Here is a 72,089-nt window from a genome sequence, read left to right on the forward strand (position 1 = left end):
GTAGTGTTTGTCAGTATCATGCATCAATGAGTTCTGAAGAGCAAATTTTATTCCTTTTTCTTATGGGTTTGACTTGACAAGGCAAAATCAAGAAAGAGGAAGGAAAAGAGTAAGGAAGGCGATGATGGTGGTCCTCTGCAGCAATGTAAATGGAGCATCTGTACCGATTCTTCTTGTACTGATAGTGCATTACAAGGTCCAAGTCTTCGCTCCCCTACTCCACCATCCAAGGTGCTTTCTCTAACTTGGAAGTGTGATATCTGGTTGCATGCTGCATATGGTGTCTAGCTCGTATTGCTCCTAATTAGTGTAAACTGCATAGGCTTAGCTTACACATGATACAAGTGAATGTGACACATTTTCCTGTTTTTGGTTCATACTATATCTGTCTATCACACCACTTACATGAAACTACTCTTCTTGTGTATCCTGCATCAGTCACTTATGATGGGACACCTTTAAGTTGGTAGTGTGATATTGGTTTGCGTCTTGAATATGATTTCTAGCATCTATTGCTTCTAGTTTGATAAACGCCACCTATGACGAGACAGTTTTAACTTGGCAGAGTGATATTGATTGCACCTTCCATATGGTGTCTTGCAGTGTTTCTAATTTGTTGAAGTGCCTTCTGCTTAGTTACCACATCATAGGTGTGAATATGTCAAGTCGTCCATTTTTTCGTACATATTCCATCCTCGTATCATGACTTTTCCTTTCATCAGAGTAGTGTTCGTCAGTATCATGCATGAATGAGTTCTAAAGAGCGAATTATATTCCTTTTTCTTGTTGGTATGACCTCACAATGCAAAATCAATAAAGATGAAGGAAATTGGCAAGGCATTGGATGATGGTGGTCCTTCCGAGCAACTGAAACGGAGGTTCTCTACAGATTCTACTCCGCCATCCTCCCAACAAGATTCACAAGAGAACGCAAGGCTGGACAGTTAACGTAGCTGTGTAGATGATGAGCACATCTCCCCTACTCCACCATCACAGGTGCTTGCTCTAACTTGGCACTATTATATGTGGTTGCATGTTGCGTATGATGTCTAGCTTGTATTGCTTCTAATTTTGTTGAATTGCATCTGCTTACTTTACACATAATGCTTGTGAATATGACATGTGTTCCTGTTTCTACATCAGACTACTGTTCTTGCATATCCCGCATCAGTCACTTATGATAAGGCACCTTTAAGTCGCCACTGTGATATTGGTTGTGTCTTGCATATGATTTCTAGCATGTACTTCTTCTAATTTGTTGAAACGCCATACAGTTTGAACTTGGCAGAGTGATATTGGTTGCATCTTTTATATGGTGTCTAGCTTGCAGTGCTTCTAATTTGTTGAAATGTCTTCTGCTTAGTTACCACATCATAGGTGTGAATATGTCACACCATCCTGTTTTTCATACATATTCCATCCTCACATCATGTGTTTGCCTTTCATCCGAGTAGTGTTCGTCAGTATCATGCATGAATGAGTTCTGAAGAGTGGATTTTATTCCTTTTTCTTATCGGTTTGACTTCACAGTGCAAAATCATTACAGCTGAAGGAAATTAGTCCGGCAGTGGATGATGGTGGTCCTTCGGAGCAACTCAAACAGGGGGTCTCTACAGATTCTACTCTGCCATCCTCCCAACAAGATTCGCAAGACAACACAAGGCTGGACAGTCAATGTAGCTGTGTAGATGATGAGCACATCTCCCCTACTCCACCATCACAGGTGCTTGCTCTAACTTGGCACTATTATATGTGGTTGCATGTTGCGTATGATGTCTAGCTTGTATTTCTTCTAACTTGAATTGCATCTGCTTACTTTACACATAATGCCTGTGAATATGACACGTGTTCCTGTTTCTAGAACATACGTGTACATGATGAGCACTCTCCCCTACTCCACCATCACAAGTGCTTGCTCTTACTTGGAACTGTTATATGTGGTTGCGTTTTCCGTATGATGTCTAGTTTGTATTGCTTCTGATTATGTTGAATTGTATCTCCGTAGCTTACAACTTATACCTGCAATGATCACTTACCCATAAGACACATTTAACTTGGGATTGTGATGTAGGTTGCATCTTGCATTGTCTTCTAGCTTTACTGCTTCTAATTTCTTGAAATGGCACTTATGACGAGACACTTTTTACCTGATAGAGTGATATTGGTTGCATGTTCATATGGTGCCTAGCTTTCATTTCTTCTAATTTTGTTGAAATGCCTTCCGCTTACTATTTTTTCATACATATTCCATCCTCCTATCGTACGTGTGAATATGAAATATTGTCTTTTTTTGTATATATTCCATCCTCCTATCCTGCGCTTCATTAACCATAAAGTGACACTTTTCCCAATTCAGGACGAGACTAGTGTCTTCACATCTCTGCAAAACTCGATCAAGGTTGCTCAAGCAATCATCAAATGAGGATCCATAAACGGAGAAATCATCCATGAATACCTCACAAATCTTTTCACAAAAGTCAGAGAATATAGCCATCATACATCTTTGAAAGGTAGCAGGTGCATTACATAAACCAAAAGGCATATGTCTATAAGCAAAAGTACCGAAAGGGCAAGTAAAAGTGGTTTTTGATTGCTCCCCCGCTGACACAGGTATTTGAGAGAAACCAGAATAACCATCTAGAAAGCAGAAATGTGTGTGTTTGGATAGTATTTCTAGCATTTGATCAATAAAAGGTAAAGGGTAATGATCTTTCTTAGTAGCTTTATTTAATTTACGGAAATCAATTACCATCCTATAACCTGTAATAACTCTTTGCGGGATCAATTCATCTTTATCATTAGGAATGACAGTAATACCTCCCTTTTTAGGAACACAATGGACAGGGCTTACCCAATCACTATCAGCAACGAGATAAATTATACCTGCCTCAAGGAGCTTTAGTATCTCCTTTCTTACCACTTCTTTCATTTTGGGATTCAGTCATCGTTGAGGATCTCTAACTGGTTTGGCACCGTCCTCCAAATTAATTTTGTGTTGGCATAACGTGGCACTAATGCCCTTAAGATCATCCAGAGTATATCCAATAGCAGCGCGGTGCATCTTCAGAGTTTTCAATAATCTTTCTTCTTCTTGCTCTGAAAGGTTAGCACTAATAATAACAGGATATATTTTGTTTTCATCAAGATAAGCATACTTAAGATTATCAGGTAATGGTTTGAGTTCAAACACGGGATCACCCTTGGGTGGAGGGGGATCCCCTAGAATTTCAACGGGAAGGTTGTGTTTCAACATAGGTTCCTGTTTAAGGAACACTTCATCTATTTCCCTTCTTTCCTTCATAAACATATCATTTTCATGGTCAAGCAAATATTGTTCTAACGGATCAGTAGGAGGCACAGCAATAGAAGCAAGACCAATAATCTCATCCTTACTAGGTGATTCTCTATCACGAGGTTGTCTACGAAACTTAGCAAAATTAAACTCATGAGACATACCCTCTAAGCCAATTGTAACAGTATCCTTTTCACAATCAATCTTAGCATTAACTGTATTCAAGAAGGGTCTACCAAAAATAATTGGACAAAAGTCATCTTGTGGGGAACCAAGAACAAGAAAATCATCAGGATATTTAACCTTCCCACACAAGACTTCAACATCTCTAACTATCCCAACTGGTTTAATGGTATCCCTATTAGCAAGCTTAATAGTAACATCAATATCCTCTATTTCATCAGGTGCAATATCATGCATAATTTCTTTATATAAGTCATAGGGTATTGCACTAGCACTAGCACCCATATCACATAAACCATGATAACAATGATCTCCTATTTTAACAGAAATAACAGGCATGCCTACAACAGGTCTATGTATCTTAGTATCTGGTCTAACAATATTAGCAGTCTCACCATAGAAATAAATAGCATGCCCATCTAAATCATCATCCAAGAGATCTTTAACCATAGCAATACTAGATTCAACTTTGATTTGCTCAGGAGGTGTATAAGTCCTAGTATTACTCTTACGAACAACAGTCGAAGTTTTAGCATGATCCTTTATCCTAACAGGAAAAGGAGGTTTCTCAACATAAGTAGTAGGAACAATAGGATCACTATAGGTGATAGTCTTTTCTTCAACTGTAATAGGTGCAACTACTTTTACTTCAACGGGAGGATTATATTTAAACCACTTCTCCTTAGAGAGATCAACGTGAGTAGCAAAAGATTCACAGAAAGAAGCTACTATCTCAGAGTCAAGTCCATATTTAGCGCTAAATCCACGAAAAGCGTCGGTATCCATAAAAGATTTAACACAATCAAACTTAGGTGTCATACCTGACTCCTTACCATCATCGAAACCCCAATCTTTAGAGTTGCGTTTAATTATTTCCAATAAGTCCCATTTGAATTCAGTAGTCTTCAGCATATAAGAACCAGCACAGGAAGTATCAAGCATGTTGCGATCATTGAGAGAAAGCCGAGCATAAAAATTTTGAATAATCATTTCTCTGGAGAGCTCATGATTGGGGCATGAATATAACATTGACTTAAGCCTCCCCCAAGCTTGAGCGATGCTTTCTCCTTCGCGAGGCCAGAAATTATATATGTAATTACGATCATGATGAACAAGATGCATAGGATAGAACTTCTGGTGAAATTCCAACTTCAATCGTTTATAATTCCAAGATCCTGTATCATCACATAGCCTATACCATGTCAATGCATCTCCCTTCAAAGATAAAGGGAAGACCTTCCTTTTGACAACATCATCGGGAATACCTACAAGCTTAAATAGTCCACAAACTTCATCCACAAAGATAAGGTGTAAATTGGGATGCAATGTTCCATCTCCTGCAAATGGATTAGCTAGCAGTTTCTCTATCATACCCGAAGGAATCTCAAAGTAAATATTTTCAAAAATTTCAGTAGGTTGAGGAGCAACTCTTTGCTCTTCTGGTCGGGGTGAAGATACCCCGAACAAGCCCCTCAAAGGATTAGTTTCCATAGTGACAAGTAACAGAAAATTTCAGCACACTATATAAATGTTTCCTTACCAAGTTCCACTCACTAAAAGCGCTACACTCCCCGGCAAGGGCACCAGAAAAGAGTCTTGATGACCCACAAGTGTAGGGGATCTATTGTAGTCCTTTCGATAAGTAAGGTGTCGAACCCAACGAGGAGTAGAAGGAAATGATAAGCGGTTTTTAGTAAGGTTTTCTCTGCAAGCACTGAAATTGTAGGTAATAGATAGTTTTGTGATAAGATAAATTGTAACGAGTAACAAGTAAATAAAGTGCAGCAAGGTGGCCCAATCCTTTTTGTAGCAAAGGATAAGCCTGGACAATTTCTTATAGTGAGAAAAGAGCTCCCGTGGACACATGGGAATTATCGTCAAGCTAGTTTTCATCACGCTCGTATGATTCGCGTTCGGTACTTTGATAATTTGATATACGGGTTGACCGGTGCTTGGGTACTACCCTTACTTGGACAAGCATCCCACTTATGATTAACCCCTATTGCAAGCATCCGCAACTACAAAAGAAGTATTAAGGTAAACCTAACCACAGCATTAAACATATGGATCCAAATCAGCCCCTAACGAAGCAACGCATAAACTAGGGTTTAAGCTTCTGTCACTCTAGCAACTCATCATCTACTTATTACTTCCCAATGCCTTCCTCTAGGCCCAAAAAATGGTGAAGTGTCATGTAGTCGACATTCACATAACACCACTAGAGGAAAAGACAACATACATCTCATCAAAATATCGAACGAATACCAAATTCACATGACTACTAATAGCAAGACTTCACCCATGTCCTCAGGAACAAACGTAACTACTCACAAAGCATATTCATGTTCATAATCAGAGGAGTAATAATATGCATTAAGGATCTGAACATATGATCTTCCACCAAGTAAACCAATTAGCATCAACTACAAGGAGTAATCAACACTACTAGCAACCCACAGGTACCAATTTGTGGTTTGGATACAAGATTGGATACAAGAGATGAACTAGGGTTTTGAGATGAGATGGTGCTGGTGAAGATGTTGATGGAGATTGACCCCCTCCCGATGAGAGGATCGTTGGTGATGACGATGGTGATGATTTCCCCCTCCCGGAGGGAAGTGTCCCCGGTAGAACAGCTCCGCTGGAGCCCTAGATTGGTTCCGCCAAGGTTCCGCCTCGTGGCGGCGGAGTTTCATCCCGTAAGCTTGCCTATGATTTTTTTTCAGGGTAAAAGCCTTCATATAGCAGAAGATGGACACCGGAGGGCCACCAGGGGGCCCAGGAGACAGGGGGGCGCCCAGTAGGGGTGGGCGTGCCCCCACCCTCCTGGCCAGGGTGTGGGCCCCCTGAGGTGTTTCTTCCGCTCAATAATTCTTATAAATTCCAAAAATAAGTTTCGTGGAGTTTCAGGATTTTTGGAGCAGTGCAGAATAGGTTTCCAATGTTTGCTCCTTTTCCAGCCAGAATTCCAGCTGCCGGCATTCCCCCTCTTCATGGTAAACCTTGTAAAATAAGATAGAATAGCCATAAGTATTGAGATATAATGTGTAATAACAGCCCATAATGCGATAAATATTGATATAAAAGCATGATGCAAAATGGACGTATCAAGACCCCACTTATATAGTGAGAGGAAAAATCCAACCATTATCCACTTATTCAGCCCGCGACATGCGGTACTACCGCACCAACCTGCGGTACTACTGCAAGGCCTTGTGGTACTACCGCTCCTGCGAGAGAGACCAGACGAGGCCCTGTTGCATTGATGCAACAAGCGGTAGAACCGCCGAAGCGGTACTACCGTGCGCCCTTGTAGTACTACCGCGAGGCAGGGTTTGTCTAGGCTGGGAAGGCACGGACTAATAAAATTATATCTGTGGCGACTTCCGCTGAGTTTTGCTCTGTGCAAAAATCCGACACGGTACTACCGCATGCAGGGAGTGGTACTACCGCGTAGTGCGCAGATGTAAAAAATTACATCCGCCCCTACTTCCGCGCGTGTTACTGTGCTGGGCTAGAGGCCACGATACTACCACGCCCGAGGAGCGGTACTACCACATCTCACGGTACTACCACATCCTTGGACAGTACTACCGTGGGCCTCTGCGGTACTACTGCTCCCTTCAGTAGTACTACCGCATGCCACAGCACAATACCACTTGGAGTCCTTCATTTTGCAAAGACACGGATAAACGGGCAGTGCTCCAAAGAAGCAAAGGAACAGACATGTACGTGTTGATTCCACCCTAACCTTTCTAAAGCGGACCCCCTCTTAATAGTACAGCTTTCCTACGACTCAAATCCATCGAAAAGAAATGTAGAGAAACCCGTCTTCACTAGGCTCCGAGGGGCACCGAATCATCTTGTGCTTAGACATGAGATATCTGAAATGCTCAATGCACACGATTAGTCTGCAAATGCATTGTCATCAATCACCAAAACCACATAGGGAGAAATATGCAATTACAACATTCGAGGTCCTATATTCGTGACTAATCATACAAGAAGAAAAAACTCTAGAACGATCTATGATTTCATGTACCACGACTTCATATTGTGCTGACGTGCCATTCTTGATCGCTTCGACGGCCACCTTGCAGTCTGACGCAATAGAAATTTTGTGGAGATAGAGATCATCAGAGAAAGCTAGGCCTCACGTATTGCCAAGGTCTCCAAAACTTCTAGGTCATCAATGTTCTTGAACAAAATCGCCGATGCCCCTTGAAACATACCGTTGCCATCCCGGCATATTGTCGCTGCTGTCTCGAAACCACTGTGTCTCGCCACCGCCGCATCAATGTTCACCATATGCTTCTCTAGAGGAGGTGACGAGGATACAGACCCGGGGTAGGGTCATAGGCTCGACCTATACGTCCTACCCAAGGTCACTACCCTGGAAGATGGAAAGACCAAGAGTCAATAGAAGAGCACCAGTCTCGTACGTCGAGTGCAATCCACTCGACGTATGCACCATTCGATGATCATTACCTATCGTCACTCGACCATAAGGAAGATCACTCGACCATATCGAAGACTAGAAGCCAGAAGAGCACACAGCGACCAGATATTTACTCCTTAGCCTTCATGAGCATTAAGAGTACTAAATGTTGGCGTTACCAGTAACGCCCCTACTTTATGTACATTAGTTCCCTTCTAATGGAGTGGGGCTGGGGTCCTGGCGCACTCTATATAAGCCACCCCCCTCCTCTGGCACAAGGGTTCGCACACTCTGTAATTCAACACACATAATCCAATCGACTGCCTCCGGGCACCAAGACGTAGGGCTATTACTTCCTCCGAGAAGGGCATAAACTCGTAAACATCGTGTGTACATCTTCGCCATAGCTAAGATCTTGCCTCTCCATACCTACCCCCCTTTCTACTGTCAGGCTTAGAACCACGACAGTTGGCGCCCACCTTGGGGCAGGTGTCTTGGTGACTTATTGGTGAATTTGCAAGTTTGTTTTCCGATCATCATCATGGTTTCCGGCGGCGAGATGGTTGAGGGCCGCGAGATCCGTCTCGGCACGCTCGTTTTTGTCGCTGATGACTTGGCGTGGCTTCAGGAAGCTCCGCTCAATGTCGAAGCGCTTCCCATCCAAGGGGCAACGCACTTTCACGCGTGTGTTCGTGGCGTTCTTCTTCGACAGCCGTCGACCCAGTATCAGTCGGCTCCAGTGGCATCCCCCCTTCCCGCTATCCGTCGCCGCAAGTGATCCGATCGGTCGCAGCTTCAGCGGTGGGTGAGGCATGCAGTGGATCAATGCTCGGCCACCCATCAAGTCGCGGCAATCGAGCCCGACGAAACTCTCCATGGCCTGTTCGATCTGTCGACTGGCTCCGCGGAGACGGCGTCCGAGTGCGATAGCAGCGATCCTACGGCTGAAGTCTTGATGGTCGATGGTCCATGTAGCCCACCTGGTTTTCGCCGTGAGGACGGCGAAGAGGCTAGTGGCAATCCATCACAGGTCCAAGAGGAGTATCGTCCCAAACCTCTCTCCTCGCAGCAGAGAGAAGATCTTCGTCGTTGCAATATGGACGCACTTCACATGCCCATCACCGGAGAAACCCCCGAGGCTTGAGCCTTGGAGGAAGCGCGCTTAGCCAACTTGGCTGAGCGCACTCGACTGGATAACCTTCAGCATGCTCTCAACAAGCGTGCCCAGGAGCGGATCCATGAATCCAATCGACGACAACTTTTCTCGTCTCCACCTAAGGTATACCGCACGCCGATTCAGAACCTCACAGCTGCGGCCCGAATAGCAGAGTCCATCCAACCTTCCTAGTCGGAAGCTGGCAGAGGGTTGATGCAGATCCGGGCCCTGCTCAGAGCAGCAGGAGAACATAATACAGCAGTATCTCAGTCGCGGAATAGGATTCATAGCAGATCCGTTGCAGCGGACACGGTTCAGTCGGCTCACAGCCCAAGATCGCCTCTGTGGCATGAAGGCCGTGGGCAGTATGATCATCCACTCGATCGTGACAACCATCGTCGAGGACCCACGCATCCTCCGAGGAGTGCGTCATACGTGCCTCGACGGAATGATGATAGGCGCCGTCACAGTGGTGAGCGCAGGAATTCAGTCGACCCAAGGGAACCGGGCTTCGACGCGAGGTCTATCCTCGTTCAAGGCCTGGTCGACCGGAACAGAGCACACAGAGAAGACCCTGGCAGAGACCGTCCAAGTGGCAGCCGAGTGCATGTTTCTGGTCCCGAGTGTTTTAGCAGAGCCATCAGGGCAGCAGTGATACCTCCCAACTTCAGGCTGGCATCTGGGGTCAGTAAGTTCACTGGTGAATCCAAGCCTAAAACTTGGCTTGAAGATTACCGAGTGGTTGTGCAGATCAGGGGCGGCAACGACAAGATAGCAATGAAGCATCTTCCTCTCATGTTGGAAGGGTCAGCCCGAGCATGGCTGACTCAGTTGGCTCCAGGCAGCATTCACAGTTGGGAAGAGCTATCCCGAGTGTTCGTGAGGACTTTCGAAGGCACGTGCAAGCGACCTGGAGGATTACCTGAGTTGCAGCACTGCGTGCAGAAGCCGAATGAGGAGAGAGTTCATCCAGAGATGGTCCACCCTGCACCACACCGTTGAGAATGTTTCAGAGCATCAAGCTGTGTGCGCCTTCAAGGAAGGCGTCAAATACAGAGAGTTGGTCTTGAAATTCGATCGGACTGGAGATATGACTCTGGCTCGAATGATGGAAATAGCCACCCGGTACGCTAACGGAGAAGAAGAGGATCGACTCCGTAGTGGGAAGAGCAAACCAGTCGGGCAAGATACCGGTGGAGGTAACTCTAGTCGGAAGCAGAAGCGCAAGGCCGAGGCGGCAGCACCCGGAGAGATTGCGGCAGTGAATCAAGGAAAGTTCAAGGGAAGACCTAAAGGGCCCTGGGCCCCTAAGAAGGTGAAGGACAAGGAAGGTAATGACGTGATGGATTTGTCGTGCCACATCCACACAAAGAAAGATGAGGAAGGTAATCTGATTTACCCAAAGCATACCACCTGGCAGTGTCGACTCCTAATCCAGCAGTTCAGAGAGAAACAACCCACTGAAAGGGAGAAGGAGTCGGACCTAGGTGAATATGAAGAGGAAGACGATGGTTATCCCAAAGTCAATTCCACACTGATGATATTCGCCGACGTTGAAAGCAAGAGTCGATTGAAGGTCATCAACAGGGAGGTGAACATGGTCGCTCCCACGACGACGACCACCTACCTGAGATGGTCTCAGACAGCCATTACGTTCGACCAGTCTGACCACCCTGCTCGTATGGCCACCCTTGGGAAGCAAGCTTTGGTAGTCGACCCCGTGGTCGGAGGCACTCGTCTGACCAAGGTACTGATGGACGGTGGCAGCGGTCTGAACATCCTCTACGCTGAGACTCTGAAGGGGATGGGCATTCCGATGTCCAAGCTTAGCGAGAGCAACATGAGTTTTCATGGTGTTATTCCTGGGAAGAAGGCCGAGCCACTCGGACAAATCACCCTCGACGTGGTTTTCGGTGACTCAAACCATTACCATAAGGAAAAGTTGACATTTGAAGTCATGGATTTCCAGAGTGCCTATCATGCCATTTTGGGTAGGCCGGCCTGTGCACGCTTTATGGCTCGACCATGTTACGTGTACCTCAAACTGAAGATGCCTGGCCCCAAAGGCGTGATCACAGTTACTGGCAGTCGATAGAAGGTTGAGGAGTGTTTCCAGAAAGGCTCCAAGATCACCGATGAGCAGATGGCAGCAGATGAGCTTCAAGAATATCAGAAGAACGCGGATCCGAGTGATCTGCTCAGAGCCAAGAAACCTGCCATAGATTCTGCATTCCAATCGACTGGTGAGACGAAGCCAATTCATATTCACCCGACGGATCCTAGTACCGCACCAACCCATATATCAACGACACTCGACAGCAAATAGGAAGAAGCGCTCGTCCAGTTCCTCCGTGAGAACTGGAACATCTTTGCATGGAAACCTTCTGACATGCCAGGTGTACCCAGAGGACTGGCCGAGCACCATTTGCGTGTCGACCCCAAAATAAAACCCATCAAAGAACATCTTCGGCGGTCTGCCGTGCAGAAGAGGAAAGCAATCGGCGAAGAAGTGGCTCGACTGTTGGCAGCAGAGTTCATCCGTGAAATCTACCACTCTGAGTGGCTAGCCAACATAGTCATGGTTCCTAAGAAGGATAATTCACTTCATATGTGCATTGATTTCAAGCATATCAATCGGGCCTGTCCGAAAGATCACTTTCCTCTCCCTCGCATCGATTAGATTGTTGACTCGACTGCAGGGTGTGAATGCTTGTCTTTCTTAGATGCATATTCCGGATACCATCAGGTCCGACTGTATGGTCCCGATGAAATAAAAACAGCCTTCATCACCCCATTTGGGTGCTTTTGCTATGTCACCATGCCTTTTGGTTTGAAAAATGCTGGAGCCACATTCATGAGAATGATTCAGAAGTGCCTGCTCACTCAGATCAGTCGGAATGTGGAAGCGTACATGGATGACATTATGGTCAAGTCGCGCAAAGGTTCCAACCTATTGACTGACCTTGCAGAAACATTTGCCAACCTCAGAAGATTTGATATCAAGCTTAATCCGTCAAAATGCACGTTCGGAGTTCCAGGAGGAAAGTTACTCGGTTTTCTCGTTTCCGAACGAGGGATCGACGCCAATCCAGAGAAAGTTGATACCATCCTCCGAATGAAACGCCCCGTGCGAGTGCATGACGTTCAGAAGCTGACTGGTTGTTTGGCCGCTCTGAGTCGATTCATTTCTCGTCTCGGTGAAAAGGCCTTGCCTCTTTACCGATTGATGAAGAAGTCTGATAAGTTCGAGTGGACTGATGAAGCTGAAGCAGCGTTTGCAGAACTCAAAACCCTGCTTTCCACCCAGCCGGTGCTCGCTGCGCCAATCAGCAAAGAGCCTTTACTGCTCTACATTGCAGCCACTGGACAAGTTGTCAGTACAGTACTCACGGTCGAGCAGGAAGAAGAAGGAAAAGCCTACAAGGTTCAACGCCCAGTCTATTATCTCTCTGAAGTTTTGACTCCATCCAAGCAACGATACCCGCATTATCAAAAGCTTGTCTATGGAATATACATGACCATGAAGAAGGTTGCGCATTACTTCTCTGACCACTCCATTACAGTCGTTAGCGATGCGCCACTATCCAAAATTCTGAATAACGGAGATGCAACTGGTTGAGTGGCCAAATGGGCGATTGAACTCCTCCCTTTAGATATCAGGTTCGAGGCAAAGAAGGCCATCAAGTCCCAAGCAATTGCAGATTTTCTGGCCAAGTGGATTGAACAGCAATTGCCAACTCAAGTTCACTCGGAATATTGGACTATCTTTTTTGATGGCTCCAAGATGCTGAATGGTTCAGGTGCTGGAGTAGTGTTGGTATCCCCCCGCGGAGACAGGCTTAGTTACGTTCTCCAGATTCATTTTGATTCCTCCAATAACGAAGCCGAATATGAAGCACTTCTATACGGGTTGCGTATGGCCATTTCACTCAGAGTCTGTCGCCTTATGGTTTACGGCGATTCTGATTTGGTGGTTAACCAAGTCATGAAGGAATGGGATGTCAGAAGCCCAGCCATGACCGGTTATTGCAATGCAGTGAGAAAGCTGGAGAAGAGGTTTGAAGGTTTGGAGCTCCACCATATACCCCGACTGAAAAATCAAGCTGCAGATGAGTTGGCCAAGATAGGCTCAAAGAGAGAGGCTATTCCCCGAAACGTGTTTCTGGAACATATCCATTCACCTTCGGTTCAAGAAGATCCTTTCACCGAAGAGTCACCGCAGCCCAAGAGTGCCACAGATCCGACTGAAGTCAAAGTCCCGGCCGTGGTCGACTTAGTCATGGAGGTTTTGGTCATCACTCCCGACTGGACAGTACCATACATCGCATATATCCTTAGGAAGGAACTCCCAGAGGATGAAGAAGAAGCTCGACAGATCGTCCGACGGTCTAAAGCCTTTACTGTGATAAGAGGACAGTTGTTTAGAGAGAGTGTAACTGGAGCCTGCCAGAAGTGCATCACGCCAGAAGAAGGCCGAATGATCCTTAATGATATCCACTCGGGAACCTGTGGTCACCATGCGTCTTCTCGGACCATCATAGCCAAAGCATACCGAGCCGGGTTTTACTGGCCGCACGCTAACGAGATGGCAAAGGAAATAGTGGACAAGTGTGAAGGTTGTCAGTTTTATTCCAACATGTCTCACAAACCTGCGTCAGCTCTGAAGACTATTCCACTCGTCTGGCCCTTTGATGTTTGGGGATTGGACATGGTAGGACCTCTGAGGACAGGCAGGAGTGGATTTACTCATGTGCTGGTAGCAGTCGACAAGTTCACCAAATGGATCGAAGCCAAGCCCATTAAGAGCCTCGAAGCGAGCACAGCCGTGAGTTTCATCAGAGAACTTATATTCAGATACAGCGTCCCGCACAGCATCATCACGGACAACGACTCAAACTTCGATTCTGAAGAGTTCAAAGCTTTTTGCGCCTCCCAGGGCACGAGGGTAGATTACGCTTCAGTCGCACATCCCCAGTCGAATGGACAAGATGGGCGAGCGAATGGATTGATTCTCAAAGGATTGAAGCCTTGGCTAATGCGTGACCTCAAGCACGCGGCAGGGGCTTGGGTCGACGAGCTCCCATCGGTGCTTTGGGGACTGAGGACAACCCCCAATCGGTCGACTGGACGGACTCCATTGTTTCTAGTCTACGGAGCCGAAGTTGTTTTGCCGAGCGATTTGCTCCACAACGCTCCCCGGGTCAAACTCTTCTCATAAGAAGAAGCATAGCAAGCTCGACAAGACGCAGTCGACCTCTTGGAGGAAGAGAGAGAGATGGCTTTGATCCGGTCGACCGTTTACCAGCAAGACTTACGTCAATTCCACTCCAAGAACGTAAGGGGTCGTGCATTCCAGGAAGGGGACTTGGTCCTCCGAGTGGATCAACAAAGGCCACACAAGCTCGCCCCCGCTTGGGAAGGCCCTTTCGTCATCACCAAGGTGCTCCACAACGGAGCATACCGTCTCTTCAATGTCGAACACAATAGAGATGAGCCACGCGCCTGGAATGTGGATCTGCTCTGCCGTTTCTATTCTTAAATAGTTAAACCGATCGGATGTAATAAGGGATACATGTTAGCTTAATTATCAAAAGACATAATTTACTCCTTCCGAGTGGGTTGTTGTTTATTTCTTTTTGTGTATGCTACTTTAGCCGTGAATCTATTTCGCCTGAACCTAAGTGATAAAAATCCTACCGAGTGATGAGTCTGCCTCTCACTCGGACTCTCGGAGGCTTAGCTGCAGCCCAGTGCTCGCCTAAGTGATAAAAATCCTACCGAGTGATGAGTCTGCCTCTCACTCGGGGGCTTAGCTGCAGCCCAGTGCTCGCCTAAGTGATAAAAATCCTACCGAGTGATGAGTCTGCCTCTCACTCGGGGCTTAGCTGCAGCCCAGTGCTCGCCTAAGTGATAAAAATCCTACCGAGTGATGAGTCTGCCTCTCACTCGGGGGCTTAGCTGCAGCCCAGTGCTCGCCTAAGTGATAAAAATCCTACCGAGTGATGAGTCTGCCTCTCACTCGGAGGCTTAGCTGCAGCCCAGTGCTCGCCTAAGTGATAAAAATCCTACCGAGTGATGAGTCTGCCTCACACTCGGGGGCTTAGCTGCAGCCCAGTGCTCGCCTAAGTGATAAAAATCCTACCGAGTGATGAGTCTGCCTCTCACTCGGGGCTTAGCTGCAGCCCAGTGCTCGCCTAAGTGATAAAAATCTTACCGAGTGATGAGTCTGCCTCTCACTCGGGGGCTTAGATGCAGCCCAGTGCTCGCCTAAGTGATAAAAATCCTACCGAGTGATGAGTCTTCCTCTCACTCGGGGGCTTAGCTGCAGCCCAGTGCTCGCCTAAGTGATAAAAATCCCACCAAGTGGAGAGCGATCCTCCCACTCGGGGGCTTGGCTGCAGTTTCGTACTCGCCTAAGTTTTAAAAATCCCACCAAGTGGAGAGCGATCCTCCCACTCGGGGGCTTAGCTGCAGTCTCGTACTCGCCTAAGTTCAAAAAAATCCTACCGAGTGAAGAGCAATCCTCTCACTCGGGGGCTTAGCTGCAGTTTCGTACTCGCCTAAGTTTTAAAAATCCCACCAAGTGGAGAGCGATCCTCCCGCTCGGGGGCTTAGCTGCAGTTTCGTACTCGCCTAAGTTTTAAAAATCCCACCAAGTGGACAGCGATCCTCCCACTCGGGGGCTTAGCTGCAGTCTCGTACTTGCCTAAGTTCGAAAAAATCCTACCGAGTGAAGAGCAATCCTCTCACTCGGGGGCTTAGCTGCAGTTTCGTACTCACCTAAGTTTTAAAAATCCCACCAAGTGGAGAGCGATCCTCCCACTCGGGGGCTTAGCTACAGTCTCATACTCGCCTAAGTTCGAAAAATCTCACCGAGTAAAGAGCAATCCTCTCACTCGGGAGGCTAAGCCGCAGTCTCGTACTTGCCTAAGGTTCGAAAACCTTACCCAACCGGTCGACTGTGACGTCAAGACCATTGCTGAGTGCCTTGCTGATGAGCTGATCGATGCTATTCAAAGGTTGCTCGATCAGGCGACTGGCCGTCCTTCTCCAGAAGCTGATTACCTTGCTGATGAGCTGATCAATGCTACTCAAGGATCACCCAACCGGTCGACTGGAACAACGAGACCATTGTTGAGTGCCTTGCTGACGAGCTGATCAATGCTACTCAAGGATCACCCGATCGATCGACTGGAACGTCAAGACCATTGTTGAGTGCCTTGCTGGTGAGCTGATCAATGCTACTCAAGGATCGCCCGATCGGTCGACTGGAATGTCAAGACCATTGCTGAATGCCTTACTGATGAGATGATCAATGTTGCTCAAGGGTCGCCCGATCGGTCGACTGGCCATTCTTCTCCAGAAGCTGCACCAAGCAAACAGACAACAATTCGAGAGAAAAACGAATTTCTTTCGAAGACATACGCGATATATGAGATGATAAATCCAAAGTTTCTTGACTGCAGAATAAAGTGCTCGGGCATCAGGCCCGAAGGAGTTTTAACGGTTACAAATTCACTCGGAAATCCGAGGCAAATAAAAGTGAGGCATAATGTTTTTTAATCACTCGGCGGGAGAAGGACTGGCTGGGTCGCAGAAGCTGTCAAGGTCGATGCTGTCGGCGATGCGAGTGGCTGCCTCGAGGAAAGTGTCCATGAAATCCTAGAAGGAGTGCTTCTTAGTGTTGGCCACTTTGAGAGCTACCAACTTGTCTTCTTTAGCTTCCTTGTAGTGCACTCGGACCAGAGACAAAGCGACATCAGCACCACAGTGGGCAGAGGATTTCTTCCACTCTTGCACTCGACTTGGAATCTGGTTTAGCCAAGCCATCAAGGACTTGAGGTCTTGTGACAGTTCCTCCTGAGGCCAGAGCTCAGCATCCACTCGGGTCATCACCGCCTTCAGCCGAGCCAGATAGTCAACTGCATCATCCAAGCGCGATTCCAGTCGGAGCAAGTTCATCATGGCTTCATCCTTCATGGGGCAGTTGATAGGGTCGATACCTGTCTCGACCCGTCCAGTTTTGTCCTCGAAGTCCTAACAGAATTCTGTTTCATCACAACGAACAATGAGTCGACAGTGTTGTAAATCTCAGTCGGTGACAGTTATTTAACGAGGCAGACGTACCCTCAAGCTTCAGGACAAGCTTTGCCGCAAGTTGCTCTAAATGAGACTCTAGCCTGCCAGTCTTGGTCCTGAGGCCTTCGACTTCAGCGGTCAAGTTCTCCTTGTCCTTCCGCAGCTGCTCAACTTCACGATTAGCGTCCGAGACAGCCGTCTTCAACGTCGCGTTCTCATCCTCCAGCTTGCCGACTGAAGCCAGCTTCTCGTCCGCAAGCTTCATCTTCTCGCGCGCTTCCTTTTGAGCAGCTGCAAGGTCCAGATCCTTCTGCTCCAGAGCTTCCTTCATCCTCTCTAAAGAAACAACACTCTTCAGACGAGACTAGAGTTTGCGATTTTCACTACGCACATCTGCTTATGCGAATTCACACAGTTCAAAGAGACTGAAAGAAAAGCCAGTGCCAAGTGTAAAGCTACAAAGCAGACAAAATGGCCGAGTGATTACCTCCCATGATGGTTGTTTCTTCTTGAGCTTTCTTCAGGTTCTTCTTCGCAAGTTCGAGATCAAGTTCCACACCGATATGCTTCTTCTTTAATTCGGTGAGCCGAGCTCCAAGATCACAAGACCTCTGCAGACAGGAAGACAGACATATCAGTCGACACATACAAACAACAGCGAAAGAGAAGGTTTACTCTAAGACTACTGCCGAATAAAATATTCAACAGTAGTCTCGGGGACTACACCCAGTGGGTGCACTCAGCGTGCCCCCACTGGATCAGATCAATACTCAGTAAAAAAAAGCAGAGGCAGAATGACCAACACTCATTAGACCTCAGTCGACTGCCAGCAGCCGACCGTGGTCTCGGGGACTACACCCAGTGGGTGCACTCGACGTGCCCCCACTGATTCGGAAAGTGCAACATCAGAGATTTCTTGGGTTCTAAATGAAGGAACACCCAGTGGGTGATCAGATATAAGGCAACGTTCAAAAGTTCAGTCGGAAGTTTACTAACCTGAACATTGGTCTGAAGGGTAGTGCTGGCATTATAGGCTATATGACTAGTCTCATGCATCACCTTCACCTGCTCCATGACAAGATTTGCCTGGCGAAGAGCTTCCCTAGCGGCACTTGGCGAATCGTCCGGAGTTTGATATGTAGCAAAAAGGGATGGCTCCAGAGGGGTCAAAGTAGCGATCGGGTCAGACGAATGGAGTTTCACCGGTACAGCAGGCATCTGTGCAGTCGACCCCAATGGATGATCAGTCGTCAATGGGTTGGCAAATGTGACGTTAGTCCGAGCTGTCACCTCGTGTGCCGGCATTGACTGAGGGATTTGGACTTCAAGTCTCCTTCTGCTCGAACCTCCACTCTTCTTCTTCCTCTCTTGTGGGGCTTCTTCTTCCTCCTCGTCATCAGGAAGCACAACGATATCTTGCGGAGCTACATAAGAAGAGAAGCACCAAATTTTCAGTCAATCGACCACCCACTCAGTTGAACAGGACTGAGTTGAATGAACTTACCAACCCGTGAGGTGGCCTCTTCGTCTTCTGGTGCCTTGTCAATGTCCATGTCAGTGGCAGCGGAGGTGGGGCTGAAAAGACACAAGAACTAGTCAGTCGGATCGGGAAAACCTTCAGTCGACTTACAGAAACGCAAACAAGATACCCACATTGAGGCAATGGGGATGTCCATCTTGATGCGCGGCAGCGTCTTGCGGGTCTTGGAAGGGGCGACTTTAGGCTGCTTAGCCACCTTCTCCGTCGGCTCCGGAGTCGACGTCCGAGTGCGCTTTTGGGTGGTGGCGCTCGGAGCCACACTCTTCACTCGACCACCGGATGGATCGTGTTGCTGCTTGGATCGACGCTCAGAGCGCGGCGGCGAGTCGACCTCTTCCTCCTCGTCCGACTCCTTGCTCTCCTCCTCCTCCTCCTCTCCCAGGGACTCCCATTCGCCACTCTCTTCCGCGCTGTCCTCCCCCTCCTGGTCCTGAGCCAAAGCCTGTTCGCCGTTGGGCATTGAGTACATCTCTGTGAATACCTGCAAAGCAAGTTGGCCAAAACAAGAGTCAGCCAACACCAAACACAGTCGGAATGCAAGCGGAAAACAGTCGGAACGGAGAAGGTACCTTGTCGGGTGGGTTGTCACTTTCGAAAGGGGTGACTCGTCTAGATCCTCTAGGGTTATCTTGATTGCCCGTGATACCCTTCAACCACAAGGCCACGGTGTCGAGCGGCACTTCTTCTGGATGGACCCGAGTGGAGTCGCCCGGTCCAGAGTACAACCACATCGGGTGGTCACGGGACTGGAGAGGCTGGATACGCCGAGCAAGGAACACCTCCAGCAAGTCCATTCCAGTGACGCCATCATTGATGAGCTGGACCACTCGGTCCACTAGCATCCTCGTCTCCATGGTCTCAGCAGCAGTAACCTTCAGCGGGGCAGGAGTCTGGACCCGGTCGAATGAAAAAGGAGGAAGACCGGTCGACTGGCCCACAGTCGCCACGTCCTGGCAGTAGAACCAGGTCGATTGCCAGCCCCTGACGGATTCAGGGAGGATCATAGCGGGGAAAGCACTCCTGTTCCTCTTTTGGATACCTAAACCCCCGCACATTTGGATAACGTGGGTTTTCGAGTCGCTCGACTTCGCCTTCTTAACCGACTGGGAACGAATGGTGAAGATGTGTTTGAAGAGACCCCAGTGCGGTCGACACCCTAAGAAGTTCTTGCACATCGACACGAACGCGGCTAGATACGTGATGGTGTTGGGGGAAAAGTGATAGAGCTGTGCCCTGAAAAAGTTCAAAAACCCTCGGAAGAAAGGATGCAGAGGAAGCGAGAAGCCCCGGTCGACATGGGTGGCGAGCAAGACACACTCACCCGGTTGAGGTTGCGGCTCCGTCTCTCCCTCCGGCAGCCTTGCCGCTCCCTCTGCAATCAGCCCGGTCTCCTCCAGCTCGGTCAGATCCTCCTGCCGGATCGAAGACCGGATCCAATCGCCTTGGATCCAGCCTGGCGGCAACCCCGAGCGCGATGACGATCCGCGGCTCGTTTTCTTGCCCTTCGCCGCCCCCGTCGCCTTGTTGGCGCGCTCTAGTGCCGCCGTCTTGTCCTTCACCATGGTGGGAAAGCGGCGACGTCGGAGGCAGAAGCGCTTGGTTCGGCGGAGGAGCATAGAAAGGAGAAGAAGAGGCGGGCGTGCACAGTGCAAGCACCCCGGCCCCGTCGCCTTATAAAGGCTCACTTCCGAGTGACTGACACATGGGGCCGGGCAATCCTGTCAAATCCTGCTACAGTTGCACGCAGCAAACGTGGCGAAAAAGGCAGCATGATAATCGAGGCGTCTCGGCCCGTCCGGGTTCCCCTTTTTTTGGTGCCCTCCTACCCGCGCGCGCCTCCGAAATTTCATATCCCGCAGAATCCGGGATTCCCCACAAACAATCTCGCCTGAGATCTCACGCTCCCACACTACACTCGACGCATGAGGCCACCAGTTCGGTCGACGACTTCCTGAATGGATCAAGGCAATTGAGTCGACTCCGAAGTATCAACGCATGCGTTCAGTCTAACAGGAAACACTCACGGAGACACGAAGCACAGGACGGGTCCAACGCTGCCTTACTTTCCTCTCACACCTTAATCCATTCGGGGGCTACTGACGAGGATACAGACCCGGGGTAGGGTCATAGGCTCGACCTGTACGTCCTACCCAAGGTCACTACCCTGGAAGATGGAAAGACCAAGAGTCAACAGAAGAGCACCAGTCTCGTACGTCGAGTGCAATCCACTCGACGTACGCACCACTCGACGATCATTACCTATCGTCACTCGACCACAAGGAAGATCACTCGACCATATCGAAGACTAGAAGCCAGAAGAGCACACAACGGTCAGATATTTACTCCTTAGCCTTCATGAGCATTAAGAGTACTAAATGCTGGCGTTACCAGTAATGCCCCTACTTTATGTACATTAGTTCCCTTGTAATGGAGTGGGGCTGGGGTCCTGGCGCACTCTATATAAGCCACCCCCTCCTCTGGCACAAGGGTTCGCACACTCTGTAATTCAACACACATAATCCAATCGACCGCCTCCGGGCACCGAGACGTAGGGCTATTACTTCCTCCGAGAAGGGCCTAAACTCGTAAACATCGTGTGTACATCTTCGCCATAGCTAAGATCTTGCCTCTCCATACCTACCCCCCTTTCTACTGTCAGGCTTAGAACCATGACAGGAGGGATCCACTCCGTTGGTCTAGGAGCCGGTGCACTCTTCTCTCCTCTCTCCGGCTTCACCAGAAACTGCAGCTCCACCAAAAAAACTCAAGATGAAACAGTGTGTTACGAATGGGGTCTGGAAAATTCCTTCATGTATAACTTTCCGACGTGCAGACCAGATTGCCCAGAGAGTGACAATCATGGTGATGAGCTCATCATTAGGCAGTGATTTGAACATGGAGAATAACCACTCCTTTGCATTATCATTTCGATTCATGGCCATGTGTTGCACGATCTCCTCCTTAGTCAATGCCCAGGTACTTCTGGATAATGCGCAATCCAGTAAAGAATGACGCCAACTGTCCTGCACCCCACATATTCCAGACATCCGTTGTCGACATGTTTCTATGCTGGAGTAGATCTCCTGTGGGTAGTGAGTGCTGGGCAAGCCTCCAGGTGAAAACTTTCAACTTCGATGGCAGCTTCAACTTCCATAGGGCCGACCAACTTCCATAGGCTTCAACTTCGATGGCAAGCCTCCAGATTAGATGTATGTTCGTCCTCTTCTAACCAGGCTTCTCTTCCAGTCTTAATACGATAGATCATGTCGTATGCTGTTCGGACAGAAAAGTGGCCTTTAGGGTCCTCAGACCACACCCAAAAGTCATGTACGTGCCTGTTACAAAGGGGTATTCTCAAGATAGCCTCGGCATCCATAGGAACAAACACTTGTCTGATCAAATCCTCTCTCCAAGATGCTAATGAGGGATCAATTAAATCAGCCACTACTTGTGGAGGGTCCTGAACCAGCGACGAAATCGGTCTCATCATGCCAGCCCTCGGGGTCCAGTTATGCTGCCAGATGCGGGTCGACTTTCCATCTCCAATTCTCATGATAGCGCCATGTTTCATTATGTCTCTACCATCGACAATTGCCCTCCAAATCTGAGAAGGGTTTGATCCCAGTTTTGCCTCGAAGATAGAGCTATTTTGATAATACGCCGCCTTGAGGATACGAGAACTCAAGGAATTAGGTTCATTCAGAGACCTCCAAGCTTGTCGTGAGAGAAGAGCCAGATTAAAAACTTCCAAATCTTTAAAACCCGGACCACTTAGGTTCTTTGGTTTTGTCATCACATCCCAAGATACTCAAGCAGGCTTCCTCTTCCCTCTTTTGGATCCCCACCAAAATTGTCTTATAAGTGTAGTCACACTTTCGCATAGTCCCCTAGGGAGTCTGAAACATGACATAGAAAAAAGAGGGTGGAAGTGATCTTTAAAAGAAGTGCTCCTCAATTAGTGATTTCGTGAGTCGTGGCCCACCCTGGAATTTTAAACCGGCCTATACCATAGAAAATTACATATAGACCAGAAAAGAAAACAAGGCCCAACAAACAATGGCTTACTCGTCCCGACCCATCTCAGCCAGCTAGCCCAACAAACATTCTCAAAAAAAAAAAAAGCTAGCCCAACAAACAACGCACGCAGGCACACTGGGACAGACAAAAAAAACTGGGACAGACGCACCGAGCCCCTACTCGCCCTCTACCACGGCCGCTCGGCTCCTGATCTCGCCGGCTCGCCGCTTACCTCGCCGGACGCCATCGCCCGTCGCTGCCTGCCTCGCCGTCGCTAGACGCCAAGGAGGCCCCCCTTCCCGGAGTTCGGCGGTCGGCGCTACCGCGCCCCCTTGGCGCCCCTGCAAACCGGCGCCTGCCGCCCAGTCCGCTGTCCGCCGATTCCGGCACTCGGCCGGCTGCAAGCCAGCAACCCTGCCCAGTGGCTAGCCTTTAGCCCGACTTGAGGACTTGAGGCAAGTTTTCCACTGCGCCACTTCCCGTTCCCCAATTTCTGATTTAGGGTTTGCTCTTTGCTGTCTATTGCATCGATCAGGTGGAAGAGTCAAGTCTATTGCGTCAACTGAACAATCAGATTTGCTATCCAGTTTACATGAACACACAGTCCTGTGAACACATACACATAATTTTGCTATCCAGTACATGAACACCTGATCAGTGACATAATAATGATTTGTCTGATTGTTTGCCACTCTAACAAGTTACTCTACAATGCCACTCTAACAAATTAATAATGCCACATAGTCTTCTTTGAACTTCTCAAGGTATGTATTGCGTAGGCTTCTCATGCAAAATTGAGAATTTTAGTATGCCTGTAAGACCATATTGATCTATTCTTATTGCTATTGCTAAATTAATTAGAATGTTGGCATGTCATATTTCCTGTCAACTTTTTTAGGTGGACCACCCTGTTTTGAAATCCTAGATCAGCCAGTGGAAGCACTAGCCAACGGACTACTGATCCATGTGATCATCACATCCGACTAGTGTCCTGCCGTCGGATAGGAGGTGTATGCACGTTAGATTGGAGTGGCCCAGTACGTGGATGTTTACAGTTGATTAACTAATATTAGATGCATATTCGTTGGATGTGACATAACCTGTATTCAGGTGCGTGTGAACTATTGTTAGATGCATAGTTGTTGGATGTGTAACAGAAGCTGTATTCAGGTGCGTATGAACTAATGTTAGATGCATAGTTATTGGATATATTACAGAAGCTTTATTCAGATGGGTATGAAGTAGTATAACATAGTAATGTCAGCAGCATGACAGTATGTAATGTTCAGTTGTTTACAATGCATATTGGGTTTGTGAAACTATCAGTTTAGTTGCTTCATATACAATTTTATATAAAGCATTGTGACTTGCCGTTTCATGCTTAGGCAACAAATAATCAAGTGAACCTGCTTATTTTTTCAGGTTGACCTGCTGTTCTGTCTGAGATTGTGGTGGTGTACTGCTGGTTGTAGTGGTGTTCTTCTCCCAGGTTGAAGGTCATTCTTGGTCCAAACTTTGTGCAAAAAAGTACTGCTGTCCTGTTGTATACCATGCATGTTATTGTGTCTTACAAGTATATATTTTTCCCATGCTTGGTAACTCCCCCAGGTTCTCTCCGCCAACAACGAACCACTGCGCCGCTATACTCACTTGGACCCCTTGTTTCTGAGGCTTCCTCGTGCCTTCGCCCACCGAGTGGTCCACCAGCCAAAGACCATGTGGCGCCGAGCCGGACCGATCTGCCTCCACCTCACCGGAATCGCCGGCCGCCGCATCCGACGACCCCCACAGCCTCCTGCTCCCACAGCCACCTGCTCTACCTCCGCCTTCGCTTCATCCTCTTTCCACCACAATCTTGGAACCTTTCGGGATTCCACCGGAGTTCCTCCCTCTCGAAGCCTATCGAACCAGGCAGGAGGTGATGGCGGCATTGGCGGCGAGTGCTGGAGTTGTGGCGCCAAGGGGGCATTCCTCTCCTGCGGGTCCTGCAGGAGTGTGCAGCCCGTTGATCCTGCGGTCGACTACTTCCAAATATTTGGCCTGTGAGTAGCAACCTTCCCGAACCTTCCATTTTTTGTTGCGTGTTTGTGGGCAATCAGACCATATTTGCCTTTCTGCTGTGTCTTTTGCTGAATTTGCTGTTATTCTAGTTTTGAAACAACTTTATTAATTTTCTTGTGAGAAATACTGCATCTGGTGTACCGTACTTATAACAAATATAATTTATGAGCACACCTGAATTTGCTGCATTATGATGTTAATATACTGGAGATGTGGCTGGTACTCTTTCGAACTTTCGTGTTCGCCATATATCAGCAAACAAAATAATAAGGCATGGGACTGGTTGATGAATGAACTTTTGTGTGGCACAACTTTCTACCTATGATAACTGGATGCATATCTTCTGTTGGAATTGTGTCGAATATTTTTACAAGTCAGGTTAAGTTTGGACTTGGATTTGTATGGTGTATAGATAGGGTATGGAGTCGTGTTCAAGGACACTTGTACCCTAGGCCTCCTATAACCAATGCCAAAATAATAGCACAGGTGCACGGCGGATCCGATGGCATGTCGGTGCCCGGGTGGTCCGGTGTTCGGTATTGGAGCGGTGTCAGCGGGGAGGAGCGCCTGTAGTCATGCCCCGGGGTTGTAGCCGAGTTCGGTGAACCTTGTTAACAAATCTCGATGCCGTGCCTCGTGTGTGATTGCTTGTCCTTGGAAAATCGACTTTGAGGATCGGATTTTCAAACATCTTCAGCCGCTCCATGCACTTTTCAGTTCCTGTAATGCTACAATATTGTACCATTTGCTTCATCTTAAACATCACTTGCTCACGTCTTAGTAATCATATCATCGATTCATCTCCATTAAACTGATTTCTTGAAAGATCCTAACATTGCAAACCTTGTTCATTCTAGTATAGTAACACCCTACGGCTTAAACATATAGAACAGTGGTTGAAATTTTAACTGGTTTCTGTAGGGACAGAGGATACGACGTAAAGGATACCAACTTAGAAGGAAAGTACAAAGACTGGCAGAAGAAGTTACATCCTGACCTTGTTCATTCTAAATCAGAGGTGGAGACTGACATCCTTAGCAAAAGTTGGATATTCCCATTTTAGTTTGAGCCTCCAAACCTCTTCTGATATGGCTTGTGTCTCATGCAGAAAGAGAGAGATTTTGCGGCCGGGCAGTCAGCACTTGTCATTGAGGCATATCGCACACTGAGCAAACCTTTACCAAGGGCATTGTACTTGGTAAGTTGCTCCAGTGGTGTTCTTAAGTTCAACTGATGCAGAAGTGTTCAACCATAAAAGCTTGACGTAATGATGCACGGTTGGTTGGGCCATCCCAGCATCTGTTATGGTTATATTGAGTTTTTCTTCCGTTGACTTACATAAGTAGGAAATTACATCTTACCACCAAAACGCTTTTCAACCATACCAAACCATTTGGCAGCTGCAACTTGAGGGGATACACGTTGATGAGGAGAAGACTATCAATGATCCAGAACTTCTTATGGAGGTAAAACAATCTCCCCCTTTACGCTTTTGCATGCAGTCAACAAAAATCATCAAATTCTGCTTTCATATAGTTTACTTCCAATAGCTGCCAGAAGAATTAATTATTTTACCAAGAAAATATATCTCGGCAATGATCACTCTGAAGAAAACTATACTTTCATTTAACTTGCAGATGATGGAGATACGTGAAGCTGTTAGTGAAGCCGGTGATTCTGAAACTCTGAAGAAGATCCAATCTCAGGTTCTTCTGTACATTATTACACAATGCCATTATCGCCTATCGGGGAGCATAATTGGCTAACATTATATGTAACCTTTCCCAGATGAAGAGGAAGCTCGAAACCTGGTCCAAAGCCTTCCAGGAAGCGTTCGACAAGAGGGACTTTGACGGTGCAGTGGAAGCTACACAGAGAATGAGATACTACGAACGTGCTATGGAAGAAACTGTGAAGAAGCTTTGATCTTAGCCCCGACTGGGAGCTATGTAAATTGTACGCCTTCAAGAAAACTAGACGGGTACGGGCGCTCCACCGCGCCGGGAGTCTGGTGGCTGACATGTTGCAGGTCGGTTGAGTGAAGTCATCGTGAGAGGCAGGTCGTACCACGCAGTTTGGCTGAATAAAGTGACTGTTTTTACGTTGTTTTCCTTGTGTTGTATGCTGGTCGACTGGTGTGGCCGTGGGAAATTACTGCAGACAAAATACTGTGCAGTTGCTTTTCGTGCGCATGTACCGAAGGCAGATCGAACTGTAGCTCCCCCTGATTTCGCTTCGTATGTCAGAGGATCTGGATAAATCTGATCATATGCAGGGCCGGGCCAGGTTTTGGGCTCGGCTTGAAAAGGCCTGACCCCCAGGCTAAGCCTGAGACCGGCCTGAAGCCTGAAAGAAAATGCCCCTTTTCTCAAGCTTGAGCCCGAAAGCCTCGCGCGAATGCTGTTTTTTAGAAGAGTGAACACATGTAAGCCCAGCTCCGAAACCTGAGCTGAAATGCTGGAAGATTGAAGCCCGAGCCTGGGCATGACTCGCATGGCAAGCCCGACTTGGTCTGGCCTGAGGTTGTCGAAGAACATGTTTGCACCAGTTCGGTAATCACTGCAAGATCTATCATAAGTGATTGGACGAGTTCTGAGAAACTTAGCTCAAGGAGAATAATGCGCCATTAGAGATGAATTTTGGATTTATGATGGTTTGGATTTGGGTAAACAAATCACTCTGTCTCCACCAAGGTTACGAGTTACAATTCCTCGAAAACATTTACTTGGAGTACATTGTTGTGTTTTGAAGAATTCTTCACTCTGTCATCTCTGTCACTTCTGTGAAGACTTATCCAAAATTCAAACACAACAAAATTCAAACCAATTGTTGGATGGTGTGGTGGTTGTCAGATGGTTAAACCAAATCACATAGACACCCCCTCTAATCGTATACTTTGAACCTATAATTGGTATCAGCGCAAGGTACTTTCTTTGTCTATGTGATTTGGTTTAACCATCTGACAACCACCACACCATCCGACATACACCAACCGTCTCACTGCTCGCCGTCCACTTGACGACCAAAGTCATGCTCGGTGGGTCACCGCCCTGGCTTACTACAGTGGCACGACAGTTGGGACGCCAGCGGCAGAGAACCTCCCCACCACCAATAGCGCTTGCCGCCAGCGCAACAGAGGAGGGGGCTGGAGTTAAAACTCCCAACTCCTATTTGGAGCCGTAAGCGCCAGTTAGAGTGTATTTTGCTAACCGGCGCGCACCCCCTCTAGGTATCTAGATGGGCCGGCCGCTGCATTTTTTTCCACCAGATTTTCTTATTTTTCTTTTTCTTTTTCTTTTTCTTTTTCCTATTTCTTTTTTATTTTTCGTTTTCTTTTTTATGTTTATAAAATTCGTGAACTTCTCCAATTTCGTGAACTTATTTTCAAATTTGAAAACTTTTTCTATTTTTTGTGAATTTTTTCAAATCCGTGAACTTTTTCTCAAATTCATGAACTTTTGCCAATTTTGTGAAACTTTTTCAAATCTTTTGTAAACTTCTCTTTTCCAAATTCGTGATTTTTTTCATTTTTGCGAACTTTTTCAAAATTACAATTTTCCAGGTCTTGAACTTTTTCCAAATCTGTGAACTTTTCTAAAATTCTGATTTTTTAAAAAACAATTATGAACTTTTTCAGAAAAAAATGAACTTTAATTTTATTCAAATTTCATGTACTTTTTTCAAATTTACTGACATTTTAAAAAATTGTGAATTTTTTCTTTTTTAAAAGTCAATGACTAACTCTCCGAGGTCAACGGTCGCAGGCCCATCAGTCAACCAATTTAAAGAAAACACACCTGGCCGGCCCATACAGTGATCTGGCGTGAGCGCCAGTTACTCTAATTGACCCAGATTTAAACTGAAAAAATTCAGCCGCCGTGGACTGGCAAATTCTATTAAATTAATTCTGTTAAGGGCGCTGCAGTTGCCGCAAGGAAATTTTTGATCCCCTCGTCTGTGGCTGTCATCTTGGTGCTGGGAGGTGGAGGGACTCGCATTTTCAAGAGTTCTATGTTCTTTGTCATTTTGTGGGAATAAATTTACTCTCGTTGTTTTGGCGGTGACATGAGTTTAGAGAGTTCATGTCCTCACATATCTTGTTACTCAGATCTGATGAGTTTATATTGGTGTGTCAAACTTTATTTGTTGGTTTGATTCTTTGTGGGGTTGAAATCTTTCATCGACACCATGATGAAGATATTGTGATTTGACGGCCTGCACTTCTAGGGGATGATCATCGGCCCAAGTACGTTCATCGATCAAGGCTTCTCTTTTTTTTGCATGACGACTAAGAGCTTTCAAAAACCATTGTTGATAATGTTGGTGCAGGTGAAAAAGTAACAACATCGTTGCTACAGTCCAATTACAGCCTCTTTACCGAAATCTTAGTAGAGATTGATACAACAAAAAAGGTGTTCCCAAGAAATTTCATTGTAATTCTTAGTCATGGGAGTTACTTTTTTATTAAATTCAAATAAGTGTACTTATAATTTTGTTATTAGTACGAATAAAATTACAAGTGTTTCTCAAGAAAAATCCTGTTATTCCCGGACCTGGTGGACTGCTGGCGTCTCTTTGTTCCTTTCTTGTCCATGTACGAGCACGCATCTGAGCACCGGTCAGTTGTTCCTTGCTAAACATAGAAGACATTCTTCGTCCTTGCTTGCTTGTGTAGGAGACGATGCTCACACAGTCACATGGTCCACATGACACGGACGTCAAGAGCAAGTATACATGCACTGCATATACTTCGACATTTCTCTTGTACAAGCGCGCGCCCTGAACCCGGCACCCCATACCAAGATGTCCGAGACACGGTCCGTCATGGACGCGGCTCCCGGCGACACCGTGCCAACAGCCACCGGTCACGGTCTGCATGGCATCCCCGTGCTCATCACGCCTTTCCACCAGCCGGGTGGCGCCGCCGCGTCGACAGAGACGATGCGCACGGCGTTCCAGGGCTTCCTCGTCCTCCAGGGGCAGGGGGAGGCCAAGGAGGACGAGCGGAAGAAGTGGTTCAGGGAGATGCGCGGGTGGCTGATGGTGCTGGCGACCGTGGCGGCGTTGGTGACCTACCAGGCCGGCCTGAACCCGCCCGGCGGGTTCTGGCAGGACACCAAGGAGGGCCCCGGCGGGCACGGCAACCCGGTGCTGCGCGACGAGCACTGGGTTCGGTACGTCATCTTCTACTACTTCAACGCGACGGCGTTCGTGACGTCGCTGGTGATCATGGTGCTGCTCATGAGCGAGCGGTTCTACCACGGGGAGGCCAAGGTGGTGGTGCTCATGCTCACCACCTTCGTCGACCTCGCCAGCCTCGTCGGCGCCTACATCGCCGCACCACGCGCTACGCCACCTCCTGCGTCTACATCGTCGTCATCACCTGCGTCTCCTTCATCTGCGTCGTCTACATCGGAGAGTACGTATACGATGCTAGCTTCGAACAATCCTCATATACACACACAATAAACGTATGCAATGTTCTTGCAGGGCTATGGGGGAGATATGCGCCTTCGTCCTGAAGAAGATAAAGTGCATGCGTAATCTGGCGAAGCGGAAGTGGTTCCCGGTGCCGGCGGGTGTGGTGACGAGATCGCTGCCGGACGAGGAGGCGGAGGAACGCAGGAAGACAGCGGCGAGGAGCAAGCGCCCCACTTGCTGCCTGTGCTGTGGGCAGTCACCGACGACGTCTGATAGGTGCGACGTGGAGGTGCAGTAGTGATCCGGTCGACTAAGCTGTTCGCCATGCACGTATCATCTCTAGCTTCTTCGTGTTCTCAGACTGTTCATTTGTCTTTGGTTTTCTGGTTGGTTTAGTTGCTTCGTTGCCAAGATATGTGCGTCTAGGTGAACTTGTCGGTGTCTATAAAGGAGCGACTATTTTTAAGTCGCCTGATATTTTTTACGGTTTTGCACTTTTGCTAAGATCGACTGAGACTTCAGCTCTTATATCCGTGAGATCTTACATTGAGATCCATGCCAAAAAAAATTATTTTTCCTTTTTCTCTTGCATGTTATGTCACTTAACTGATACTTGATTAAATCTCAGTCGACTTAGATCTAGTCACACCCTTTTCTCCAATGTAAATCTTTTTTCACTGTATATTATTACTAGTAGTTTTCTCTATATATAAAAATGACCAGGGCGTCCCCGCCTCCCTCCTTCCGCCCCCCGCCACCACTTTCCTTTCCGCCGCCGCCGACGTCGACGCCAGGGCAAAGCCCGAGCGGCTCAGCAGCAGCGACCTTCTTCTCGCGCATCCGATGCTCAAGATCATTGCAACAGTCCCGATCTTGATCTCCTCGGTGATGATGGCGGACAACGACGGCTGGAATGTGGTGGCGAGTCTATAGCCGCAGTGGCTGGTGGCGACGACGACCATGTTGAAGCCGCTCAACATCTGGTTCGGCTTCGGATCACGTTGGCGCTCCTGGCCTTGATCTGCATCGCGCGGACGCCCTGGGGGGCGACCCTGGACTTGGCGGTGGGGGTCATCTCCTTCGGAGGCTGGGTGGTCGGATCTCGAGATCCGTCATCTATTCCCGGTTGCGAGTCGGGGAGACATAGTTGTCGATGAAAACCGAGCCAACGGCAAGCAATGGTGGCGTTTTGCGCTGTTACCTTGATGAAGGCATCATCGTGTAACTACTGTCAACCCACTTATGTTGTTCCGAGGGAAACCCTAGGATCTGGTCTTCCAGATCAGACGATGGCGGCATTGCGGTGTCATTTCTCTCTTGGGAGCATCGTTTGTGGAGCGAGAAGACAGAGGCATGAGGTGGAGCGGCTTCGTCTTGCATGGAGCTTCGGTGGAGATGTCAAGTCATACCTGGCCGACAGGTGCTACGGTAGCGCATACATGTTCGGCGGGTGCTACGCATGACAGATCTTCCAGAGACTTCAAGTTGTGTCGTCTGGTGGTACTTGGCGGCATGGTGCTGCGGTGTACCGGCAACAACCGCAACGTGCTCGGCAGTTTGCGTGCAGGGAGGAGGTGCCTTTGGGCGCCGTGGTGGCGTCAACGGATGGCCGCACTAACAAGGATAATGCAGATCTCTTTCTTAAAGATGGGTCAACGATTCAATGATGATGACATCTTCTAAAATGTGTGCATGTGATGTATGCTTTAGGTGGTCTGCACTAGTTGTAGGTTCTGATACGTTATGTGGATAGATCACGGACAACACCGGTTTTTTAGATATGGGGAGTGAGAGCACTCCACATTATCAAGTTTGTAGGTGTGAGTGGTGGCTTCAGATGGCTCGATGTATGTTTTTATCAGACTTTTGTTGAATAATAAATAAAAATGGTTGTATGCATCAATTGATGCAGAGGCCCAGGGTTTTAACCTCCTTTTCCAAAAAGAACAAAAACAAATGTGATGTGCAATTCTTTTTACACATATCTATATTTTGCAAAAAAATACTAATTAAAGATATGACGTTCGGTGTCCACTAGTGTTAGTTAGAGTACGTACTTGATTAAAATGGTTTCAGAAACGAAGATAAGGATAAGTCTAAACTATAAATCTGCATGATACTCTATCTACTATGAGTTGACTCGCTAATAAGCATAAAATCATCTCTTTTTTCTTATTAATATTGCACGCATATTCATCGTAAACTAAAGGAAACACGAACAAAAGACAAATTTTATTCTAAGGTGTAACAAATTAAAGGCATTGGTATCCTAAAGGAAAAAATGAAGAAAAAAACTCAAAACAAAGGATAACAAAACTTGCACATGTTGCATAGAACTTGCTCTATTCCAAAACCAACCATATAGTAGTGTAACTTTCGGTTATAAGATTTGCACGCAGATTATATGAAATTTGCATGTATACATCCATATTGTAATCAATATACAAACAATAAAACAACAATGTTGGAAATTAATCATCTATTGACACGACGAATATGAACTGCACCTCATGTCACCTCCCCATCTCACACATGCGCATACATCCACATACATACACACATGCATGGTTCCCCAACCCACACGCACACATACACATGCATCCGTGCGCACACGCATGTGCACACAAACACATATGGGGCCAGTACACACATCAACATATTTTCAGGCGACTTACAAATAGCCCACACGAATAAATAAATTATGCATATAGAATTTGCTCATAGTTTCTAACAAGTGAACTTTTGTTTGTTTCCTAGAAAGACAAATTAACCTCCTCCGTGTGTGGTCACCAGTTGTGCCATTTCCCATCACCAGCAACTGATTCCATTACGAAAAGCTACAACTTGGAATCAAACTTTAGAATCACGATTTACTTTCACCATTAGGTTTCCATGATGAGCTCATCAAAACTAGATCTCATTTGATGAATACTTTTCTAAAAAGAAACTCCAGTTTTAAAACAAAGCAAGTTCCTAGTACTAATTGCATATGAGTCAAGATTTGGTGTCAATAGTCATAGCATGTACAATATAACTGAAAGTTGATTGGACAGTCTGAAACAACCTGACCATCAAGAAAAAAATGACTACTACTCTCATTTGCTCATCAAGGCTTCTATAATAGGAATCATTCAATGATGTTCTTTGACATTTAATCATCTGTTTATAAAAAACACGCAAAAGATTAATGACTAAAGTAAAATGTGATGTAGAGCTATGATGCTTGTTTGTTAATGAATTTAGCAGCTAATCAGACACATGGGATCAGATACAGGAACATATAAAATGCTGCTATAAGACTATGAAGTGAAAGCTTGGCGCAAACATGATCAGTGTTACTGCAATTCCAGAAGCAACTAGTTTTCACCCTTTCTACCTGATAATATGGCAGGTAGAGCTGTATATAAGCCAATCCTGCTAAAACTGTACCCACAAAATAAGAGTTCTCTGCAATACTCAGGCCCCTCGAGTTTCCTTCTAATATTTGAACTTCCAGAACATTGACGAGTGAGAATCATCCACAGCATAGCACAAACTGTCAGAATCACAGTCCATATGACCATAACCCTCAGCCTCTGCTATCAACAACGCCAACAAATCCTTGTAACGAGATTGTTTCTTTTGAAGCACGCGGATGTAGGCAGATAGTCCAAGCCAATTGGTTTCTTTGCGTCTTAGCTTTAGAACTGGGCGCACATTGGATTGCAGCTCCATATCTTGCATACGGCTGACAATCAGACTATGCATGTATCTATTCATCGGAAGAAGGGATTAGAAAGTTATACCTTGTTTGATGAAATAAGTGGATAGATAGTAAAGATAAAGCACTTCAGCGTAGTTTTTTGTATCACAAATATAAATGTCGAGAGAAATGTAATACCTGAAGGTCTTCTTAATGACATGCAGCAACTCGGGTTTGCTTATGCTGGAATAAGGCATGCTCCGCATATAGCAATGGAACTTCATTGCGCATAACAGGAAGGCTTGATACATATTCAGTCTTACAGTGCCCAGTGAGTTGATATTGGAGTCGTAAAAAATGGGATGGCACTTCGGACGCATATAATGACATAGCTTGCTGCTAAGGTACTTCATGGAAGAATGCATCTTCACAGTGATCGTGGAGATGATTGTAATGCCTAAATACCTGTTTGAGAAATGTGCATACTCATTACTAGTTCTTCAACAGTTTTTGATTAGGAAAATTAGTTTGTGAATACTCGTTGAACAAAATTAAGGGGGGTAGGGGGGGGGGGGTGGACTGGATCACTGGAGAACCAGTAAGACGAACACTGCCAAATTAGGCAATAAAGCAAACAGACACCTTTGTAAAATTTACAAAATTTTGCTAACAGAAGCACTGGAGCTCGTGTGCTCTACTGTACGTTCTCAACAAGCTTTTAAAAATAGACAAAAAATCAGGAGAATCTTGTATCAACATTTCAACTTATTTAATTGCCTGTGGTTTAAAAGAAATACACAAAAATGATTAATCCAGGTTTCAACAAAAAGATGGCAGAACCACAGCGGCGGTCAAATATTCCTCAGGGCTATAAACAGGTCAACCATCCTAGATCCATGTTCTGTATCAATGAAGATGATCTCAATATTGATCAACTGAATCAACAAACTAAAACTAGAAACTGACAGACATACCTTGTATAATCAGCTTGAATTTCTAAATTTTCACAGTTTATAAGCAAACCACTCCATGGTATGAAAGTGACTCCATCATCGCCCCTGTAGATCCTATTATCGCACTGCTCGTTATCTCCAATGTTGAAATTATAACCATATTTGCTGTCATTCATGTAAGTATTGTAGTACACAAAACCTCTTCTCATCCTATTAAAGAAATTCAAAGCATGCTTCTTTGAGAGAGAGATAAACATGAAGTCATCAATGAACCTCATCATTAAAAATTCCGGTTCTGAAATAGCATCTCCTGAATTTCCATCACGCAGAAAATTCAATATCACAGAATTCTCAAGGTGGCCATAGTATAGGGAACAAAGGTTGGGAGATAACTTGTTTCCTTGAGCAATCCCTACTTGCTGCAAGTAAAAGTTTGGCCCAATCTTCAGAATATTGCACTTGACTTGTTCGAAAAGGACACGTTGAAGCTCTTCCTTCCGGATTGTACTAACAGTTCCCTGATTTTACACAAAAGGTAGAGCTTTAACATATTCTGTTGGTGAATACTTTTATTCTGTGTAAGAAACAAACAATCGGAAGTAAACAGATTGTCAAAAAAGATAGAGCAACAGCATGGGCAAGCAAAAACTGAAAACATGTTCCAAAATCACTTTCTACTCCCTTAGCCCTTCTCTCAGCTAATGGACCATGGATTTTAACTGTGGTGAAACTTCAATCAAATTTCATGAAACTTGCATATCTTGGTAGACGACGAAACATAGCAATTACCTGCCAAAAAATCGGTCAAATTTGGAAAATATAAGCTCATCATTCACCGTCCTCACAAAGGCAAGACACCTAATCTGGTATGTTCGTGTATTAGGTTAACAGACCAGATGACAAATGTGACCTATGCAGATATACTATAAATCTGATTGCTCAAGAAGTTCCTAAGTGATTTTCTGAACATGGATGGGTAAACCCTTTTAGAAGCAAAGATTGTATGCATGCATCATGCATCAATGCAATTGTGTGATCACAGCTTTACTTACCAGATGGATTACATATTTACATTAAAGAACTCACCCCAGAAGTATGTGCCAGAATATTTAACATCGCTAGCAGATATTTTATTATTTATGTTCCATAATTAGTAGGTCCTGTGAAAAACTTTTCTTTTTTGCATTAGACTTCCATAGACATGAAGGTGGAAATGCAAAGCTGACCCCCTAACTAAATGGGATAGGCAAAACATTAAGATCTCAGTAGCTTCCGCCTTTAGTAACAAGCATTTGCATATTCAAGTGGTTGTTACGTATACTTAATACCAGTCACGTTCAGTAACAAGTCAAACCCCAGAACAAATGAAATGAGCTCTGATTCAGTACCTGATCAACTAGAATGCCACCACCTGATGATGGCTGAATTGAGAAATCATTAATTCTGTTTCCATTGCTGACGGAGACATTTGAATCAAAGCGGTAAGCCACATTCTTAGACCTACTGTAAATTACTTTGGTACATTTTCTCAAGGCATACTCATCACCTTTCAGAACATCATCCATAATTTTCAGTAGCACGTCATGATTAACACAATCAAATGCCTTGGATACATCAGCAACCACAATATATATCTTTGACTCTGTCAACTGTCTTCTTACTGAAGACATAAAACTGGAAAGGTTTTTGTAAACATCATCATAATCAAAAACAGAAGAACCAAACATCTCTGGGTTATCAGCCCTTAATTTTTTAATAACTAAATGACACTTGTTGAGAATACCATCCTTTGACTGAGCTTTAAAATTTACTAATGGTCTGATATCCTTTGCTTTTGGAAGAAATCTCACTCTTGAAGAACGGTACAAATGTTTTATTGCTCTCCTCGATGTACCACACAAAATCTTGAAGCTCTGCGCCTTTAAGGTAGCAATAGTATTGCTAGTTAGGTTCCTCCACACTGACTTTGGATAATAGAAAACATCATATCGTTTTGTTTCTCTTTCTGTAACATAAAAGTATGTATTGATCAATGGGATCACAATGTCAGAAAATAACCAGCTAATCCAACAATGCAAGAGATTGTTCTGTTTCTGCTCCTCTGTGCCATTTGACAGCCCAGTCTCTTCTCCAAGTAGTACAGAACAAATGCAACTAGTGAATCCAATTTTTGATAGCCAAGAATATTCTGGTGCTTTCAAGTCACCAATACAATCAGTTACTTGAAATGTTTCAAACCTACGTAACCTTATAAACTTCCAAATGTTCATCCTTAATGATCTCTTACTAGAAGGATTCCCTAACAAAGGCTGTGGTATGATACGTGTCAACACTGCCCAGACAAAGGATAGTACTTGCTGATGTGTACTGTAAGCTTCCAACTGAGCAAAAGATTCACCACAATATGCTGATTTTCCTCCTCTTGAATATTTTATGTTGCCTGAAGGGAACCCATCTTTTGCCACCTGTTTTGTATTAAAATTTAAAAGAGAATATGGAATCATTGTTCTAGTTTCACATTAATACATTTGTGTCATTTTGACCAAGTAAACAATATACCAGCCTGTGTAGAATGAAACGTCCAAACACATACACAATGCTGCATGTTTCACCAGCATAACAGTTAAGAGGCCAGTAAGTCATGCCCTAACAAAAACATTTTTTCCCTAATCTAACCAGATGAAAAGTAGGAGGCGGATGTTTCTCCTCTCTAAGAGTCAAAGTATATAAGCAGAATCAATTATGCTGAACCAGTGACAGTGGGCCGTAGTTTGCCACACTTGACACTAGATTGTGGCGAGCTGTAGAAAGCAACAAAAACAAGCCCTAAAATTTCAACGGTTAAAGCAAATAACTATAGGATAGTTCAGACAAAAGGATAAGAGAAAGCAAACTAGCCATAAACAATTTCATTGTTTGATTCTTAATAATAGTACTCAAAAGTGGTTTAGTTGTTCAAAAGTACCTTAGACTTGACAGAACAATGCTTCAGAAATAGTTTCTTGTACTGGCAATGTTTAGAATTCCTTATGAGATTTTTCACTAGTTGAAGCATCCAATGATACCTGGTAACAGGAATCATTAACCATTTACAATAATAGAGCTAGATAGATGAAAAATCGAAAAGATGAAGTGATGAACATATTATCCTGCATAAGTGTGACAACGAGGGAGAAAGTAATATCTTCAGAATAACGATGTCATGGCCTCCATTAATGCATTTGCAGTGGCTTACATAAGGTTAACATGTTTGATTAAAAAAAGGATGGGAATGGAGCAAAAATACGGAGACATTTTTAAATAGTAGTGTATAATGTATCTATCTCCACATGCCCTTTAGCACAAAATATAATGGCCCGCGTAAATGTTTACATGTATGTTATTGCAATAGAGGAAAACTGATCCATTCTTTCCTGTTAATAAACGAACAAAATTGTGTTATGACACACCACCCAAATCCAATGGTGACAAATTTAAACCTTTAAGATACTTTATTCGCCTGGCAGTAGGCCACTAATAATTGTCCTTACTTTGGATTAGTAAGTTAGATAAAATATGTAGTACCTCAAACAGACATGTTCAGTAGTACCATGTGTTTGACAGAGGAAGGTGAAATTGAGATCCTCACGTGCAGTCTAAAGCTTATGTGCAAAGTTACGCAGAATGCTGAAATGATATGTTGGCTAGTGGCAATATAGTACAAATTAAATCTGTTGACTCACAGGCAATTAGAATTTGGTGTGGAAGATCCATGGCAATCACATTGGACGAACTTTATGCAGCATTCCTTGATTCCAAATATGCGCTTCAATAAAGACAGTGCGTCTGGTCCTTTCCTTTTATTTGTCAAGTCTAACAGTATTAAGGAAAGTTTGAAGAAGATACTATGACAAATTATATATACAGCATACATATAAATACACAGTAAGAGTTGCCAAGTGTCACCTGTGAACCTCCAAATGTCAGCATTTCAACAATCTAGTGCTTTAATTTTTTTCCATCATGTAACATCTTGTAAAATGTAGGTCCTCAAAAGATTAAGTATAAATTACAGAGGAAACACATGCAACGAAAGAAGTATTAACATAAAACAAACCAAACACATACCAGAGCTACGAAATAATATCCACAAGACCTTTTTAGCAAAAGAAATTAGCCTGGAATGAACTGATTTTGGTTTTTCATATATCACACAATCATGCATATAATTTGAAGGGAAGACTAAGAAACTGATTAATGTAAACTACTCCCTCCGTCCGGAAATACTTGTCGGAGAAATAGATGTATCTAGACGTATTTTAGTTCTAGATACATCCATTTTTATCCATTTTTTCGACAAGTATTTCCGGACGGAGGGAGTATTTACAAGTTATTTGGAACAATTCGGAAGTTTCCTCCGAGTAGCATAGTATAGATAATGAAAATTTGCAACTAGGTGTTAGTTCCGCCTACAAAATTTTGAACTGATTTACCCTCAGATCCATAGTTGCAACTTGCAAGCCTCATATTTCATGAAAATATATTCAGATACACATCTCTATCAAAATAGAAACGGTATATTTTATTTACAATATGGCTGAACGTCTGTAAATCAGATGATGTGGTCAATGGTCACTAGGAAAACGTTACAGTGAGTACACCATACGAGATACATCGCAAAATTATCAAGGGAAGGGTGCCAACATACTGTGACAAGTGACATACATATGGGGAAAAGGCTCCAAAAAATATCCCACGTTGCTATGTAAGTCACCAATTATCTTATCACTTCCACACAGAACCAGCATGCTCCCTCCACTGATACTCGCCCAACAAGACGAAAAAACTGAGAGTAGGTTTCGTTCTCCACTTACTGCAACTTTAGAACTATTCTGTTGACAATAATTGCAGGGTGCCATTTCAAGAGATTGACACACTTCGAGCTTTGACAGGTACTAAAATAGCAAAAGGATACTGCTACGATGGAAGACATTCTCAGATAATCCTTTGTTATAGAAAATGGCCTGTCTTGGTATCAAAGAATCTACTGACACACATTTCGAAGCATTCAACATTAAGCAATTGAAGCAGATGGAACCACTCTGCAAGTAAAAAAAATATGTTGAGGAAACAACACCAACATAAAAACTGCAAGTGGTTGTTTAACAAGCCAATTGATCAGTGCTTCTAATTTCAAGAGCACTCCAAGTAGAAACACACAAAGCCCATTATCAAACAGCAGATAGCAATGTCCACAAAAATCGCAAAAAAAGAGTCACGTGCTGCACTTAGTAGGTTGCAGTTTTGGCAAGTTCCGCCGCTGGGCATACAGTATTCGCCTTTGGTGGTGACTGGAGAGGTAATGTATACCAGTGACTAATGCTGCAGCTCTAGAGTTTAATATCCCTTTCGGTATTATTGATCAAAACACAATGGTGGCCTCTCTTTAGAGATTAAAAAACATGAATCAATTCATCAGGATATGGTAAGCAGCTAAATACTTGGAAACAAACTCAAGCTAATCAATCTAATTAGATAGATATCCTGGCTGACTTGGCTATAAAGTCACTATCCCTAGGGGGGCGGGCGGCAGCACTCATATGAGCAGCCCCGCACACATTTACCAATAGAGAAGCTTGTCCAACATCGTCTGAGATGGTTTGACCGTTTGAGCATATTCAGCACAGGCCTCCAAGAAGCTCCAGTGCATAGCCGAAGGCTAAAGCGTGCTGATAATGTCAAGAGAGGTCGGGTAGACCAAACTTGACATGGGAGGAGTCCGTAAAGAGAGGTCTGAAGGACTGGAATATCACCAAAGAACTAGCAATGGGCAGGGGTGCGTGGGAGTTAGTTATCCACGTGCCAGAACCATGAGTTGATTTCAAGATCTTATGGGTTTCAGCTCTAGCCTACCCCAACTTGTTTGGGACTAAAAGCTTTGTTGTTGTTGTTGTTGTTGTTGTTGTTGTTGTTGTATGGGTTAATGAGATCTACTAGAGATGCCAGGCTCACCCAGCAGCAAAACTTTGCACAAGTTATGTAGAGAAGCTGATTTGGGTACACGGTCATATGGAATTCTAAGAAAGGGTAGTATATAAGCCCAATGACAGGGATGTTTTGTTAAAAAAAAAGGTAACCAAGCCAGTAATAAATCACTAGAAACATGCGTGTAATTATCAAGCAAAAATCAAGGTATCAAATGAAACAGGAACGGGAGAATGCATATAATCCTGAAGACATGGACTTGACTAAAATCACAAATGGTATCCTGCAATAGCACATCATAGTTCCAATTTTATGACTAACAAATATTCAATGCCCAAAAATATGATTTTCATATTGTTGGATAAGTGAGCAACTAGTATTTCCTGAGGGCCAAAGGCCATTACATATACATGTGTGTCAAAGTGCAGAAAACCCCTTATACAATGGGGATATACCGAAACGGGACTATACACATCTAACACCCCCCCGCAAACTCATGGTGGATCAACAACACTGAGTTTGGAGAGGAAAAAGCCGTGCTACGCTCGAGTCTGTGCCTTGGTGAAGAAGTCCGCCAACTGTAACTCAGAGGGCACATAGTGAAGAGCGAGAGTCTGATCCTGCACAGCAGCACGCACAAAGTGGGCATCCACACCGATGTGCTTGGTGAGCTCATGCTTCACCGGGTCACGCGCAATACTGATAGTGCCAGTACTGTCTGACAGTAAGGGAGTCGAGGTAGTAGCAAACACACCAAAATCCTCAAGTAACCACCGTAACCAGATCACCTCAGCCGTCAACATCGCCATGGCTCGCAACTCAGCCTTTGTACTCGAGCGAGAAACTGCAGTATGTTTCTTTGTCTTCCAGGCAATAAGAGAGCCACCAAGAAAGACACAATAAGCAGACAGCGAGCGTCGATCAGAGGGGTCACTAGCCCAGGTAGCATCAGAATAGGCCTGGAGCTCAAGAGAGCTGGAGCGGGGAAAGAAAAGGCGCTGAGGGATCGTGCCACGAAGATATCGTAGAACACGGAGGAGATGACTATAGTGGACAGAGGTGGGGGCTGAAACAAACTGACTCAGGATGTGGACAGGATAGGAGATGTCAGGGCGCGTAACAGCAAGATAGACAAGACTGCCAACAAGATGACGATAGCAAGTGGGATTAGGAAGAGGGTCACCATCGGTGGCACGAAGCTGAACGTTGAGCTCCATAGGAGTCACAACCGTGCGCTCATCACCGTGAGCAGCGCGAGCAAGAAGATCCTGAATATATTTTTCTTGGGAGATGTAGAAGCCATCAGAGGTCGAGGAGATCTCAATCCCAAGAAAGTAGCGAAGTGGACCAAGATCAGTCATAAGAAACTGGTCGCGAAGGCGAGCCTTAACAAAGGCAATGTAATCAGTGTCGTCACCAGTGATGATCATGTCATCAACATAGAGAAGGAGAAGAGTCCGACCACGAGGAGACGTGTGAACAAACAGCACGGGATCATGGTTACTGGGCAAGAAACCAGCGGCGGTCACCACAGATGCGAAGCGCTCAAACCAGGCGCGAGGGGCCTGTTTGAGACCATATAGGGAGCGGCGAAGTCTACAGACCATACCATCAGGAGCATAGTACCCCTGTGGTGGCTGCATATAAACCTCCTCACGCAACTCGCCATTGAGAAAAGCGTTCTGAACATCAAGTTGAGAGATAGACCACTGACGGACAGAAGCCACAGCAAGAAGAGTGCGGACAGTGGTCATGTGAGCCACAGGAGCGAATGTCTCATCATAATCACACCCCTGCTCCTGCTGAAAGCCACGGGCCACAAGACGAGCTTTGTAGCGCTCAAGAGAACCATCGGAGCGAGTCTTAAGCTTGTAGACCGGAGCGAATGTCTCATCATAATCACGCCCCTGCTCCTGCTGAAAGCCACGGGTCACAAGACGAGCTTTGTAGCGCTCAAGAGAACCATCGGAGCGAGTCTTAAGCTTGTAGACCCACTTGCAGGTGATGGGACGGACACCGGAAGGGAGGGGAACCAGATCCCATGTGCCAGAGCGCTCAAGGGCAGCAAGCTCCTCGGCCATCGCAAGCTGCCATTCAGGCTGAGTCATGGTAGTGCGATAGGAAGTGGGCTCAGTCAAAACAGAGAGACCGTACCAATCAAGGGAGTAACGATCAGGCGGAGGGCGAGGCCGAGCACGGAGGTTATGAACCGGAGGAGATGTGAGAGGAGGTGCATCAGAGGTGGAAGGCTCGTCAGAGGAGACATCCTCGGTACGAGAGCGTCGAGTATAGTGGAGAGGAAACAGTGAGAGAGGGCGACGGACTGGAGAGGATGGGGGAGAGGTGGAGGAGGAGGATGGAGAAGACGGGGTCGGTGGTGAATGAGAAGGAATGAGAGGTGCCAGAGGAAGAGGTGACACATGAGGCACATAGCAGGGTGTATCGGGAAGGAGAAGGAAAGAAAGGTCGTCCACAGAGAAACTCGAGGAAAAAGAACGTGGGTAGTAAGAACGAGACTCGTCAAAAGTCACATCACGCGAGATGCGCAAGCGACGACCCACAGGATCCCAACAGCGATAGCCCTTGTGCTCATCACTGTAGCCAAGGAAAACACACTCAACCGACTGAGCAGTCAGTTTGGTGCGTTCTCGGGGGGCAAGAAGAACATAGCAGACGCATCCAAACATACGAAGAGCTGAATAGTCAGGAGAGCGACCAGTGAGACACTCCATAGAAATGCCACCCTGCAAAGCAGTCGATGGTTGAATGTTGATGAGATAGGTAAATGCGGAAACAACCTCAGCCCAAAAATGGGGTGGAAGGGAAGCAGCAATCATCAGCGCACGAGCCGTCTCAAGCAAATGACGATGCTTTCGCTCGGCAACACCATTCTGAGCATGAGCACCAGGACAGGAGAACTGGGCAAGAGTACCCTGTTCCGCGAGAAAACCACGCAACAGCTGAGAGATATACTCTCCAGCGGAGTCAGCACGAAAAGTACGAATGGGCGTGGCAAACTGGGTGTGAACCATGGCAGCAAAACATTTGTATATAGGGAGAACCTCGCTACGAGATTTCATGAAGTGGAGCCAAGTGTAGCGAGAGAAATCATCAATAAACAAAACATAGTAGCGATGACCACCTTTCGAATCAAAGGGAGCAGGACCCCAGACATTAGAATGAACTAAGTCAAAAGGGCGCTGAGATACAGACGCACTAGTAGGATAGGGTAACTGATTCTGTTTGCCAAGTCTGCAGCCATTACAATGTAAGGAGACATCTCCAGATACAAACCCTAAGAGGCCCTGACGAACTAAGGAAGACAAGCGAGAGCCACAGATGTGACCAAGTCGATGATGCCACTGCTGGAAGGACGCAGACGAAGAGGCAGCAAGAGCATGAGAGCTGGCGGAAGTGGTGGCAGCGGAAGGAACACAAAGCCAGTCAACCTCCCAAAGGCCCTCTGACTCACGGCGCCGGGGGCCAGCACCAACCAAAGTCTTGGTGCGACGATCCTGAATGGAGCAAGAGTCGGTATCAAGAATGACACGACAACCAGAATCAGTAAGTTGGGCAGCGGAGAAAAGATTCATGGTAAGGCGAGGAACATGTGAAACGCTCGGAACAGAAAAGGATGGAGTGGAAAGAATGCCACGACTAGCAATAGGAAGAGATGTGCCATCGACAGTAAGAACATTAACAGGCGAATCAAGAGGTCGGAGAGAAGACAACGCGGAAGAATCAGAAGACATATGAAAGGAGGCTCCAGAATCCAGAACCCACGAAGATGTACCTGACTGTGTAGATGCCTGTGATGACGAGGAGGAGGATGCAGTCACGGCAGCAGCAGAGCCAGTCGACGAGGAGTTTGAGGAAGCAAGAAGACGCTTGAGGCGAACAATGTCCTGGTCAGTGAGTGACGGAGCCGAGGAAGACACAGGAGGCCCGCTGGAGGAGGAGCGCCTCTGGTCTCGCTTCTTCTGGCGACAATCAGACTCTGGGTGACCTGGCCGGGAGCAGTAACCACAGACGGTGTCACGGCGCGACGTGCCCTTCTCAGCATAAGGAGGACGGCTCACTCCCCCTGGAGGAGTGGGCAGGAGCGGCGGAGCAGTGAGGCGAGCAAACGACACAGGAGCCCGGGCAACCAAAACTGACGGAACCAGAAGCAACCCAGCAGAGCGAAGGCGGGTCTCCTCAGCACGAAGCTCAGCAAGTATCCCCGAGATAGGAACACGACCACGAGCAAGCAAGTGAGCACGGCGAGGCTCAAACTCGGAGCGGAGACGAGATAAGAACTCATGGACCCTCTGAAACTCCAAGTCAGACCTCGTAGTCTGGCAACAACAGCAAGTGCCACAAACAACTGTCCGCAGTGAGTCAAGCTGACGCCAGATGGCAGAGCACTGGGAATAGAACTCATCCACAGACGAGTCACCCTGCTGAAGAGCATGCTCCTGACGCACCACAGAGAGGTATAGAGCATCACCAGAGGGCTGATAGCGCTGACAAAGATAGGACCACATCGCTGCAATAGTGCCGAGGCCCATGAACTCCGAAGCAAACTGAGGTAGGACACTTGCAGTAAGAATAGCAGCAGCTCGAGCATCATCATTGCACCACTGAGTATAAGCAGACAGATCATCCCGGTAGACAGAGAGAGCATCAGAATAGGCGGATACCTGTTGATCATAAGCATCAACAGCAGCATCATAAGAGCCTTGGCTGCATCCCGATCAGCCTGAGAAGCATCAGCAGCAAGCACCGGCGGCACCGGCGGGATTGGGGCCACGAGCGCAATAGGGCATGGCGGACAGGGGACCTCGCCAGAAAGAACACCCCACAGAAGAAGACCACGCATATGGATGCGCATGAACCCCACAAACTCAGCGTAGTTGGTGCCATCGAAGATCACCGAACACCGAGGAACAGCAACATAGCCCGAAGAAGACATAACAAAGGCTTCTTTTGCTTTCTCTGTTTTTTTTTGTTTTTTGTTTTTGTCAACGCACGGAAGACAGCCGATCCGGATCGGGCTGCAGAACGAGCGAGCCTGGCCCCGCTCGATCTGAAGGAGGGGCGCTGGGGCGGGCAGCCTAGCCCCGCTCGATCTGAAGCAGGGGCGCTGAGGCGAGCAGCCTGGCCCCGCTCGATCTGAAGCAGGGGCGAGCAGGCGGCCTGGCCCCGCTCGATCTAAAGGGGCGCGCGGGCGGCCGTGCTCGAGCGGAAGCAGGGGCGCGCGGGCGGACGAAGAGGGCACCTGACGCAGGCAGCCGAGCACAGCGGCGGACGAAGAGAGCCGAGAGCGCCGGCGGCCGGTCAGGACAAGAGCGCCGGCGGCCAGGGGCGTAGAGGACAGTCGGATCCAGAGACGGGGTCAACCGGCCGGAGAAGGAGAGCTCCGGGCGCAGGGCGCCGGGTCCGGCCAGCGACGGACCAGAGCAACCGGAGATGAGGCTGGGCCGGCAGGAATCGAGGTAAGCTAGAGGGGCGCACGGAGTTGCGTCGTGCAAGAGAGCGAGGCTAACCTAGCATCTGATACCATGTTGGATAAGTGAGCAACTAGCATTTCCTGAGGGCCAAAGGCCATTACATATACATGTGTGTCAAAGTGCAGAAAACCCCTTATACAATGGGGATATACCGAAACGGGACTATACACATCTAACACATATGACTGATTGAGAAATAGTCACAACAAAGATACGGTTTTCTAGTCTACTTTTTACCAGATGCTGGTAAAATATGCGGTTTGACAATGCAAGGAGGTGCTATTGAGGATTTATCATTCCATTGTCTCACCAACATGTGGCCATAAGATCAGCATGTCGGTGAGGCACTAAGTGGAAAATCTTTAAGTGCCAATATTCGCATCTTCTATTTTTCTCTCATCCAAGTTATTGCTTTTGACACTACTATATAACTTGGAGACTATAATGTTACAACAGTAGACAAAAATCAAAATGAATGGAATAACAAATGATTTAGGAAGGTAGACGGAACTTGAGTGTAAGCACGAAAGAAGCGGTAATAACAAATAACAGGAGATTGGGAAGGAACTGACGTTCAGTTGTGAGTAGCTGGAGGGTCCTACTTTGGGACTTGTACATTGGACTCCTGATTTACAGTAACCACAAAATAGATCCTGGGAAGGACTAGTATCTGACACAGAACTAGGTGACTTCTTTAATGACAGGACGGGTACATCACATGGCTCTTCAATTTGTGAAACAAATTCATCATTGTTCATTCCAATAGAAATGTTATCTGCAGTACGCTTCAAGGAGTGTGTTTGACCATTCACTCCAGCAGCTGCGCCATCTGATAAGAGATTACACACAGCATAATTACTGTTGTTTAATTTACTTAACTCTGTTAACTTATCTTCATTACAGATCTGCTTCCGCTTACTGCGGCGCTGCCAGCTGTACAATCTTTTTCTTTTCCTAGGCTTCCGGGTAAAGCAATTGGAACAGTTACATCCATCACTTGAACAATTAGGCTTTATAACTCTTTCAGCATCACAACTTCCAGAACTTTGTAGAGCATCACATTTCTGAGTGTTATCTGAACAGTAAAATGCAGAGTCTGAACTGTTGCCACGATTGCCTCCGGTTATGTTTAGTTTCATCTTTGCATTACGCAACACGTGGCACTGAGATCACAAAGACATGCAGTATCCAATCAGTTTATTAGAATAAAATATACCACAGCATTCACAGTGTGCTTGTTTGATAAAAGAACATTCGGCGGTGAGGTCATCAAGATATTTTAAACATATAGTATCAAAGAACATTATCAAGAAAGCCAATTCCTGGTTGAAGAAAACTCGGGAAATGGTAATGAATTTTACAACAAACTGGGTGCGGCCATCTTGATTATTTGTATTCAAATGCTTAATCAGTTTGTTTACTTTTAAAATGCAGCTATGAAACAAACCAGAGTAAACTACCAATTGTTTACACCACATAAAGAAAATTCAAACTATTAAGAGTAATACTAATACAACATTGTTTTCCATCCCCAACGAGCATGTATGTAGAATTGTTTGGAATGAAAAAAATGGAAGATTCTCTCGGCTATTGAAAACCTGAACCTGCGTGAGGAGCCTTATTTCCATGGCAGAACATCAGTCAAATAAAATTTATAATGTCATTTGGGTTAGTAACCACATGCTAGGCCCGGTCGCCCATAGCCGGTTTAGATTAAGGGATAAGATCCACCATTACAATTGGATTTTTTTATTAATATGTCAATATATACTCATCTGACATAGTTTGAGTTGATAGGCCTCTATAAAGACAGGAGCTTTTGATGAATTAATCAAGCAAAAAGAAATAAATTAATTACTAGTCTCCTACATCATCCCAGTCTCTGATCTCTCCTATCTCCTTGCAGAGGAGCCGTTGTAGCTATCTTTCTGGTGGTATTTATCCGTCATCAACCCTAATGCATCGCAGTATGTCTGAATGGTTTTCGCTGTGCAAGTGCCAGTCCAGACAGGTATTATTTATAAATTTCAAAAAAAAAGACAGGTAGTATTTTTGTGTGCATGCAGAGTCATAGCCAGGTTGAAATTAATTGTAACCTGAAGAGCTTCCAGACTGGGACCAAAGACTTAAGTTGGCATAACAAGACACGAACCTAAATTAAATAATCACTGGGCCACATGATCTGAACATAAATTCTTACCGTAGGGCATTTGACTTCTATCGATCTGGATTGTTGTTTCCTTGCCATGGTACTGGCAAATATAGGCTTGTGCAGAACAATGTTGAGTGGAACACCAGTCACCTGAAAGTAATCACTCTTTTTAATGGGCAAAAAGACTGATGAATGCCTCAGAATATAGCACATGAGAAGATCCCCAATCTGAAAGACAACAAGTTTCTGTCAAGCAAAGGATATGAGGAACTTTACTAAGCAAAGAAAAAGGATTTCCTTTACACTTACTCTATCCAGGAGAATATTCCAGGATGAAGAAGAAACAAGGTTAGCCTGGCCACCCTAGTAAGCATAAAGATTTAAAAGCATTAATGAAAAATATATAAAGAGCAAAAAATAATTATACCAACGGATCAAGCATGGCAACCTTCCAATCCAAGAAAAGGTTGTCCTTAGCTACTAAGACTAAGCTCCGTATATAGTGAGGACATAGAGCAGCAAGGATTGGTTATGGAGTTTACTGGTTTACATACAATTTTGAAAAGTTTTACATCAGTACAAAGCTCGTACCATTTTCACATATACAATACAAATGTCAACAAATATGTTGATGGTCAAACATTAAGATCAAATGCACTCATCGTATGATGCCACTTATAAAGTTGTCGATGCCAAAGAAAAGTAGTACAAAACTTTGTACACAAAATTACATGGTATGTTTTCACAACTGAAGAACCTAATCTGATTACACGAATTGCAGACTGCCAATACCACACATCCACAACATCAACAACCCTTACATGAAGGGAGATACTACTAAAATGGCACAGCCTTCATCATTGGTTTTCACAACAGCTCACAATTTGTTTCTGGAGAGGTGCGAAAAATGGATAGAAAAACATACGAAGAAGGAAATGCTAGACAATAAAACGTGCGGCGGCAATTTCTTTTACATACCACAAATCATTCGTCGCCTTTCAAAAAAAAATGACACTCATCGTACGTACCTGATGGATACCATTGCAGAGGACGTTCTTGGTTCTACAGGACCGATCCGTCAAGATCCACTTTATCGTCTCCCGAACGAGCTGGGGCGTACGTAGCACAATGCAGGCAAACGAACGGCAGCTTCAGATATACACCCAACAAGAAACGAGAAATCTAGCCACCGCAAGCACGACACGAGCAAGGATAGAAAATAAATAAACCTGTGCCTGCGAGTGCCCGGCGTTCCCTGGGGTATACTGCGGCGGCAGGGGCGCGGCCGGCACGGGCTCGACGGCGCAGACGGCGCGGGTGACGAGGCGGCGGTACGCGACGGGGTCGCCGTCGCGGAGGAGGTGCGCCCAGCGGCGGCACGCGAGGCACCCGGAGGCCGCGCCGCGGCAGACGGGGCAGGGGGCGCCGGGGGGCGGGGGCGGGGGCAGCAGCGCGAGGATCGCGCGGCCGAGCGGGCGGGCGCGGGAGCCGTAGGCCAGGCGGAGCTCCGGGCGGCCGCCGAACGCGCGACGGCGGCGCCGCCGCGCCATAATGCGAGCGCGTCGCTGGCGGGGCGAGCGAGGGGGAGGCGCCTGCGGCGGGCGGTGGGCGGGGGAGTGGCGTTTGAGGCGGGATTTTGAAGAGGCGGGGCGGGTCAAAAAGTTTCCGACAATTTTTCTCCCGAGCTCTCTTCTCGTGTTGGTTGGTTCGGCGACGGTTCGTGCGCTTGCGTCGGGATTCGGGGAGGGGTGAACCTACTGTGTTCTAATTTTTTTGAAAAATCATTGTCACTTTATTCAAAGTTCATAGCTCCTTAGTAGCAATCTCCGAGCTAACACAATCAGAAAATACATGGAGCCAAGTTTTACATAGAGATCTATTACAACTTTCACTAGCTAAGACATGTGCGACTTTATTCGCCGAACGTTGCACCCAAGCAACCCTAAACTCCTGAAAAAAGCTCAATAATTCTTTGGCCTCCTCAACTAGTTGCCCATTAGTTGAGAAATCATTTGGCCCATTCTTGATCTTACTTACCGATCCCTGAGAATCTGTTTCGAGGATCGCCTCCTGGACTTGTAGTTCTTGAGCTGAGATTGGAGCCCTCCGGCATGCCAATAGCTCGGCCACCTCTGCATCGTGAGTGGAGGGGGGAAATGGCATGATCCACGGTGTTTTGTGCCAAGCGGATGTGGTGTGAGCCGGTCACGTCAAAGTCCTATGGCGCCTTTCCATTGACCAATCCACGGCAACAGAATTCAAAATGAGAGCACAAAGTGATTCTTGGAGATGATCATGGAGATATGATGTACATGCATGTGTTTGAATGTATGTGTGTATGTATAAGCATATGTGTCTATACCGCGATAAAAAAAGCAATCCACCCCAACGGTTTGATCAATGGTGTAGCCAGGATCGGGCCTGGCCCCGGGCTGAACACGAATCGAGGATGCTACGATCAATAAAGGAAAGTGATTCCTCGTCCAGCGTCAGATCATTGTCGATCGTACGGTGCAGAAGACGCGTCTTGATTGAGCCGTGCATGCTATTAGGGGGGTGCAGGGTGTCCCCACCAATCATTTTGGCTCATGAGTTTTGCTTCCAATTTGTTGTTGCTTTCACCGATCCATTTTTTCCCTCGCACTCACATAGACGGAGCACGGGCGATTTGGCGGCGACCATGGAGCAACTGCAGCCTAAATCGCTATCGCCCACCTGGACCGACGATGGTGAACGACAGGTATGTTGCAACTCGCCATCGGCGACCTATGGAACATCAATTCGTTTGAAACCGGTAGACCTTAGACATGGGGGTTTAAATTCTAGTAGATCAGAGGTGATTCGTGAGATTTGATCACATTCTTGATTGTGATCGCCTCCTATTTGGTTTTTGGCCCAATTGTCATTGCAATTGATGATGCTTCGGTTTTAACAATATGTACATGAGATACATGTCTGTATGTTATGAAAATTTGAGGAATACTCACGTAAATATGCATTTAACAATTTGTCGCCCAAGCAAGGTTTGGAATTGAAGCCTGACTAAGATTCCATGAACCAATTTAGGGAACAACCAAACAAGTGATTTAGAATTTAAACTCATTATAGTTTCGCTGGGTGGGAGCATACCAAAAGAGCTCAGTAACTGCAAGAAGCTTACGCTCATAACTATGTCCTTCAATGCCTTGCAATATGATTCAAACTCTGCATAACAGAATTCCACCCCTATTCCTATATTATTCACCCATGAAACTAGATACCTACTAGAATGAAGATTGGAAAGTCATGGAAGTCGTGGGAAACAAGGAACGAGGTATAGTGAATTGATATTCCAACCCAATTTAATACTAGTAAGTTGCAAAAAATCATCACAATTGGGGACTCTAATTCACAAAACCACCATCTTTCGAGCTTCGTGATGGAGACAACGACGGCGGCGCACAGGAGGTGTTAGTAAGAAATCCTTGAGAAAGAGAGAGGAGCCAACACACTGGATGGGTCCTACTGATGACCCACAAGTATAAGGGATCTATCGTAGTTCTTTCGATAAGTAAGAGTGTCGAACCCAACGAGGAGCAGAAGGAAATGACAAGCAGTTATCTGCAAGCACTACAGGAATCAGCTACTTTGCCATCCGCCACGACGGACGGCAAAGGCATGGATGGCGGACGGCAAAGGTCTTTGCCATCTGCCGCGGACGGCAAAGTAGGGGACGGCTAAGAGCTACGTTGTCGTCTGCTTCGGGCGGCTGACGGCAAAGGGGCCTTTGCCATCAGCAGCGGACGGCAAAGAATGTAGACGGCAATAAATGCGTTGTTACTCCGTTAGGTGGTTAACGACTGGCCTTTGTCGTCCGCCGAATGATGTCAGCCGATGTCACTACACGGCAGGCCTTTGCCGTCCGCCGCTGTAGGCAAAGTTTTTCTCTTTGTCGTCCGCTGCTGACGGCAAAGCCTTTGCCGTCAGCCACTGTAGGCAAACTGACCAAATTGGTCAGCCTCCCAGGAAGCACAGTTGCCTGCCACGTAGCCTCTTTGCCGTCTGCTGCTGATGGCAAAGAGCCCTTTTCAGTCGGTGGCAGACGGCAAAGAGCCTGCATATTGTCTCTATTTTCTGTTTTTTTAATCCAACAATTTTCACAGCAAATATATATGACATATATAGATATATTTCCATATCACATATCCAGCACATAAGTTTCATATCACATATCACATCAGTTTCATCCATACACATTGTTCATACATAAGCAAGTTCCATCCATACACATTGTTCCATCCATATACATATTACAATGCAAAGTTTCATCAAGATAGCAAGTTCCATCATAGCAAGCTAGATACGATGCAAAGTTTCATCAAAGGAAAAGCAAGCACTCCATCATAGCAAGCTAGCTTCCATGAAGTGAATGAAATCTGCAAAATGGTAAATAAGAAAGTTATAAATAGGTGACTAGAACAAGAAGAAGATTAGAACAAGAAGTATATGTCATTTATGAGCTAACTTAGGTGAAATGGATCATATATGAGCTAACTAAGTTGAAATGGGTTGTTTATGAGCTAACTTAGTTGAAATGGATCATTTATGAGCTAACTTAGTTGAAATGGGTCATTTATGAGCTAACTAAGATGAAGGGCGTCGTTTTTGAGCTAAGTAAGGTGAAATGGATCGTTTTTGAGCTAACTTAGGTGAAATGGATCATTTATGAGCTAACTTAGTTGAAATGGGTCGTTTATGAGCTAACTAAGGTGAAATGACACGTTTTTGAGCTAAATAAGGTGAAATGGATCGTTTTTAGCTAACTTAGGTGAAATGGATCATTTATGAGCTTTTATGAGCTAACTTAGTTGAAATGGGTCGTTTATGACCTAACTAAGGTGAAATGCCACGTTTTTTAGCTAACTAGGGTGAAATGGATCGTTTTTTAGCTAACTTAGGTGAAATGGATCATTTAAGAGCTAATTTAGGTGAAATGGATCGTTTTTAGCTAACTTAGGTGAAATGGATTGTTTAGGAGCAAATCTAGGTGAAATGGGTCATTTTGGAGCTAACCTTGGTGAAATGGGTCATTTTGGAGCTAACCTAGGTGAAATGGGTCATTTTAAAGCTAACGTAGGTAAAATGGATCATTTAGGAGCTAATCTATGTAAAATGGGTCATTTTAGAGCTAACTTGGATAAATTGGATCACTTGTAAGTTAACTAAGGTAAAATGAGTCATTTTAGAGCTAACTTAGGTAAAATGGATCGTTTATGAGCTAACTAAGCTAATTATGCAATTTTTGACATAAGTAACCTAAGTACATATCGTTTTAGAGCTAACTTAGGTAGAATGGATGGTTTATGAGGTTAGTAAGCTTATTAAGTCATTTTGGAGGAAAAGAAGCTAACTCCAGGTCATTATGGTAAGCATATTGGAGGAAATAAAGGTAAGTCTAGGTCTTTATGCATTTGTTAAGCAAAACACTAGAGAAACTTACCGTGATCAGGGAGGTGTACGAGCGGGCTGGCTCGCGCCGGTAGCTGGAGAAGGATCGTGTGATGCGTTTCTGGAGTTAAGCTACACCAAAGATCATTTCCAATGTCTCGTTAGCATTATGACACTCAAATGTTAAGACTAGCAAGTAATGTCCATTCTAATTAAACTCACCGTGCTCCTAGGAGCAATCACTGGCATCGGCGGAGCGGTCTGACCGGACTTCTCGCACATAGACTGCACATTTGGTTTTCACAACAGAGTCATACTAGTTAATAATGAGACTCAAATGTTAAGACTAGCAAGTAATCTGTAGAAGAAACTTACCACAATGAGCTCGTACATGGCCCTTGTCTGCATGTCATTCTGTGCCCTCTCCTCCTCCAACATCTTTGTCGTCCTCTCCTCCAACTACCGCTGCCTCTCCGCCGCCTCCGTCAGAAGTTTCTCTGTTCTATCTCTCTCACTCTGTATAGCAGCCTGCAACACCACTCACATGACCATTTGTAATCATTGATGGAAGCGCACACAATGTAATGGAGAAAGATAGCTGAGTACTTATAACTAACCTTGAAGGCGAGTTGGACTGGCCGTTCACGAGGCCTTATCTCAGGAGCGGAGCTCGACTGGCGCGCCTTGATCTCCGGGAGAGTGCTAGGACAACGGATAAGTCCATCTCCCATGGCTATGAAGCCATGGGACCTCCCGCCACCATTTATCATCAGCAGCTCTGTATCAATGGGACCCTGGCTCGGGTTAAAGTCCTCCCCTTTCCTCGCCTTCCCCTGATCTCTATATTGCACGAGCTTGTCGTGGGCGGAGATGTTGGTGAAGTTCTTTGAATCTTCGAGGTCAGACGCTGAGAATGCCTTGACTTTCTTGTAAGGGACAGTGCGGGCCATGGCATACAGGTCGTACACCTCTGGCACCTTATCCGCCTTATTGTAGCGTGCCTGAAAGAGAGAAACAAAGTAAATTAGTAATTAAAGGGCTAAAGCTAGCATGATGAATGAATTGCATGAATCATGAAGCAAACCACATACCCAGTTCCGCCCATACTGAAATAAGTTGGAGCTGCCTTGGTGGTGTGGCACACCTTCCATTTGGGCACGTTTGTCCTTGGCCTCGTTGTGGGTGGCCCGCCATTCTTTTGAGCACCACGCATTGACCAACACCTCCCAACAATCCATCCGATCCGCACACCATCTCAGAGGGGCCTAAGTTAGCAAATAGAAACTTGACGCTAAGGCTATGAATTACTAAATGAAGGAAGTAAGTACAAGGCCTTAAGAATTACCTTCATGTACTGCTCCTTACTCAAGAACTTATCGCAGCACTCCTGCTTGGGCTTCTTGATACCATGCCCGGCGTAGTAGTCTCGAACAGCCTGCACCCAAACCTCATGCCGTAAGTTCTGAAGTAGGCGCTTGCACTCCTTGTCGATAACATCTGCCGCCTCCTCCTCGTATCCCTCCTCACACCTGTAGAATGTCTGCAATCAAATGAGACAATATTGATTAGTACAATTAATAACTAGCTAGTTGAAGATTTTTAATTGTGTAAAGGAGAAATTACCCAGAACTTTCTGATCACCACGTCTGCCCTCGTCTTGCACAAGACACCGTTGATAATCTCACCCGGCGGGGCCGGGGCAGCCAAGTAGTGCTCCCAACTCAATCCAACCTCTGGAAGCCGACCCTCACCAGGCAACGTGACAAACTCCGGGAAGTTTTGCCGAATCAGAACTCCAAGGACGGAGTTGGGCCGGCGGACACTTTCATGGTGGTCCCAACCCCTGCAGCATGACAAGGCCAATGCATTAGTTATTTGAAGAAACGTGAATGCAGAAGGTACAAAAAGATTAAATGCACTTACCTCTCTCCATCATAGAAAATCAACCACCTCTGCTCGCGGGTCGCCGACACGAACGGGAGCCGTGTAGCACCACGCTGGTAGATGTTGCCCCCCTCCTCCTCAATATCAGTCGGCTCCCCGCATCATTAGCATGGCCACTCGGCTCCTCGGGATGACCCGACCAGGTACCCCATCCAGACGTGTGCTCCTTCGGGGTCTTGTGGGCCCAACTCTCGTGGGCCGAAGGCCCGTCGACCCGAGGCTCGTGGGCCGAAGATCCGTGGACCTGAGGCTCGTGGACCGGAGTCCGTGTAGCCTCCTCCTCGGACGAGTCCACCCTAGCAGTCACGTGCTCGGGTGAAACAGCTGGGGGTGGCGGCGAGGAAGGCGCCGTAAGAGTCACCCTACCTCCTCTCCCGCGACCACGTGCTCCACCTCCTCTCTTCTTCTTACCTCGTCCCCTGCTGGGCACCGCAGTCGACGAAGAAGGGCCCGGTGGTGTCGACATACTATCCAGCAATGCTCGGCGGAGAGGTGCGTGTGCAATGGAAGACCTCGCACCACGCGCCAATGAAGAAGGGGCCTCGGCGTGCTCCCGACCAGCGCCCACCATCTTTCAACACCTGCCATGACAAAGAATAAACGAAATTAGTACAACATAAAAAAAAGTACCGACATGAATAATAATATGTATATCACTTAAGTGTATCATCATCAAGTACAACATAAAAAAATTGAATACCTGACACTACTAATAATCTCGATCAGTATCATCAATAAATGCATAATCATCATCATCACTATAATCAATGATGGGCTCACTATAATCATCATCATCACTATCATCACTATAATCATCATCATCATCACTAGACACACAACAATTATATATATAATTCACCATGTATATATTCATCAGTTGATCTACTTTGTCAATTTTATTACGTCCATGAAACCTACACTCTAATAGGTAATGATAGGTCCTAATCCCACCCGACTATGTGTAGATTGAGTTCATTTTCCCATGCTATGCTCCGGATCCGACGCAAAATTTCGGCAACACCCCCCCGTTGTTCTCCTGATACACGTCTCTGCAATAAACAGAGAGGATGTGTACCCGGAGAACAACAGGGGAGGCACTGACGAAATTTATGCGTCGGATCCGGAGCAAAGCATATGCGTCGGATCGGGTGCTGTTTCGGGGTCGGGGGTTCGGGGTGTCGTGTCGGTGTCGGGGTGCCGTGTCGGGGTCGGGGTGCTGTTTCGGGGTCGGGGGTCGGGGTCAGGGGTCGGTGTTGGGGTCGGGGTGTCGGGTCAGGTCAGGCTCGGGGTCGGGGTGTCGGGTCAGGCTCGGGTCGGGGTGTCGGGGTCAGGGTCGGTCTCGGGGTCGGGGTGTCAGGTCGGGGTGCCGGGTCGGGGTTGGGGTGCCGTGTCGGTGTCGGGGTTGGGGTGTCGATCGGGTCAAGCTCGGGGTCGGGGTGTCGGGGTCGGGGTCGGGGTGTCGGGGTCGGGGTTGGGTCTCGGGGTCGGGGTGTCGTGTCGGGGTGCCGGGTCGGGGGCGGGGTGCCGGGTTGGGTCAGGTTTTTTTTCCTCCTTTTTCCTTTTCTTCTTCTTCCTCTTCTTCCTCCTCTTCCTTTTTTTCCTTCTTCTTCTTCTTCTTCTTCTTCTTCCTCCTTCTTTCCTTTTTCCTCTTCTTCTTCTCCTCCTCTCCTCTTTTTTATTCTTCTTCTTCTTCCTCTTCTTCTTTTTTCTTCTCCTCCTCCTCCTCTTCTTCTTCCTTTCCTTTTTCCTCTTCTTCTTCTCCTCCTCTCCTCTTTTTTTCTTCTTCTTCTTTCCTAAACCTAAACCTAAACCTAAAACTAAACCTTAATCTAAAACTAAAACTAAAACTAAAACTAAATCTAAACTAAACATAAACCTAAAACTAAAAAAACAGAAAAAAAGGAAAAAACTAAATCTAAACCTAAAACTAAACTAAAAGTAAACCTAAAAGTAAACCTAAAACTAAAACTAAAACTAAAACTAAAAACTAAATCTAAACTAAACATAAACCTGAAACTAAAAAAAAGAAAAAAAAGAAAAAAGAGGAGGTAGAGCTCACCTGGGGCAAGGCCGGTGGAGGAGGTGGCCGGTGGAGGAGGGGGCGGGGCGGCCTGGGGCGGCGGCGCCGGGCGGCAGTGGCGATGGGGCCGGGGCCGGGGCGCGGCGACGCCGAGACGGCAGGGCGGCGGGGGCGACGGGGCGGGGGGCGGTGGGGCGCCGGGTGGTTGGGCGCGGGGGGAGGGGCGGAGCTGGGGCGGTGGGGCGCGGGGGGGGGGGGGACGGGGCGGGCGGGGCGCAATGGCGCCGAGACGGCTGGGCGGCGGGGGCGACGGGGCCGCGGTGGCACCGGGGCGGGGGGCCGGTGGGGCGGCGGGGTGGTGGGGCGACGGGGCGGCGGAGAGTGGGGGGGCGGCGGCGCGCGTGTGAAGAGGGAGAGAAACAGAGAGAGAGGGGCGGGGCGGGGCGCGGCCGCCGTTAGATAAGTTAAATCTTTGTCGTTCGCCCCCCTTTGCCGTCCGCTTTTTTGCTAGCAGACGGCAAAGTGGGGGGCCGTTAAGTTTTTTTTAAGCAGCTCGTCAGTGGGGCCCCCTCCCTCTTTGCCGTCCGCTAGCCGACGGCAAAGCTCCTTTGTCGTCCGCTAGCAGACGGCAAAGAACCGGCTGATGGCAAATATGATCTTTGCCATCAGCCAGTTCTTTGCCGTCTGTTTTTTGGAAACTGATAGCAAAGACCTCCTTTGTTGTCCGCTAGCAGACGATAAAGAAGGGGCTGATGGCAAATCCTCTGATTCCAGTAGTGAAGGTATTTTCTGCAGGCACTAAAATTGTCGGTAACAGATAGTTTTGTGATAAGATAATTTCTAACGAGTAACAAGTAACAAGTGTAGCAAAAGTGCAACAAGGTGGCTCAATCCTTTTATAGCAAAGGATAAGCTTGGACGAACTCTTATATAAAGCAAAGTGCTCCCGAGGACACATGAGAATTACTGTCAAGTTAGTTTTCATTATGCTCATATGATTCACATTCGTTACTTTGATAATTTGATATGTGGGTGGACCAGTGCTTGGGTGTTGTCCTTACTTGAACAAGCCTCCCACTTATGATTAACCCCTCTCGCAAGCATCCGCAACTACGAAAGAATAATTAAGATAAATCTAACCATAGCATGAAACATGTGGATCCAAATCAGCCCCTTACGAAGCAACACATAAACTAGGGTTTAAACTCCTGTCACTCTAGATACCCATCATCTACTTATTACTTCCCAATGTCTTCCCCTAGGCCCAAATCATGGCGAAGTGTCATGTAGTCGACGTTCACATAACACCACTAGATTGTAATACCTTGTGTGTAGTTCTGTCTCCAACATGGTGTCCTCCGTAAGCCTCAGAGTGACACTTGCGTAGGATTTGTTCCTGTTCATGCTCAGGTACACAACGTCTAATAACATCATCTACTCCTTCTTTATAAAGGTGTGGGCCATCCTAGAAATAATGGCTTAAGTCATAGAAAACCTTTTTTTTTGTTAGTATGTGAAACTAGGTGGTATAAATTTAGCAACAATGTAATTAGCATAGTCTGCATACCAAGGAGTACTATGAGAAGCATTTATGACAGCTAATTGTTCATCAGGAAAGCTATCATCAATAAGTAGTGGGTCATAAAGAATATTTTCTAACCTAGACAAGTTGTCTGCTACGGGGTTCTCAGCTCTTTCCTATCAGTAATATGTAAATCAAATTCTTGTAGCAAGGGAACCCACCTAATAAGTCTAGGTTTAGCATCTTTATTTTTCATAAGGTATTTAATAGCAGCATGATCGATGTGAACAATTACTTTGGAATCAATAATGTAAGATCTGAATTTATCACAAGCAAACACACTTGCTAAAAATTCGTTTTCAGTAGTAGCGTAATTTCTTTTAGCAATGTATAGAGTTTTACTAGCATAATGGATGACATTTAATTTCTTATCAGCTCTTTGCCCTAGAATAGCACCAACAGCATAATCACTATCATCACACATAATTTCAAAGGGTAGGTTCCAATCAGGTGGTTGAACAATAGGTGCAAAAATTAAGGCTTTCTTAAGGATTTCAAAGGCTTCTAAACAACCATCATAAAAAACAAAAGGGACATCTTTTTGCAAAAGACTACTAAGAGGCCTAGAAATTTTAGAGAGGTCTTTAATAAATCTCCTATAGAAACCAGCATGACCAAGGAAACTTCTTATACCTTGGATATCTTTAGGACACGACATTTTTTTCAATAGCATGTACTTTAGCTTTACCAACTTCAATACCTCTTTTGGAGATTTCATGCCCCAGGACATTACCTTCATTAACCACAAAGTGGCACTTCTCCCAATTCAAGATGAGATTAGTTTCTTCACATCTCTGCAAAACTCGATCAAGGTTGCTTAAGCAATCATCAAAAGAATTTCCGTAAACGGAAAATCCATCCATAAAAACCTCAACAATCTTTTCACAAAAAGTCAGATAATATAGCAGTCATACGTCTTTGAAAGGTAGCAGGTGCATTACATAAACCAAAAGGCATACATCTATAAGCAAAAGTACCAAAAGGGCATGTAAAAATAGTTTTTTCTTGATCCTCTTGTGATACAGGTATTTGGGAAAAAATGGAATATCCATCTAAAAAGCAGAAGTGTGTATGTTTTGATAGTCATTCTAGCATTTGATCAATGAAAGGTAAAGGATAATGATCTTTCCTAGTAGCTTTGTTTAATTTGCTAAAATCAATTACCATTCTATAACATGTGGCAATTCTCTGCAGGGTCAATTCATTTTTATCATTAGGAACAATAGTAATACCTCCCTTTTTAGGGACACAATGAACATGACTTACCCATCTATTATCAGCTATAGGATAGATTAATGAAGGAAATATGCCCTATAGGCAATAATAAAGTTGTTATTTTATATTTCCTTATTCATGATAAATGTTTATTATTCATGCTATAAGTGTATTAACCGAAAACCTGATACATGTGTGAATACATAGACAAAACTACGTGTCCCTAGTATGACTCTACTAGACTAGATCATTGATCAAAGATGGTTAAGTTTCCTAGCCATGGACATGAGTTGTCATTTGATAAACGGGATCACATCATTAGTGGAATGATGTGGTGGACAAGACCCATCCGTTAGCTTAGCATAATGATCGTTCAATTTTATTGCTACTGCTTTCTTCGTGTCAAATATATATTCCTCCGACTATGAGATTATGCAACTCCCGGACACCGGAGGAATGCCTTATGTGCTATCAAACGTCACAACGCAACTGGGTGATTATAAAGATGCTCTACAGGTATCTCCGAAGGTGTTTGTTGAGTTGGCATAGATCGAGACTAGGATTTGTCACTCCGAGTATCAGAGAGGTATCTCTAGGCCCTCTCGGTAATGCACATCATATGAAGCCTCGCAAGCAATGTGACTAATGAGTTAGTTAGGGGATGATGCAACTACGGAACGAGTAAAGAGACTTGCTGGTAACAAGATTGAACTAGGTATGAAGATACCGATGATCGAATCTCGGGCAAGTAATATACCGATGACAAAGGGAATAACATATGTTGACAATGTGGTTCGACCGATAAAGATCTTCGTAGAATATGTGGGAACCAATATGAGCATCCAGGTTCCGCTATTGGTTATTGACCGAAGAGATGTCTCGGTCATGTCTACATAGTTCTCAAACCCGTAGGGTCCGCACGCTTAACGTTTGATGATGATATGTATTATATGAGTTATGTGTTTTGGTGACCGGAGATTGTTCGGAGTCCCGGATGAGATCACGGACATGACGAGGAGTCTTGAAATGGTCGAGATATAAAGATTGATATATTGGAAGGTTATATACAGACACCGGAATGGTTCCGAAGAGGTTCGAGGATTTTTTGGAGTACCGGGAGGTTACCGGAACCCCCCGGGAAAGTTAATGGGCCTCATAGGCCATAGTGAAGAGGAGGAGGCAGGCCACGGGAGGTGGCGCCCCCCCCCCAAGCCAATCCGAGTTGGACAAGGGGTGGGGGGCGTGTGAAAGGATCGATACGGTTGACTAGAGGGGGGATGAATAAGCAACTAACAATTTTTAAGCTTTTCTTTAACAATTTAAACCTTGCGACAAAGTAGGTTGTCTAGATATGCAACTAAGTGGACAACCTATATGATGCAATGACAACTAGCACACAAGCAAGCAATAGATACAACACAAGTAAGATTGCAACAGTAAAGGCACGAAATAACCAAGAGTGGAGCCGGTGAAGACGAGGATGTGTTACCGAAGTTCCTTCCTTTTAAGGGGAAGTACGTCTCCGTTAGAGTGGTGTGGAGGCACAATGCTCCCCAAGAAGCCACTAGGGCCACCGTAATCTCCTCACGCCCTCACACAATGCGAGATGCCATGATTCCACTATTGGTGCCCTTGAAGGCGGCGATCGAACCTTTACAAACAAGGTTGGGGCTATCTCCACAACACTTGGAGGCTCCCAACAACACCATGAAGCTTCACCACAATGGAGTATGGCTTTGAGGTGACCTCAACCGTCTAGGGTGCTCAAACACCCAAGAGTAACAAGATCCGCTAGGGATTAGTGGGGGGAATCAAATTTCTCTTGGTGGAAGTGTAGATCGGGGCCTTCTCAACCAATCCCGAGCAAATCAACAAGTTTGATTGGCCAGGGAGAGAGATCGGGCGAAAATGGAGCTTGGAGGAACAATGGAGCTTTTGGGGGAAGAGGTAAGTCAACTTTGGGGAAGAAGACACCTTTATATAGTGGGGGAAACAATCCAACCGTTACCCCCCACACAGCCACGCACAGAGCGGTACTACCGCTTGGGCAGGGCGGTACTACCGTTGATAAGTGGTACTACCGCTCCCTCCCAGCGGTACTGCCGCGCTGACGAGGGATGCAGGGTCCTGGCCCCAGAGGGGTACTACTGCAGAAGTATTGGCGGTACTACCGCTTGGAGCGGTACTACCGCCCCTACTGCTGCTCCTAGTACCGTAAAACTTGACACGAAAAACAGCGGTCGAGAATCGAGGCGGTAGTAGCCCGAAACCACTGCGCTACTACGGCCGAAGTCCGCAAGTGGTACTACCGCTTGACGTGCTTCGTTGGTACTACCGCTGAGGACCGCGGTACTACCGCTGGGACAGGACAGGCAGGCACAGATTAGGAAGGATAGCTCCAATGAAGCGGAAAGAAGCATCGGGTGTGATAAGGATGTGTACGTGTTGATTCCACCCTAGCCTTACCAAAGCGGATCCCCTCTTAATAGTACGGTGACTCCTATGAAACTAGACCACCAGCAGAGAAACGAAGGAGCTACACCGTCTTGAATAAAACACCGAGGGGAAGTAATCGTCTCGTGCGAAAGGATGAAACTCTAAAAGAACTCAACGCACACGATTAGTCCGCAAAAGCATTGTCATCAATCACCAAAACATCTTGGGGATAAATATGCCCTTACAATCTCCCCCTTTTTGGTGGATTGATGACAATACGGGATTTGCACAAACAGGAAAGATATAGGATAGGCGCAAAGCCCCACCGTCCTAAAATGTAGAAGGGCTCCCCTTGGATGTGTGTTGTCTAGATAAGTGCTTTGGACTACACGGCACAGATACCAGGATCAACGCTCCCCCTACATTTTAGAGACCAACTACCTAAGCAGGATATATGAGAGCAACATAGATAACAGGATAAGCATGCAACTCATAAGCTAGATAGACATAGATAATGATACTCGAAAGATAAGGTAGCATATGTCTCACACCATATGACTGGAACTTAGGTCTCACTGACACAAACCAGACACAAACCAAACAAGGCAAACAGCGAGAAAACACAGAAGACGGAAGACACAACACAAATCCCTAAACTCTCTCCCCCTTTGGCATCGAGACACCAAAAAGGAGAGGGAGTGTTGCTATAGCTCCAGGTGATAGCAAGAGAGGGACTCAAATACCAGGTTTCAGCGGGATCGTCTGCGCCACCATCGTTGGCCGGGAAGTGCTCGGCATCAGAATCGGTCCACGGGCAGTGCTGCTGAATCCACTCCTCCTCCTCGGTAAGCTGGTCCTCAGATCCACTATTAACAGTGGCACCCAACTGACGCATGAGCTCCTTGTGACGACTACGGGCCTTCTTCTCACCCACATGAGTCATGTACTGACCGTGAGCCTCCATGCAGAACAGCTTCTTCATCTTGAGCTTGAGCTTCTTTGCCCAAGAGGGCTCTGCCGCAGAAGGCACATAGTCATCATCATCCTCAGCCTCAGCCTCCTCCTCCTCCTTGGTCTCCATGGCAGTAGTAGATGAAGGAACACCAGATTTAGGGACCTGAGTGCCCCAGTTGTCCTTCTTCCTCAGACGCTTGACATCGTGAGAAACCAACTCTCCGGTCTCTGGCATCACCTTGGGATAGACACGATCCCAGGCCTTCTCAATAAGCAACATGATGAACGGACCATAAACCGGGCACTTGCGCTCGGAGATAGCAGATAAAAGCTCAGACCACATAACATGGGATATATCCAGGTACTCTCCAGTGTTTTGTTCCTTCTCACGCTGGCAGAAAAGAAGCATGTCCACGAGATAAGAATGAACCATATCCAGATTCCCGATGCGAGGGAAAAGAGTCTCACGGAAGACACGGTGAAGAATGTCCAGAAAGGCAGGCAGCTCATACATTTCCTTCTTTGTCTCAGGGTTGATCTTCAAAGTGCAGTAGGGCCAAAGAGCTTGCTTGTGAGTGGAGGTGATGTTGCGGTGTGGGCGAAAGCCGATAGGAGACGCAAGCCCTTGATCTTCCACCCCAATCAATTCCATGAACGCCTTCCACTTGACTGAAAGCAACTTGCCATTGGTCATCCAAGTCAGTGTCCTGTCCTCATCAGTCCCGAGATGAACCATGGCATAGAATTGGGCCACAATATCAGCATCATAATCTTTGTTGAATTGCATGACACCAAGAATGTTCAGTTGAGTGCACATCTGAAGAGCTTCACCAAAGTATTCAGGATCCTTCCCCATATGGTCAATGTCGATGGAGTGCACGTTAACAAAGAGGTTCTTCTTGGCCTTGAGTACATCAAAGCAGATGGCAAACTGAAACCTGTTCCAGAACGGGCGGTTGACCAAAGTGGGATCTTGGTCTGCCTCATAGGGGTTGTTGCGACGTCTTGCCCAGAACTCCTTGGCTTGCATTTCTGGCACAGTTTTGCCAGATTGCTTCGGCTTGACACCAGGCTTCTTCTGGATTTGGGGTGGAGGAGGAGCACTTGAGGAACCTCCTGCAGACTCAGTTGTGCAGTACCGCTTGGACGTGGCACGACCGGGGTTGACACACCGAGCCTGATGCTCAGGAACCTCATCACCTGGAACCACACACAAGAACACGCAAACAACCAGAAAGAACAAGCATAAGCCACCAAACACAACCAAAAAGGATCACTGATTAGTAAAAGTATGGTGGAACCTGGTAGAGAGCGGTAGTACCGTGACCCGAGAGCGGCAGTACCTCTCCAAGCGGTAGTACCGCTCCAGAGGGAGCGGTAGTACTGCTCGAGACGGGAAACAGCAGTTTCCTACTGCCGTGGTCAAATCCGGCACTACCGTCCTACCAAATTCAAAAATACTCCTACCAAACATCAATCCAAACTGCCTAGATGCCTTCTCCATCCTACTCAAGCCTAGATTTGGCCAAAAATCTAGAGATGCAACTACTATTGCCCCTAAGATGCTAGATTGGAAATCTAGACAAGAAGAGAGAGGGAACGGGGGCAATACTGGCATCCATGGCAAGAGGACAAGGTGGGGATCGTCTCCACCGAAGGAAATGGAGAGGAGCGCCCCAGAGAGGGAGATCCGCCGGAGCCCTCCTGCGGTGCCAGTTGCTGGAGAGACGAAAGGAGCGTGGGGGCGAGTGAATGGGTATGGGGAAGAAGAAAACTCCGCCTGCCCCCGATATAACCCCCCGCCCCCGCCTCGCAGCGGTAGTACTGTGCTGGTGGGTGGTAGTACCGCTTAGAGCGGTAGTACCGCACACCACCAGCGGTAGTACCGCTCAGCAACCAACAGGCCTCTAGACACACGACTTAAGCTCAAAAAGGAACGGAAAAACATAGCCAAGAAGGAGGAAAGACCAACAAAGCCACAAACACACTAACAACGGACCAGAACACGCCTCTTCAAGAGAGGGCGGTGGCCGAGGCCACCTATGTTTGAGTCAAGAGGTATGGCGTCACGAAGATTTTAACCTTGGACCCATGACCAAAACTCGTCCTTGAAGCACTAGTACCATAAAAATATGGTTAAAGTGAAAGACTAGATCAATTTGTGCATAATGGGGGGAGGGAGAGTTCATTGAGAGAACAACACTCCCCCTATGTCCATGCCTACATCTAGACTAGACAACAAGTAGAGTGAGGAGGGGTGTGCACATGCTCAAGTCACATTGCTCGAATCAATGATATTTAGCTCATGCCTTAACTCACGAAATCTTGCTTCATCCAAGGGCTTCGTGAAAATATCTGCAAGGTTACCATGAGTGTTGACATACTTGAGCTCGATCTCCCCTCGCCTAATGTGATCCCGGATGAAGTGATACCGAATCTCAATATGCTTTGTCTTGAAATGTTGCACCGGGTTGAGCGAAATCTTGATGGCACTTTCATTGTCACACCAAAGAGGCACTTTGTCACAAATGACATCGTATTCCTTTAAAGTTTACCTCATCCATAAGAGTTGTGCACAACAACTACCGGCCGCCACATATTCCGCTTCGGTGGACGATAGAGACACACAACTTTGCTTCTTGGAAGACCAACTCACCAAAGAGCAACCAAGAAATTGGCACCCTCCGGAAGTGGACTTCCTATCCACCTTGTCTCCCGCCCAATCAGAATCCGTAAACCCTTCAAGCTTGAAGTTTGCTCCTCTTGGGTACCAAAGGCCAAAGTTTGGGGTATGAGCCAAATATCAAAAGATTCGCTTGATCGCCACAAAATGGCTTTCCTTTGGTGCGGCTTGAAACCGTGCACACATACCCACACTCAACATGATATCCGGTCTAGATGCACAAAGATAAAGCAAGGATCCAATCATAGAGCGATATACCTTTTGATCCACCGCTTTACCATTGGGATCAATGTCAAGTTGGCACTTGGTAGGCATTGGAGTAGAAGCCGGCTTGACATCACTTAGCTTGAATCTCTTAAGCATGTCTTGAGTGTATTTGGCTTGGTTGATGAAGGTACCTTCTCTTCTTTTGCTTGATATCAAAACCAAGGAAGAACTTCAACTCTCCCATCGAAGACATCTCGAACTTAGAGGTCATGAGAGCGGCAAATTCTTCATTGAAATCTTTGTTAGGGGAACCAAAGATAATGTCATCAACATATAGTTGGCACACAAACAACTCCCCTTTGACCTTCTTAGTAAAAAGAGTGGGATCGATTTGCCCAACTTCAAATCCACGATCTTGTAGCAACTCGGTAAGGTGGTCATACCACGCACGGGGGGCTTGTTTAAGGCCATAGAGTGCCTTATCGAGTTGATACACATGATCCGGGAAGTAAGGATCCTCGAACCCGGGGGGTTGCTTGACATAAACCAACTCATTAATAGGACCATTAAGAAAAGCACTTTTCAATCCATTTGTTGCAACTTAAAGTTGTGATGGGAAGCATAAGCAATAAAAAAACGTATGGATTCAAGACGAGCAACGGGAGCAAAGGTTTCACCGTAGTCGATACCCTCGACTTGGGAGTAGCCTTGTGCTACCAATCTTGCCTTGTTGCGAATGATGTTCCCATGAGCATCTTGCTTGTTCTTGAAGATCCACTTGGTTCCAATGACGATGTGGTTCCCCGATGGCCTTGGTACCAATCTCCACACCTTGTTGTACTCAAAGTTGTTGAGTTCTTCATGCATGGCATTGAGCCAATCCGAGTCTTCGAGCGCCTCATAGACCTTTTGGGGTTCAACACAAGAGACAAACGCATGATGTTCACAATAGTTTGCTAATTGTCTACGAGTGCTTACCCCCTTTCTTAGACTTCCAACCACATTTTCCATGAGATGGCCTTTGATGGTGAGCTTGGAAGCAATCTTCGCGACACGACGCTCTAATTCCTCCTCGGATGTGGAAGGAGGAGGGTTAACTTGATTATCTTGAGCACCGTCTTGAGCTTGTGATCTTGAGTTTGCTCATGATCTTGAACTTGCTCAAGGGGAGAACTTGACCTTGGGCATCAATTGGAGGTTCACCATCATCTTGAGATTGATCTTGCCCTTGGTCTTGTTCACGAGGTTGAGGGCCTACACTTTGTTCTTCGGAAGCATGGGGGTCTTGAGTAGGTGAAGGCTCCACTTGAGTGGAGCATTGTCCTTCTCCTTCGGCCACAAGGGGTTCCTCAATGGGTAGAATATGACCAATACCCATTCTTCTTATGGCTTGGGGAGGAATTTCATCACCTACATCACAAGTACCACTTTGCTCCACTTGGGAGCCGTTATTTTCGTCAAACTCCATGTTACACGTCTCCTCAATGAGTCCAGTGGACTTGTTGAGAACACGGTAAGCATGAGAGTTTGTAGCATAACCAACAAATATGCCCTCATAAGCTCTAGCCTCAAATTTAGACAACCGAACACCTTTCTTGAGAATGAAACACTTACACCCGAACACCCGGAAGTACTTGAGATTGGGCTTGTTTTCAGTGAGTATCTCATAAGGAGTCTTGTTCAAGCCTTTGCGGAGATAGAGCCGATTGGATGCATGACATGCGGTGTTGATGGCTTCGGCCCAAAAGTTGTATGGAGACTTGAACTCGGCCATCATGGTCCTTGCCGCATCCATCAACGTCCGGTTCTTCCTCTCCGCAACACCATTTTGTTGAGGGGTATAAGGTGCAGCATATTGATGCTTGATCCCCTCATCACTAAGAAATTCATCCAAGGTGTAGTTCTTGAACTCGGTGCCGTTGTCACTTCTTATTGTCAAGATCTTTGCATTATGTTGACGTTGAGCTTCATTTGCAAAGTCGATGACGGTTTGTTGAGTCTCACTCTTCCTCTTAAAGAAGTATACCCAAGTGTATCTTGAATAAACATCCGCAATCACCAAGCAATACTTTCTACCCCCAAGACTATCAAAGGATGGAGGTCCAAAGAGGTCCATGTGAAGGAGCTCCAAGGGTCTCTTCGAGTAGATGATAGTCGTGGGAGGGTGAGCCGTCTCATGTAGCTTTCCTTCGATACAAGCACTGCAAGCACGATCTTTGGCAAAACTAACATTTGTTAGTCCACGGACATGGTCCCCCTTGAGAAGACTTTGCAAAGATCTCATATTGACGTGGGCTCAACGGCGATGCCAAAGCCATCCCACATCAACTTTAGCCATTAGGCATGTTGCGGTCTTAGTGGGTTGCTCCGAAAAGTTAATCGCATAGAGACCGTTCTCGACATGCCCAACAAAGGCTACTTTAAGAGTCTTGCTCCACAAGAGGGCCACGGTATCAATATCAAAGAAGGTGGCAAAGCCCATGAGTGCAAGTTGACGAACGGAAAGTAAATTGAACGCAGGGGACTCAACAAGCATGACTTTCTCGATCGTTAGATCGTGAGAAATGACAACCTTGCCAAGACCCAATACCTTGGAATGTGAGGCATCATCCCACTCGACATTGGTGGGCATAGATGGGATCTTTTGCACGTCCACCACCAAGTCCTTGCTCCCAGTCATATGATTTGTTGCTCCACTATCGAGCAACCATGATCCCCCACCGGAAGCAAACACCTACAAGAGATCAATGCTTGGTTTTAGGTACCCATTGAGTAATGGGTCCTTTGATGTTAGTAACAAGGGTCTTAGGAACCCAAATAGACCATTCAATGTACTCATAAGAAGAACCAACAAATTTAGCATAAACATGCCCATCACAGCACGACACAACACATAAGAGGGGTTAAAGTCGCCGGCGTTGTTGGGAGAGATGGCCTTGCCCTTTTTGGCTTCACCACTCTTCGCATTGTTCTTCTTCTCCTTTGGAGCACCCTCTCCCTCCTTCACAAAAGTTTGCTTAAGCGGGGGAGGTCGTTTGGTCTTGTTATTCTTCTTCTCATTCTTCTTCTTGTTCTTAGACTTGGGTGAGAACCCAACTCCCTCCTTGCCCACAACTTCCTTTTGATTACTCAAAAGGTCATTTAGGTTCTTCTCACCTTGTATGCATGACACAAGACCTTTCTCGAGTTGATCCTTCATCTTGGCATTCTCCTCCACAAGATGCACATGCTCACAACACGGGTTAGTAGCATTTGCATTATCAATTAATACCAAGTGAGGAAATGTGGCCTTTTCCTTGGTTAGCTTAACTTGGAGTTGAGCATGAGACTCCTTGAGGTTTGCATGAGCACTTTTCAAGACCTTATGGGCCTTGTCAAGTACATCAAACTCCTCTTTGAGTCTAGCATGATCAACCCCAAGTTTAGCCTTCTCGGAAGTTAGTACACGAGACACAACAAGAGCATGATCAAGATCTTTCTTTAATTTGGCATGGTCATCGTTTTGTGACTCCTCAAGAGCCAAACGATGCCCACACTCTTCCTCAAGAGCATTAGAGAGATCCGATATCTCATTGGCATAGTCACGACTATGACCTTCCATCTTAGAGATGGTTTCTTCGTGAGCCTCGATCATGTCATTGGCTTCACCAAGTTGTTCCAAGAGAGCAACGAAGTGCTTCTTGGATTTGCCCTTGAGCTTACTCATGAAGGACTCAAATTCATTTACCTCCTCATTAGAACCCTTATCATCATCAAAGCCAACCATCGAAGAAGGATTAGGAATAATGGTGGTTTTGATGTTGGGGGTTACCTTGTTGGTGGCTTTAGCCATGAGGCACTTGGCGGTGATGTTCTCGTTGGGTGAATCGAAGAGAGACACCCGGGGAGTTGTGGCAATGGCAACGGATGCCATAGCCATTGCTTCACTATCTTCATCATCATCGTCATCCTCACAGTATTCTTCTTGAACTACCAACCCGTGAGTAGGAGTCTTCTTGGTGAAGTTGTTGTTGTTGGGGAAGGACTTGGCTTTGTCTTTTCGGATGAACTTGCCACCATTGTCTTCCCGCTTCTCGTAAGGACAATCCGCAACGAAATGGCTCACATTGCCACAGTTGAAACAAGTTCTAACTCGTTGCTTGCCCTTGAGGCCACTTGAGTTGTTCTTGTTGAAGTTGGGTCTTGTATTCTTCTTGCTACAAAATTGTCTTGAGGCAAGAGCCATGTTCTCATGATAATCATATTTCGTGTCTTCGGGGTTGCTCTCCTCATCTTCCTCTTCTTCCACACTAACCTTGGCCTTCAAGGCAAGGTTGGGCTTCTTTGCCCTTTGAGAACGGAGCACCACATTGTCGGCGGTCTTGTCCAAGATGCTCATTGCAACGAACTCATCCAACAGTTCACTTGAGGTCATGGAGTGGAAGTCCGGTCTTTGACGAAGATGGAGGACATGGCCTTGTTGTAGGGCATCATGGCCTTGAGAAACTTGTGCTTGATCTAATTGTCATCTGTGTCCTTGCTCCCATGATCTCGGAGTGCGATCGCGAGTTTGGTCACTCTTCGAAAGAGCTCACGAGGTTCTTCATCTTCTTTCATTGCAAACTCATCGGCTTCATCTTGCACCACTTCATAGTTGGAGCGTTGAATGCTAGCACTTCCTCGGTAGAGAGACACAACACATTGCCATGCGTCTTTAGCCATGGAATGAGGTCGAAGGTGAGGGAGATCTTCGGGAAGGATTGCATCTTGGATGATGAAGAGAGCACTCTCATTGAATTGATTATCCACGGCTTCTCGAGGGGTGAAGTTGCTTGGGTCATGTGGATAGAAACCTTCTTCTATAATTCTCCAAAGATTAGTATTCACATGTTTTAAATGACGCTTGAAACGATAAACCCAAGCATCAAAATCCTCATTTTTCACAATCTTAGGAGGAGGACCGGCATGATTTAAATGAGTAGAGGGAATCGGTCCACCATAAGTAGGAGGTTCCACATGGGCGAAGATGCCGGTGCCATTTCTACCACTAGTAGAAGGACCCTTTTCACTATTAGCTTCCCCCTTGTCGGAGTTGGCATCCGTCACCTTGTTAGTGGGATCACCCACTTTCATCGGCGAGGTGGATAGTTTAAGTCCTTCTAGGAAATCAGTAAACATGCTTTTAACCTCGGTCGTCATGGAGGTTTTCAAT

The 72,089-nt window shown here is 46.2% G+C and overlaps 2 protein-coding genes and 1 pseudogene across 4 annotated transcripts; 2 read left to right on the forward strand and 1 right to left on the reverse strand.

Moving 5' to 3' along the window:
- Positions 1-22,841: 22,841 nt before the first annotated feature.
- Positions 22,842-26,950, forward strand: LOC123160890 (iron-sulfur cluster co-chaperone protein HscB homolog). Of its 3 annotated transcripts, none has more exons than XM_044578738.1 (8): positions 22,842-23,160; positions 24,128-24,194; positions 24,314-24,747; positions 25,694-25,784; positions 25,875-25,964; positions 26,167-26,232; positions 26,404-26,472; positions 26,555-26,950. In XM_044578738.1, the coding sequence occupies exons 3-8, from the start codon at positions 24,422-24,424 to the stop codon at positions 26,690-26,692; spliced, it is 780 nt and encodes a 259-aa protein (XP_044434673.1). In that variant the 5' UTR covers positions 22,842-23,160; positions 24,128-24,194; positions 24,314-24,421; the 3' UTR covers positions 26,693-26,950. The 3 variants fall into 3 exon arrangements, with proteins under 3 accessions (XP_044434673.1, XP_044434672.1, XP_044434671.1); XM_044578737.1 differs by having other exon boundaries at positions 22,843-23,160; positions 24,128-24,201; positions 25,688-25,784; XM_044578736.1 differs by having other exon boundaries at positions 22,843-23,160; positions 25,688-25,784.
- Positions 26,951-29,427: 2,477 nt separating this feature from the next.
- On the forward strand, positions 29,428-30,653 carry LOC123160889 (uncharacterized; annotated as a pseudogene).
- Positions 30,654-33,262: 2,609 nt separating this feature from the next.
- LOC123160886 (telomerase reverse transcriptase) lies at positions 33,263-50,046 on the reverse strand. The gene is made up of 12 exons (XM_044578733.1): positions 49,660-50,046; positions 49,459-49,539; positions 48,740-48,793; positions 48,479-48,658; positions 46,851-47,441; positions 39,777-39,903; positions 38,545-38,674; positions 37,788-37,887; positions 36,211-37,287; positions 34,844-35,340; positions 34,068-34,334; positions 33,263-33,938 (listed from the first exon to the last, which is right to left on the reverse strand). Exons 1-12 carry the CDS (start codon positions 49,978-49,980, stop codon positions 33,665-33,667), a joined length of 3,699 nt encoding a protein of 1,232 aa, XP_044434668.1. The 5' UTR covers positions 49,981-50,046; the 3' UTR covers positions 33,263-33,664.
- Between the last annotated feature and the right edge of the window lie 22,043 nt (positions 50,047-72,089).

Source organism: Triticum aestivum, chromosome 7B (assembly GCF_018294505.1).
Source record: "Triticum aestivum cultivar Chinese Spring chromosome 7B, IWGSC CS RefSeq v2.1, whole genome shotgun sequence".
NCBI classification, from domain to species: Eukaryota; Viridiplantae; Streptophyta; class Magnoliopsida; order Poales; family Poaceae; genus Triticum; species Triticum aestivum.

Excerpts from the sequence above, each read along its gene's own strand:
- LOC123160890 (XM_044578737.1), top strand. The coding sequence starts at position 24,422 with ATGTGGCGCCGAGCCGGACCGATCTGCCTCCACCTCACCGGAATCGCC. Across the intron at positions 24,748-25,687 it reads TACTTCCAAATATTTGGCCT|GGACAGAGGATACGACGTAA; the intron begins GTGAGTAGCAAC and ends TGGTTTCTGTAG. Across the intron at positions 25,965-26,166 it reads TACCAAGGGCATTGTACTTG|CTGCAACTTGAGGGGATACA; the intron begins GTAAGTTGCTCC and ends ACCATTTGGCAG.
- LOC123160886 (XM_044578733.1), bottom strand. The coding sequence starts at position 49,980 with ATGGCGCGGCGGCGCCGCCGTCGCGCGTTCGGCGGCCGCCCGGAGCTC. Across the intron at positions 47,442-48,478 it reads TAGAAGTCAAATGCCCTACG|TGCCACGTGTTGCGTAATGC; the intron begins GTAAGAATTTAT and ends TTGTGATCTCAG. Across the intron at positions 39,904-46,850 it reads CCAGCTACTCACAACTGAAC|AGTGGTTCCATCTGCTTCAA; the intron begins GTCAGTTCCTTC and ends TTTTACTTGCAG.